This window comes from Gossypium hirsutum, chromosome A03 (assembly GCF_007990345.1).
Source record: "Gossypium hirsutum isolate 1008001.06 chromosome A03, Gossypium_hirsutum_v2.1, whole genome shotgun sequence".
NCBI lineage: Eukaryota > Viridiplantae > Streptophyta > Magnoliopsida > Malvales > Malvaceae > Gossypium > Gossypium hirsutum.
Window position 1 is genome coordinate 7,818,809 of NC_053426.1, and position 72,089 is coordinate 7,890,897.

At 33.4% G+C, this 72,089-nt stretch overlaps 4 protein-coding genes across 5 annotated transcripts; 1 reads left to right on the plus strand and 3 right to left on the minus strand.

The window, feature by feature from the left end:
- The first annotated feature begins 10,263 nt into the window (after nt 1-10,263).
- Nucleotides 10,264-11,005, plus strand: LOC107963943 (histone H2B-like). The gene has a single exon (NM_001426026.1). It carries the CDS (start codon nt 10,346-10,348, stop codon nt 10,787-10,789), a length of 444 nt encoding a protein of 147 aa, NP_001412955.1. The 5' UTR covers nt 10,264-10,345; the 3' UTR covers nt 10,790-11,005.
- LOC121217780 (pectinesterase inhibitor 10) lies at nt 10,859-14,351 on the minus strand. Its single transcript, XM_041094050.1, has 5 exons — nt 13,635-14,351; nt 13,305-13,363; nt 13,114-13,216; nt 12,959-13,014; nt 10,859-12,856 (listed from the first exon to the last, which is right to left on the minus strand). The coding sequence occupies exons 1-5, from the start codon at nt 14,349-14,351 to the stop codon at nt 12,742-12,744; spliced, it is 1,050 nt and encodes a 349-aa protein (XP_040949984.1). The 3' UTR covers nt 10,859-12,741.
- Nucleotides 14,352-42,180: 27,829 nt separating this feature from the next.
- On the minus strand, nt 42,181-43,424 carry LOC107963945 (uncharacterized). The gene is made up of 5 exons (XM_016900501.2): nt 43,139-43,424; nt 42,921-42,961; nt 42,719-42,824; nt 42,539-42,594; nt 42,181-42,455 (listed from the first exon to the last, which is right to left on the minus strand). The coding sequence occupies exons 1-5, from the start codon at nt 43,304-43,306 to the stop codon at nt 42,383-42,385; spliced, it is 444 nt and encodes a 147-aa protein (XP_016755990.1). The 5' UTR covers nt 43,307-43,424; the 3' UTR covers nt 42,181-42,382.
- Nucleotides 43,425-46,655: 3,231 nt separating this feature from the next.
- On the minus strand, nt 46,656-49,486 carry LOC107963942 (protein TsetseEP). 2 transcript variants are annotated; one of them, XM_041107395.1, is made up of 7 exons: nt 48,818-49,486; nt 48,312-48,704; nt 48,185-48,230; nt 47,389-47,429; nt 47,186-47,291; nt 47,034-47,089; nt 46,656-46,970 (listed from the first exon to the last, which is right to left on the minus strand). In XM_041107395.1, exons 2-7 carry the CDS (start codon nt 48,653-48,655, stop codon nt 46,898-46,900), a joined length of 666 nt encoding a protein of 221 aa, XP_040963329.1. In that variant the 5' UTR covers nt 48,656-48,704; nt 48,818-49,486; the 3' UTR covers nt 46,656-46,897. The 2 variants fall into 2 exon arrangements, with proteins under 2 accessions (XP_040963329.1, XP_040963327.1); XM_041107393.1 differs by having other exon boundaries at nt 48,185-48,704; nt 48,818-49,476.
- Nucleotides 49,487-72,089: the final 22,603 nt, after the last annotated feature.

Genomic DNA, 72,089 nt, shown 5'->3' on the forward strand with positions numbered 1-72,089 from the left:
TTCTAAATAAAGTTTTCTAAATGAGATTGAATCGAAATCGATACCTTTTTGCATTCATGCATTTGCATTACATTACATCAAAGAAAAGAAGATGTTGATTCGAAATTCGATTCCTAAATAGAATAGATTGTCATAAGGAAATGAATTTCTTGATAAAGTGGATTCTAGTGCCGTCGTCTGAATATAGTTCAAGTAAACACGACGAGAGAAAGTTGATAATCCACGGAGGAATACATGATGTAATTGCTAGAGATTCAAGCCAACAAAGGTTATCTAAGAGCATGACGAGAGAAAGCCGGAAGTCCACGAAGGAATACATGACTTGATTTAATTGCCAACGAAGATTATCCAAGAGCCGACACTTTTTGATGAGTATCATGAAGATAAGCGAGCAAGAGATCGAGGCTCAGATTAAGCAGCAAGGAGCTAGCAAAGGCATTTTTTAGAGAATTTACAGGATTCGACCATGAAGAAAATATCAGTGTTTACTTGGACTATGAAGGGCAAGACCGCATATGTAATCTATTTTTATGTAAAGAAATCTATTTTCTAGAAAAGTTATTCTAATGGAATTGCATTCAAGATCAATATCTCCTTTTCTTTTACATTCATGCATTTGCATTGCATCACATCAGATGCATTTAAATCCATAAAAAGACCCTAATTAAGGTTAAAAAGAGAAAGAAAGAGAGAAAGAGAGAAGAGGGTCATGGCTGAGCGAAAAGAAGATGCTCCCTTACATATCCTAGACTTTTGTATCAGGAGGGATAGCTTACCTGGAGATGGGGGTGCTTGGAAATGAAAATCATTCCATCAATGCCATACATGAGGAAGGGACGGAGCAAGGAAGTTTCGAGGACATTCGCCCTTACGAGCCAATGAGCTCTCTGAATAATTGGACTGCTGAAGACCTTCCTGTAGTCTTTAGGAATTTTTCAGAGTAATTCCCGAAACATGTGTATTACTCTAGGGCCTAGGAGTGGTAAGATTACATTTGTGAAAATAGGCCTATGTTCATCTATTATTATTTAAATAAAACATAACTTCTATCAATTTTAAACAAGCATTGTTTCATTTTTCTCAACCAATATTCATTTAAATTTTGACAATTCTTATTCTTTTATTCATAGCACATAAGCAATCATTCTTAGATTCATTCATTCTTTGTATATTCTTTCATACCCCCACAGGTCTCTAGATATCAATGATATGAGCACTGATACTGCCACTCCTGATTTCTCTTACGAGCAAGACATTTGTTTAGAGGAATCTTAAGATTTTGAAAATGTCCAAGATTGTGATGTATCCCTCGATCTGTTAAGAATGGTAAAGCAGGAGGAGAAACAAATCACACCACATGAGAAAGAGACAATAGAGAATATAGCCCTAGAGGAAGGGAAGGAGTTGAAAATTGGAACATTGATTACCGAGGACACAAGGCATAGTCTGGTTGAGTTGCTTCGAGAGTTCAAGGATATCTTCGCTTGGTCATATCAGGACATGCCCGTATTGAGTACTGACATTGTAATACATCGTCTTCCGATAAGGCATGATTGTAAGCCAGTCTAATAGAAGTTACAGAAATTGTGGCCAGATATTATTCTAAAAATAAAAGATGAGGTTAAGAAGCAGTTTGATGCAGGATTCTTACAAGAAGTGAAATACTCCGAATGGGTAGCTAACATTGTACCAGTTCCTAAGAAAGACAGGAAGGTACGAATGTGTGTTGATTACAGAGATTTAAATAAAACTAGCCCCAAAGATAATTTCCCTCTGCCACACATAGACACTTTGGTAGATAACACAGTAGGATATTCATTGTTTTCCTTCATGGATGGTTTCTCAGGATACAATCAAATAAAGATCCATAAAACCACCTTCATAACCTTATGGGGCACCTTTTGCTACAAAGTAATGCCGTTTGGACTGAAGAACGTAGGGGCAACATACCAACGGGCCATGGTAAACTTATTCCACGACATGATGCATAAGGATATTGAGGTATACGTTGATGATATGGTTGCCAAGTCGCATATAGAAAAAGAGCACATTGAGGTCTTGAGAAGATTGTTCTTGAGGTTGAGAAAATTTCAGTTGAAGCTCAATCCAGCAAAGTGTACCTTTGGAGCCAGATCGGGAAAGTTATTAGGCTTCGTAGTCAGTGAAAAGGGAATTGAGGTTGACTCAGACAAGGTCAGAGCCATACAAGAGTTACCTCCACCACGTACTCAGAAGGAAGTTCGAGGATTCCTAGGAAGGTTGAATTACATCGCTCGGTTCATTTCACAACTAACCGAAAAATGTGACCCTATCTTTCGCCTCCTCAGAAAGCACAATTAAGGTACTTGGGATGAAGAATGCCAGAATGCTTTTGAAAAGGTCAAACAATATTTGTTGAATGCTCCGATATTATCTCCACCTAGCCTAGATAAGCCGTTAATACTGTACTTGTCAGTGTTCAGTAATTCTATTTGATGTGTACTTGGCCAGCATGACGAGTCAGGGAAAAAGGAGAATGCAATCTATTATCTCAGTAAGAAGTTCACTGACTGTGAGATGAGATATCCACCAATTGAAAAGTTGTGTTGTGCTTTGATTTGGACAACTCGGAGATTAAGACAGTACATGTTATACCATACTACTTGGCTTATCTCAAAGCTTGATCCATTGAAATACATGATGGAGTCAACGGCTCTGAATGGAAGAATGGCGAGATGGCAAATTTTGCTTTCAGAATTTGATATAATTTACATAAGTCAGAAGGCTATCAAAGGAAGTGCGGTAGTAGATTTCTTGGCCAGTAAGGCTCTAGAGGATTATTAGCCATTGAACTTTGATTTTCCAAATGAGGAGCTAATGTGTATAGCAACGGCCGAAGATTCTTCTTGGAAGCTCAATTTTGATGGGGCTTCTAATGCAGTCGGAAATGGAATTGGGTAGTCTTGGTATCCCCAAATGGCAATCACTACCCTTTCACGTACAAGTTGGACTTTGATTGCATGAACAATATGGCTGAGTATGAAGCATGCATCATGGGACTACAAGCAGCTATAGAGCAAGGTATAAAACCCCTAAAAGTATATGGAGATTCTACGTTGGTAATTTATCAACTCAGAGGTGAATGGGAAATAAGGGACCCTAAATTGATCAATTATCGAAAGATAGTTTTGGGGTTACTTGAGGAGTTTGATGACATCACCTTCAATTATCTCCCACGAGACGAAAATCAGATGGCAGATGCTTTAGCAATCTTGGCCTCAATGATTAAGGCGAATAAAGAAGAAGATATAAGACCAATTCAAATGAGTGTCTACGAGGCTCCAACACATTGTTGCAACATTGAGAAGGAAGAAAATGATGATAACCCTTGGTATCAGGATATATTACGATATGTGAGGGATCGTAAATACCCTGAACAGATCGATGAAAATGACAAACGAACGTTGAGAAGGCTAGCTTGCGACTATGTCTTGGACGGGGATATCCTGTACAAGAGAAGGAAAGACCAAGTATTTTTGAGATGTGTTGATACCGTGGAAGCTAAGCTAATTTTAGAAGAAGTTCATAATAGCGTATGCGGGACACATGCAAATGGGTTCACGATGGCTAGACAAATCATGAGATTTGGATATTATTGGTCTACCATGGAAGGGGATTGTATCAACTACAGCAAGAAATGTCATAAATGTCAGATTTATGGAGACAAGATACATATACCACCTTCACCTCTACATGTTATGTCTTCTCCATGGCCCTTTTCCATGTGGGGCATGGATGTCATTGAACCAATATCACCGAAGGCTTCAAATGGACATCGGTCTATCTTCGTGGTCATTAACTACTTCATAAAATGGGTAGATGCCACTTCTTACACAAATGTTACTAAGACAATTGTGAGTCGATTTTTGAAGAAAGAGATCATTTGTCGGTATGGGATGCCTGAAAGGATCATATCAGACAATGCATTGAACTTGAACAACAAAATGATAGCAGAAGTTTGCGACCAGTTCAAGATTAAGCATTACAATTCTTCCCCCTATCGTCCAAAAATGAATGGGGCATGAGAAGCTGCCAACAAGAACATTAAGAAAATAGTGGGGAAGATGACTGAGACCTATAGAGATTGGCATTAGAAGTTACCATTTGCACTTCTAGCCTATCGAACATCTGTCAAAACCTCTACTGGGGCAACCCCATTCTCGTTAGTTTATGGGATGGAAGCAGTGTTACCTATTGAAGTAGAAATACCTTCTCTTTGAATTTTGACAGAAATAAAGTTAGATGAAGCTGAATGGGTTCAATCCCGATATGACCAGTTGAACTTGATTGAGGAAAAGAGGTTAAGAGTCATTTGACATGGTCAGATGTATCAGAAGCGAATGATGCAAGCTATGACAAGAAAGTTCGACCCAGAGAGTTCCACGAGGGAGACCTTGTACTGAAAAGGATTCTTCCCATTCAAAAGGACTTTAGGGGGAAATGGATGCCGAATTGGGAGGGGCCGTATGTCGTGAAGAAAGCCTTCTCTGGTGGTGCATTGATCTTAATGGAAATGGATGGGAAAAGTTTACCCAACCCAGTGAACTCAGACTCAGTTAAAAAATACTTTGTCCAAAGGAGAAAAGAATCCAAGGTGAAAACCCACCAAGGGCACCTTGAGATAAAAAAAACGGAGAGGCCAAGGTGAAAACTCGCAAAGGGCACCTTATGACCAAATGGGTTTTGAGTTGAAAACTCGAAAGGGCAGCTCAAATTTTGAAGAGTACACAGTGATCTTGCTATATTCGAAGAGCGAAGCACGTTACATATTGGGGCATTAACAAAGTACTTTGGATCTTTTAAACACATGTTGAACTCAAGGAAGACTTCATGGAGCTGGTGTGTAGACACTCAAGCAGCAATATCTTGAGCATCTAACTTTTATCCTGTTTTCTATCTTTAGATTCCATTCCTTCCTAAAGATAGGCTTTCGTTTCCTTTGTATCCTTTCCTTTTAAGTCATTCAAATCCAATTATTCTTAAAGATTTATTCATCTTCCATGTTGCATTGAAATAATGATAGATGAACTAAATATATTTACAAATGAAGTTTTGCGCATTACTCTGGAATTTCTAGATAATACAAGAAACTAAAACAGGACAATTGTTCGAGAAATTCACACATTCTCGGTGGGCCGTAGCATTGGAGGAAGGGTACAGGCCTACAGGTTGAGCAAGAATAATGCTTTGAAAAGACAAATGAAGGAATGAGTGGTGACGTTTAGGATAGGGGTCATATTCACAAAATTCTGCATCATGACATGTTTAATTAGGAACATCCGACTCATTTCGATCATGACATCCTAATTATCAAGCATAATTATTCTACAGGTTATCAAAGATGACGCACCTTAACCCCTAATGTAACAGCCAAATTTTTTAGTGGTGTCGGAAACAGTGATTCGAGATCACTAAATCCGACGAGTATGTTTAGAAATTTTAACAAATAATAATTATAGGCCAAGTGCGAACTTAAAAGAATTGTTTTTAATTAGTGAATTTTGCGATTTTAAAAGAATTAATCAGGTAAATTTGGTTGAAAACGAGGTATCGAGACCTCAGATTTATAAACTGAGCCATAAATATTTTTATAAATATTTATGGAGTGTTATTAAGTTAGTATTAAAGTTTCATTAGAAAATTTTAACGTTTGGTTAGTCAATTAATTAAAAAGGACTAAATTGAAAATAGTGTAAAATTTATTAAATTGTGATAAATAGTTTAAGTGATTAAAAAGGAGGGATTTAAAAGGCAATTGGACCCAAATTGTATGGGCTGGGCGGTTGGGCAAGAAAATCAGCAAAAAAGACAAGGAGAAACAAGGGCAAAATGGGAAATTTTGCAAATTAAACATATAAAACAAGACAAATTTGAAAAATCTGGAGATATCATCATTTTTCTTCAGCAAAAACGTCATGGGAGGTCTGAAAGCTGCTAGTTTTTCATACTTTGACATATGTGAGTTCATTTCTTACCCTTTTCTTTGAGATTTTTATGTTTTTGTGACTTTTACAATTAGGTCCAAGTGTTTAATTCATTAGTTTTTGATTTTATGAACAAAATTAAAAGCTATCATTGATAAGTGTTAGCTGTTTATGATGAAATAAAATGAATTTGAATCTTTGATTTTGTTAAAAAAATTAAAAAAATATATGAATATTCAGTTAGCATGGCTAATTTGCATGTTTTAAGCTCATGGACTAAATTGAATAAAAGTAAAACTTTAGGGGGTAATTTTGTAAAAATGTCAAAAATGACTAAATTGAAGGGAATAAATTGTTTTATTATCTAAATTAATAAATTAAATGAAATTATCAATTTAAGATTGGGTGAAATTTGAGAAAATGGTAAATTACCAATATGCCCCTAAATCTTGGTATTTCTGCAATTTAGTCAGGTAGGTTCGGATACCCTGAATGAGCAAGTAAATATGACAATTTAAGTATTGTATCGTATTTTATATGATATTTTGAATTGAATATATGAAAAGGATGTTCCATGAAACATGAAAATGAATACTAAATAATATAAATTAATTGAAATTATTCAGAAAATTTCGGTAATGCCTCGTATCCTATCCCGGTCTCAGGTACGAGTATGGGGTATTACACCTAAGCAGTAGGGTAATAGGCCGCAGCATAGCAGATCTGACTAAAGCAGATCCAAGATGGTTTGGCATCCTTGTGCTTACAAGGAGCAAATCGAAGACATAGTTGATTTGGCTTTCGCGTGCTTACGCTAAAGCAAGTCTAAGATGATTTGGCATCTTTGTATTGTCAGAGAACAAGTCGAAGTCTGGCATCTCCATTTCGACGGAGAGCAGATACATAGCAGATCTGGCCTTCAGATGTTTATACTGAAGCAAGATCCAAGATGATTTGGCATCCTTGTGCTTACAAAGAGCAAATCGAAGACATAGATGATTTGGCTTTTGCGTGCTTACGGTAAAGCAAGTCTAAGATGATTTGGCATCTCTGTATTGTCAGAGAACAAGTCGAAGTCTGGCATCTCTATTTCGACGGAGAGCAGATACATAGCAGATCTGCCCTTCAGATGTTTATACTGAAGCAAGATCCAAGATGATTTGGCATCCTTGTGCTTACGAGGAGCAAATCGAAGACATAGCTGATTTGGCTTTCGCGTGCTTACGCTAAAGTAAGTTTAAGATGATTTGGCATCTCTGTATTATCAGAGAACAAGTCGAAGTTTGGCATCTCCATTTTGACCGAGAGCAGATACATAACAGATCTGGCCTTCAGATGTTTATACTGAAGAAGATCCAAGATGATTTGGCATCCTTGTGCTTACAAGGAGCAAATCGAATACATAGCTGATTTGGCTTTCGCGTGCTTACGCTAAAGCAAGTCTAAGATGATTTGGCATCTCTGTATTGTCAGAGAACAAGTCAAAGTCTGGCATCTCTATTTCGACGGAAAGCAGATACATAGCAGATCTGGCCTTCAGATGTTTATACTAAAGTAAGATCCAAGATGATTTGGCATCCTCCTGCTTACAAGGAGCAAATCGAAGATATAGCTGATTTGGCTTTCGCGTGCTTACGCTAAAGCAAGTCTAAGATGATTTGGCATCTCTGTATTGTCAGAGAACAAGTCGAAGTCTGGCATCTCCATTTCGACGGAGAACATATACATAGCAGATCTGGCCTTCAGATGTTTATACCGAAGCAAGATTTTCGACGGAGAGCAGATACATAGCAGATCTGGCCTTCAGATGTTTATACCGAAGCAAGATCCAAGATGATTTGGCATCCTTGTGCTTACAAAGAACAAATCGAAGAAGCAAATTTGGCGTCACTGTGTTCGATGGGGAGCAGATTGAAGATATCAACATGAGAGTCATGAGTTTGCAAGGAGTAGATTGACGAAGCAAATTTGGCGTCTCTGTATTAGACGGGGAGCAGATCGAAGATGACAGATTTGGCGTTTTTGTATTAGACGGGGAGCAGATCAAAGATAACAGATATCGCTTTCCTGAGTTGCAGTGAAACAGATTGAAGCCGTCAAGAGGCCATTTAAAGAAGATCAAGGATCAAGAACTCAAGACTCGGCGAGCCCGGGCAAAATTGGTCTTTTTATAGTCTTTGCTCTGTTCACATTACACGACAACAAGTAAAGAGGGGCACCTGTACAGCCCAAATTTTGCCCGGGCTAAAAAGCCCAACATCTAAAAACCCAACAGCCCAAAACTCAACAACCTCCAAAGCCCAATCACCTAAACCCTAATGGCCCATTTATGAAACAAAAAAAATCCAAATATCTTCACTCCAACCACTCCACTAAACCACCCCACTAAACCACCCCAACCACTCCACTTGCCTACAAAAAAATCAGTTGTAAAATTTGGCTATAAAAGCCATTCAAGACTATGTCAGAAGGGGATTTTTGTTTTTTTGAAAAGGCTAGTTTTTGGAGATTAATCAAAGATCAAAGCAAAAGAAGTTTCTTTGTCTATTCTCATTTTAAGTTCTTTGTTTGTTTATTGTTTTCTTTTCAATTTTATTTTGTTTTTTTATACGAAAGTAAAAATAAAAGTAAGAAGCTTACCCATATTTTCATTACCGAAAAAGTTTTTTTTGAGGTCCGACCACCGTGTACGGTGGCGCCGACGGCGGCCCGTAGAGATCTGGTGACCGGAGCAAAGCCGGACCGATGGCCGGATTTAGAAGGGAGGGGGAGAGTGTTATTTTTAATATTGTTATTATTTTCTATTATTATTATTACTAATACCACTATTATCATCATTATTACTATTATATTATAATACCTTTTCATTATTATAACTATTGTGTTTTTACTATTATTATTATTATATTTTCCTTTTTTTGTATTTACTTATACGTTATTATTTTTTATATTAACTAATTTAATGAATATATATTTTTAGCATATTTATTTTATTTACATATCATTACTTTTATTATTATTATTTCATCATCTATTCTATTTATAGTTTTTTAAAATAATTTCAAACATTTAGTTTATTCATTATTTCCCTTTCTTATTATTTGTTCGACTCATTTATCTTATCTTCGTATTTATCGTTACTATTTATATTTGTGTTTATGTTTATCTTGTTATAGTTATTGATTTTGATTTGTTATGCATTCTTTATTATCTCGTTCCATCACGAATTTAGGTTTTATCTAACCCAATAATAATTCTTTCATAAAAGTAAATACTCCGTATTTGGTAATTTGAGACAATCGTGCCCTAACTTACTGGGTTTCGACTTTTCTCATTTAATTTAAATACGGAATACTCTTTTAAACCGCTATACGAGTTTTTTTAAAAAAAATACTTATTTTTGGAAGTACGAGGTGTTGTGTCCTAACTTACTAGGTATGACACATTGTCACCTCAAAGTAAGAATTTGTTTTAAAATAAAGGCAATATTCGATATTAGGAAATTCGAGAAAACGTGCCCTAACTTACTGGGTTTCGACTTTTATTGTTTATCCTAAATAACTGAACAACCCTTAAAAAATTTAGAATATATGAATTATAAATAAAGGCAAGCTCATTCTCAAAGTTTGAGATGTTGTGTCCTAACTTACTGGGCGTGACATTTTATTACTTCGAGATGAGAGAGTCTTTAACATTTGTTTTAATTTATTCGGTCATTTTCAAATTAGCATTTTTACGAAGAGGGATCGTATTTCAATGTCTTTCAAGCTTTCAATTTTCGACACTAAGATATTAATTAATCAACTATGTATCAATTTTTGGGCGTTATGAGGGTGCTAATCCTTCCTTGTGCGTAACCGACTCCCGAACCTGTTTTCTTGATTTACGTGGACCAAAATTGTTGTTTAAATAAATCAAATCATTTATTAAAAACAACCACTTTTACAAGGTGATCCAATCACACCTAAAAAGACTGGTGGCGACTCCCGTTTTCGTTTTTCTCTAAGTCAATATCTGTTTTTTTCAAAAAAATAGTTACGACAACATGAATTATTGAGGGTGCTTTTGTAATAGCATTAACTGAAATTTTGGAGGCAATGTAACACCAACTCAGCAATCCGAGTCGAAAAACAATGGGTCACAAGTATTCAAGCCATGTCCACCGTCATTTCAGTCCCCCGTATCAACTTTATCGAACGGTCTAGATATACCACGTCAGTGATCCTCGTGAAACGTACACACACCAATAACCGCTCCACTTCTCTTTCTATAAAAACAACCGAACACATCACAAATATCTCATCTCATATTTTCCATCAAGTTCAATTCTCTCATCCCTTGTTTTCCTTCTAAGCCAAACGAAATCTAATCATTTTTGAAAAATGGCACCAAAAGCTGAAAAAAAGCCAGCCGAGAAGAAGCCTGCGGAGGAGAAGAAAGCCGTAGCTGAGAAAGCCCCGGCAGAGAAGAAGCCTAAGGCTGGGAAAAAGCTTCCCAAGGAAGGCGGAGCGGCTGCCGGAGACAAGAAGAAGAAGAGAGTTAAGAAGAGCGTCGAGACCTACAAGATCTACATCTTCAAGGTCCTGAAGCAAGTTCACCCTGACATCGGGATCTCTAGCAAAGCTATGGGGATCATGAACAGTTTCATCAATGATATCTTCGAGAAGCTTGCTCAAGAAGCCTCTAGGCTCGCGAGGTACAACAAGAAACCCACCATCACTTCCAGGGAAATTCAGACCGCTGTTAGGCTTGTACTTCCTGGTGAGCTTGCCAAGCACGCCGTTTCTGAAGGTACCAAGGCCGTGACCAAGTTTACTTCATCTTGAAAAGGCTATTTGTTGATCTGTAGTTGGGGTTAGGGTTAGGAGGCTGCTTTTTAAATTAGATCGGTGTGGTTTTTATGTTTATTTTTCTGAAATTTCCGCATATTTATTTTGATATATGGTTTGTATTAGCGAGATGGATCTACTCGATCCTGATATGGCTATTGTAGAAATTAATGCTATTAACGACAACTTAATTTCTTGGAGCTTGTTTTTGGCTAGTTTTTAAATTTATTTTTTTCTTAGATAATTTCGATTAAAATTAAAAATTTTAGTTTCATCAAATTCTTTACTAAATCTAATGTTAATTTTTAATTCATTAAATTTATCACTGTACTCTCTTGAGAACACAACAATTACCAGATGTTATAACTCTCTTAAACCAAATGTGATTATTAAATATAAAAGAAAAAAGAGCACGAAATAGTGGTAGGTTAAGTGAGCGGTTATGTACTAAACGGAATTGCATTCTTAATGAGGTATATCGTAAAGAAATGGGAGCTGAGTTTTAGAGCACATTAAAGATGCTCTGCTCTCACTTGAATTTTAGTTTCACTGCAGAAAATTGTTGGGTTTGGCTGTAAAAACATTGTTTTCAACTGCACGTTCTCATGCAAACTGCCAAGGCCATAAAGATCTGACTTAAAGACAAGCAACGACAGGTTTCTTGATTGGGACTTAGTAGCGGTTTGATTTTTCTGGAATTGGGAAGCACAGGTTAAGCTCTCTATTAGAAGAGATGAATATTTTAGACAAGCTTATGTCTATTTTTTAATCCAAATTGTGATTAAAACTTAGTACAATTTACAATCTCTCAAACATCAAATCAACTTTGGATAACCCAACCCGTAAACTGGTTGAGGGTGGTTAGTGAGGGTTACTGAATTTTTTTAGCACTTCAATATTTCCCTTGGCTGTTTGGAGTTATTGGCAGTTTCGGAACCTCAGTAAAAAGCATTATTCCTAATAAGTTACCTGTTGATTTGTTAGCAGCCATGTTCTCACTCTTTAGCCTACTGCAGGCAGTAAAGAATTTGTTTTCCGGTGTCAAGCCACCGCTCCCGTCGCTTATAAAGCTGGCGAAAACCTAACCACCATTATAGTTAGAGCTTTGGCTGTTGTTGCAGGGGTATGCTAGCAAATTGACTTGCCAGACAAGGCATGTGAGAGGAATCTGTGCTAGTTTTCACCTTTGAATATATGTTGTGGATATAATTGGTTCGCTTTTTTTGTGTTTTTATCCTATGCAGGGTCAAAATATCATGCAATGGATCTATTAAAGATGGATTATCATGGTAACTTTTTGATTCTCCACCTTCTTACCATATTCTTAGAAAGATATAACAGCTTTGTTACAAATTTGATATAATTTTATGCCAAAAAAGGAAAATAAAATATAATAGCTAATTATATTTTGTAAATAAATAACATTAATTCATTGCTACAATCTTCTCCATAGTGTAGCACAAACTATTTAGGCTAAAAACATTGCTCTCTTTCCAAAACTCTTCTATAGCCTTTATTTTAGAAAGATTTTTCATCTCCATCCTATATTTACTATCGAATGACTGACCATCATATGCATAAAATACCTTAGTCTTCTTGAGGTTCTTCATAAGCAACCCAATAGCTTAGTCTTCTTGAGGTTCTTCATAAGCAACCCAATAGTCTCTTCATTTGAATGCTTAGAATAGATGGAAGAAACATTAGATTGGTGGAATCCCAAACACAAAATGGGCACATAGCATTATAATACATGGCAAAATGAGCAATCATATACTAAACTTTTATTAGAAAGAAAGCCTTCTATATACCAAAGAAATATCAACATGTTTTAGAGCTCATCAAAGTTGGTTTTGCTTATAAAATCCTTGTTTTAACTGCACAATATTTTGATGTCTATTCAGAGAACTCTAAAAAGTAGTAAACTAAAAAAAATGAAAAACAGAACAGCATCATTCGTTTTTTCCTTGTAGAAATTGCATTCTAAATGAAGTTTGAGTTTCTTGGACTGGCTCATGCGTGTGAGCATGGCACAACTGGCTTCCATTCCATTCCAGTATCCGGTCCCTGTCACCACCACCATTTTCATTCAAAAACTAGATTCGGATTTTAATTGTATTAGCTTCATTTCAGAATATGATTCTGTATTTGAAGGGAAAAATAACTTACGCATGAAGTAAATAATTTCCTTCGAATATAGAATGGTCAAGCCGATCGCACACGAGCTGAAAACGGTAATCGCAATACAAAGGTATGCATTTCTTAATCTCACTAAACGTATAATAAAGGGACATTCAAAATTTCAGATACAGAGTCACACTTACAAATTTCTCGCCTAGGGTTGTGTTGCATCCTCTGCAATGGAAACATACCACTGGCAGATTATTAATATACCAACCACGCGATTTATCGATCTTCACATTGACACTATATATCAATCAAGAAGAAAGATTAAATTGTAATTATTGTTGTTTATTACAGAATGAAATGTAGTTTGGGTGATTGTGTATCTTACGCATCGCGGCAGAGAATTGCATCTCCACTTACCCCAGGTATCTGAAGACTCCCTGGTACCTGAAAAGTTGATTTAAAAGTTAAAAAACTATTCTTGGAACACCGCATAATGTTACATTGAAATAATAATCTTAGACCAAATAATTGCTTTTCTGCTAAATATATCCCCGCAAACCTTCAACAAGAATTGAAGTGCCACTACCAGTAGTAAAACAAGAATCTTGATATACATATGTATATATACAGAGAGGGAGAGGGAGAGGGAGAGGGAGAGGGAGAGGGAGAGGGAGAGAGAGAGAGAGAGAGAGAGAGAGAGAGAGAGATTTGATACGCGTTGGATAACGTTGGTCCAGCAGCTGATGTGGTTTCTGCAATTTCGGCATAAGTAGAAACCACTTAGACTAGTTATTGGATATCTAACGGCGTTTGGAGGCGTCGGAAACACACAAGGAAATGGAAATTGAGGAGATGATGATGATGATCCGCTAATATTTTGACTGTTCATTGGATGTCTAACGATGTTTGGACGCGGCTGCGAAAAAGGAACTTGAGGAGATGATGATGATGATGATGATGAGCCGACGTTTGGAGGTGGAGGCGTTCGTAACCAAGAAGGAACTTGAGATGATGATGATGATCCGACGTTTGGAGGTGGAGGCGTCTGTAACCAAGTAGGAACTTGAGATGATGATGATGATGATCCGACGTTTGGAGGTGGACGCGTCTGTAACCAAGAAGGAACTTTAGATGATGATGATGATGATCCGACGTTTGGAGGTGGAGGCATTTGTAACGAAGAAGAAACTTGAGATGACGACGACGATGATGATGACGACGAAGATGACGATGACGCGATGTTTCGAGGTGGCGACATTCGAAACCAAGAAGGAACTTGAGATGATGGTTTTGGAGGCGTCGGCATTGTATTCAAACAAGGAACTTGAGAAGATGATGATGATCCATATCTAACGACATTTGGAGGTGGTGGCATTAAATTCAAAGAAGGAACTTGAGGAGGTGATGATCCACTATCATTTTGATTGTCCATTGTCCAAGCTGAGCCCAAGAAACAAACACCCAAAGCGTATGCTACAAAGAAGATGAGAGTTGAGAAGGAAACGTAGAAAAGACCGAGCGAGAGTGGTTTCTTGATATACTTCCCAAATGGATATATTAAGGTTCTTCTTGGGATGGAAGGAGAACTGGGAATGAATGCTTCCACTACTTTTATATAAACAGAATCAAAGCAGATACATACATAGCTTCTTGTTCTGTTATAACTGTCAACACCGAAAGGGATCACGCGGGAAAACACCAACTAAAACTATAAATTACAGAATTTTTATTTAAAACTAAAAATAAGTGTTATATTAATGTAGTTATTCCGGATTGATGTGGGACCTAATATTGTAGGTGTTATTTACATGCTTTCCAACCTATTTATATCAATTATATTAATGATTCAACTGTTATATTTTATGGTTTATTAATGTATATTATGTTAAATTTAATATATATTTAAAATTTTTAATTATTTATTTTATATAAAAAGAATTTAACAGTTAAATATATATATTATATAGAGTATTTTAGATCAATATGATAGAAATATCAGACTGGTTCAAAAATTTACATGTATGACAAGTATAATTATATTGATAAATTCAATAATTGAATCATTAAAATAGTAATAATATAAATAGTTACGGGAGTGTATGTGAAACTAGTTTAATTTTTAAGCTTTGTAATTAAATCACTCTCTTTAGCCACAAAAATTCTACTTTAGTTTTCATACTATTTTTATAATAAATAGTTATCTAACTCATTTTGTAATTTTGTAACAAATTGTTTTAGTATGAAAATAGATTAATATGCTTTTAATATATTGTGAACAGATAATTATTTTTTTAATTTAACAATATAAGTGTGTTAGATATTTATTATAAAAATTAAATTAATAGACACTAAAAAATAATTCACTTTTTTTTGCACATATAAAGGTTGGTAAAAGACAAAAAAAAGTTGTCGGCATTGCTTTGTTGGTAGTTTCTTGACTTCCGACTAGTGTCACAGGACTAGAACTTTAGTCCCGTGTGCCATGCGGCCTTAGGCGATTCTTTCAATTCACTCACACCTAAGTCAGCCTAACCACCACAAAGTGAGGATTTACAAAAGAAAACACTGCATGAGAGGTGTTTGAGTAAACGCTCTTAAAGAATTCTATTACTCTTAAGAATTTAAGATACAATGAATGATTTACAAGTGAGGGGAGGCTCTCTATTTATAATTGAGCTCCCTCAAAACTGATGGGCTAGATCAAGTTACATCGACGGATGAGACTAGTCTCTCCCTTAAATTTAGGGATTTACAAGATTATATAATCAATTTACATAATCAAATCTAATCAAATCTTATAAGATATGATTCCCCTCAGTCTTCTAAGATTAGTTCTCATATTTACCAAGGTAGCCTCTCTTTCCAAATCTGCATCATTGGGTTACCTAGGCTTCTCCAATAGCTTTTTGAATCGGGCCAATTCTTGTGGGCTAAATGATCCTTATCTAATCGATAGACCTCAATGGGATGTATCTTGTGCGATGGTCATAGGTTTTGCATTTTGGCCCGCGACACTATGTGGTTGTCGATAAAAAAAATTCCTACGAGCTGACCATTATAAAGTGTTCTTGACACTTTTAACTCCTGTTATAATAAAGATACTTTTAAGACATTATAAAGTGTTGACAAAAGTCATGTTTTCTTTTAAATTTACACACATTCACATTAACTTTTTGAGTGCAAGCAAAAGTCATATTCATATTGAAACACCCTATACCTGGTCCGGTTGTCGGCCCGAGCTATAGGATGCTACAACAATAAACTAAAACATTCACAAGTAATTTATTGATTATTATTATATAATCAATAAATACAAGTTAATTTCATGTTAAACATGCATTAAAATCAAAATCGAGTCTCAGTCGGGCTTACGAAAACCTTTGAACAAGTTCAGAACTAAATCGGAACCAATTTGAAACATTTACAAAATAACAGAAAGAATGCAAAATAGTGGTTGCCAACCACTCAAACATAACCAAAAAGATCAATTCATAATAAATTACATTAATTTCCATGTTATTCAATCATATCAAGACATAAATCGAACTTACGGAACATTTAAAACAAACTGGGAATGATTTTGGATTAAAACTAAACTTTTTCAAAATATAGAAAAATAATGAAAAAAGAGGTCACACGACCATGTGGCAAGGTAGGGACCGTGTGATGTAGGGACATGGTTGTAATACCCTAAAATTTTTTTACAGTAAGATATTATCCTTGATATAGTAAAATAAGGAAATAAAGTGAAAAAAAGGAAAATTTTGAGTTATGTCAATATTGGGAAGTATATTATGATATATTAATTCAAGAAAGGACTAAATTGTAAAAGTGAGAAAAGTTTTGTTGCACAAGAGTAAATACTCAAAATTTAAGGGGTTAAAGTATAAATATGAAAAAGTTAAAGGATTAATAGTGTAAATATTTTAAGGGTGGAGTGATCTAGAAACCAAGGAAAATGGATGAATTAGGACCTAATTGATTAGGTAAGAAATTATGAGGGACTAAATTACAATTTTACTAAATTTAAAAGATGACTCAAGTATGGAATTTTAAAAGATCATAAAGGGAAAAATGATCAATTGGAAAGAGAGATAATTCTAGAAGTCAATAATGATATTAGAGATATTTTGATATTTTATAATTATTTAATTAGATAAATATTATTTTATTAATATTTTAATAAGATATTTTATTATTATTTTATTAGTATATAAAAAAAGAAAGATGAGGAATTCTCATCCATCTTTTCCATGCAACTAAAGTTAGAAGAGAAGAAAAGAAAGAAAATTTTCTTTTCTTTACAATTTGGTCCTTTCACCAAAAATTCACCATTTTCACTTTGAAATCAAAAGAATTTCTATAGCCATCAAGAGAGAAAGATGACAAGGAGACTATGAGGAGTTAGAATATCAAGTTAGATTCAAGAAATAGAAGCTAGAGGAGAGAGAAAAATCAAGTTAAAGATTGAAATCAATAGGATAACATAAGAACATGAGGATTTCAATATATTTTTAAGTTTGTTATTATTGAAAAAGCATGGAAATGATGTTATAGTAGAGTTTTCTTATATAAGGTTTTATGATCTTGATATGTTAGTGAAGGGAAGTAAGAGAAAATGATGAGAAATATTATAGAGAAAGGGAATAAGGGTGTTATAAACTTAGTAATCAACATTTTGCACTAAAACAGTTTTGGACAGCAGCAATAGTCTAATTTTGAAAATTCACCAAAAATTGTAGAGTTCGAAGAGGTTAAATAATATAATAAATTAAATATTATTGAGTCTAGTTTCACCTAGAAGAAATGTATAAGTAACAAAATTGTAGATTGTGAGATATAACAATTTATGTGAGACAATGTTAGAATGATTTCGGGTTCCCCAGTTTTGAATTTGGAAAATCATCAAAAAATTATTGAAAAATAATTATGGGATTAAATTTATATGCTTAAATCCTTAATGAGTATATTTTCAAGACAAAAAAAACATGAACATCAGCTGAATCCTGTACTAAGAGATAATTAATTTTTAGTAAAGAAAAGTTGAAGCTGTCAAACAACAGAATAGAGATAAATTTGAAGATTTTACTGTACTTATTGGCTAAAGTATAAATTTTTGAAATTTTATGGTAGAAATATATTTGAGTCTAGTTTCAAGAACTTCAAGCGGATCTTAATTTGGAATTCTGTAGCTCAAGATATAAAAATTTAGTGACTATGATTCAAGTGGACAACTTTGAATGAACATATAAGTAAATAGTGAAATTATAAATAATGTTATATATAAGCATGTTATATATATTAAGGATGTGGAATGGAGAGGAGGAGGAGGAAAATTAATATATGAATATTCAGCTAGTAAGGGCTTACATTTAAAATGGATAATCTGCATGCTTTAGATTCAGGGACTAAATTGAATAAAAGTAAAAGTTTAAAGGGTAATTTTGTAAAAATGTCAAAAATGATCAAATTGCATGAAATGAATTGTTTTATTGTCTAAGTTAATAAATTGAATGAAATTATTAATTTAGATGAAGATCGGATGGAAAATCGATGAAAATGAAAAATTACCAAAAGGCCCCTGAATCTTGGTATTTCTGCAATTTAGGAAGTTCATATGGTTGAACTTTCATGATTATTTGTTAAATTAGGAATGATATAATGTATTATTTCATATGTTTGCAATTGAATTATGAATATTGTTAAATTCTGGAAATCGAATCAAAAGTTCAAATTGAGTAGAACGCTGAATTGAATATGATTGTTTAGTGATCAGTGATGAATTGGCGGATAAGACTATGGCTGGGCCATGGAAATATATGTGTAAGACCATAGCTAGGCTATGACATCCTGATGATAAGACCATATTTGGGATATGACACTACGAGTGTAAGACCATGGCTGGGCCATGGCAATACATGTGTAAGACCATATTTGGACTATGGCATCATCCCAGAAACGAGTAAGACCATATCTAAAAGATGCTATGGCATCGAAATTCAGATGAGTAAGGCCATAGCTGAAAGACGATATGGCATCACGATTTAGATATGTAAGACCATAGTTGAAAGATACTATGGCAATATGACGAGAAATGAATAAAACCATGGTTGAAAGATACCATGGCAACATGACAAAAAATGAATAAGACCATGGTATAAAGATACCATGGCAACATGACAGGAAATAAATAAGACCATGGTTGAAAGATAGAAATGAATAAGACCATAGTTGGAAGACACTATGGCATCATGTCAAAGATAAATAAGATTGCGGATGGGAGACGTTATGACATCTATTGAACAATTGATATTCAGGTAATATGTATCAGATGACGAATGGTTATATGAATTGGTTGTATGAAATGTTTACAAGAATTGGTCATATGGAAATATATGTACAAAATAGTTGTATGAAATAATTATGAAGTTAGATAAATGAAATAAGTATAGGTACATGAAATTTAATTTATGCTAAGTTTGATATGAAGTATTACCGGAATAAATATACCTAAAATAATGGAAATGATAGTGCACGAAATATTGATATAATGAAAAGAATTATATATGCTTATGAAGAAATGGTAAGAGTATGATATGTTTCATGACATGTACATTTATGATTATCTTTGATATGTTGATACAAGGAAATTATGTACGTTGAGACAATTATTAAACTCAATTGTCACATGTCGAGAAAATAATTATATCAATGTTGAATTTATATGAAATATGTGCAAGTATACTAACAATGTTGTTGTTTGATGCTTAGACAAGTGCCAAGCTATTGATTGAATGATAATATGTTTATTTATATGATGCATTGAATCGGTAAGTATTTAATTGAAAGTTTTTGTTAAATAATATGTAAATCCTAGTAATGCCTCGGAACCCTATTCTGGTGACGGATACGGGTTAGGGGTGTTACAATGGCTCAACCATGTGACAAAGCTCAGACCATGTGAAGACACACAGTCGTGTCTGTAGACCGTGTAACTAACTAATGCCATGTGGACCTAAAGTTACATTGAACGTGTAGCGTATACGGCAGTGTCAACCACCCGTGTGTGACACACGGCCGCGTGGTAAATCGTGTGCAACATAAATAATCTATTTTAAGCAATTTGCATACCAGTCATACCAAATGAACTATGGTTCCATGTAACACCATTCAAACCTACTCAAAATATCTACATTACAAGACCAAAACATCAATTTACTAATCATACAAACAAGCAACCAATATGCCGTCATTAACACTAACAATTCAACTATTAAATAACAAGGAGCTTTATCATTCTTGACAAGTTAATAATACATAAATATTCATAAGCAAGCATTATTTCTTTAACTAGAATATCAATAGGCAAAGTTCAAAATATAACCTAAAGTTTTATACCAATTTCATTAAGCAAAACATATCGTAACTAACAATGTAACCCCTCAAACCGAGCCTAAACGTTACAACCCAATCTAAGCGATTACATAAACAAAGAAAAGGCAAAAACTTGAGTTAAAATAAACTGATTTAATTTTTTTTAAAAAATAAGTGTTAGTAGTTTCTCTTTAATACAATGTTATAAATATTACTTTGAAAGAATCTTATTTATTTATTTATATAACACTTTGATGATCTTTAAAATTCAATTTTGTTCAATTGAGTTTGCAAAAAATGAATTTTATTAAGAAAATACTAAATTATTTAATCCATATTAAAAACCCATGCAAAATATCCAATATCCAAAGTTTTCAAAACAAAATACCCCATGTCACAGTTCAATAGTTCACCACAAAATAAAATCCCAAATAAAAAATAATAAAGTCCATAAAAGTGCCAAATTAAAATACAAGTTCAAAACCATGAAAACCATTTCTCTGAGAGTCTCTCTAATGACCAAATCCGAGTCTTAACCATGAGGATTATCTAAAACACACAAGTAATGTGGGTGAGCTTTGAAAGGCTTAGAGTGAGATCAATACAAAACATATATTCATACATATTATGGTATATCAGTCAATCATCATAATATTAAAAGATTATAACATTGATAATTATGCATGGACATATCGATGCATATTTAAAAACGGTGCACATTTTATAAAAATTCCTACCCATCTTCGCTACACACCACATACCAAGTTCCCCAGAACTCGTCTGTCGAAAACACCATTTGTGGACAAGCCACCACCGATTTGCAGATAAACTGCCACTGATAACACTTTTGTGGAAAGCCACCACTGAATTATATATATACTGCCACCACTGATGTGGAAAGCCACCACTGAATTATATATATACTGCCACCACTGATTTGCAGATATACTGCCACTGCTTCCACCTTTCACAAGATCCCACCCCATGCATGTAATATGGAAAATTCACTTTTTAACACATATAGATCACTTTTTATCACTTGTGCACGTAAGCATGCTCTCGTAATCAGATATCACATAATAATAATCACTTTTACCATGTAAAACATGTTTTTCACATTAGATCATAGATCACCATTTTTATCATACACATATATAAGTCTCACATGTTTAAATCATCACATATATCATTTAAGGCATACATCACATATTATGAGAATGAGATCTACGCATACATCATAATCACATCAATTATCATACGTTTCATAGAATCACTCGGTAGAATCACTTTCTTAGTGTTCATCTTGATACGTTTTTCAATTTCCTTCATGAATATTTAGTGTAGTCATGATTTATTATAATTAATTTATTGATGTAGTAAAATAACTATATCACACAAAATCAATAGTAATAATTCTGCACCTTATATTGTAGATCCGATTTGCCTTCAATCTTTATTAGCGATTTCACTTGATTTAACTTGCAAGACAATCTAACACATAAGTAATGTTTATTAGTTATGGTCCTTTGATAATATTTTATCACTTAAAAGATTGATTATTAATAGTTTCATCAACACTTATTTCATGATCTAAGACTCTCGAAAGGAGGGTTTCCAATACGAAGTTAGGGGTTTCCCCTATGAATATCGTTTGGCCCTTCAAAGTCAATGTGAAATTGTATTAGTATGATAATAAATAAATATTAATGAAAAACATAATTTTCCCCAATGTCCACTATACCATTCGGCCATGTGGTAAAATTTGCCAAGAAGAGGAGTTAACAATCAAAATAACCCATACTTACACTAAATTAAATCAAATTTGGGTGATGAGTTGAAAAAGGAATTAGATCAGAAAATTGAGCGATCTAAAAGAATCGTTAGAATAAAGTGAGTGCAAGTTAATTAATATAAGAAAAAACAAATAGAGGAGGAGGAAGAGAAAAGAAAAAATTTGGTCACCAACAATGGTGGCGACAATGGTTTGACAGCGACGACGATGATAATTCGACGACGGTTCGGCTATGAGGGGGTGGTCTAGTGATGAGTGAAGATCAATACTAAAGGGGGTTTCGACGCGAGAGGAATGAGTAAGAAAAATAAATAAGAATGAATGAGAAGAAATGGAGGAGGAGAGGAATCCGTGGTGGCTCACCGTTGTAGTCATAGAGGTGATCAATGGTAGTTGAAAAAGAAAGATGAGGGAGATGGCGGGGCTATGATGGCTAAAAGTGTGACGATGGTGGTGTTATGGTCGATTGTGGTGGAGAAAAAACAAAAGCCAAAAGAAAAGAGTGGTGGTTATTTTGCAAAATGAGAGAAAATGGATGAGAAAAGAAATGAAAAAGTGAAAGAATGAGAGTAATAAGGAGATAGGGACGAAAAAGGGTGGTGAGAAATTGGTCAATTGTGACTAAGTTCAATGAATCACAAAAAAAGGCAAGATAAGAGGTTTTGGCAAGAAGAGAGACATGGAGTGAAAAGGGGAATCATGCTCCCTGAACTTAAGGTAAGATTGACTCTAATGAAGGAAAAGAATCCTTCTAATTATGGTGACTATAGGGGTGGATGGCAAGCACTAAAATATATGGCAAAAAATTGTTTAAAAATTAAATAAAAAGAGTGTGAACATTAGGACCACTAGGATAGCTAAGTAGTAATTTAACCACTAGACTACACATTCCCTTGTTCTCATTCTTGTGCACATATTAACTAACATACCAAACCCATTGCCATTTCATGTTATCATTTAAACAAATACTTATTACTATCCATGTCTTTGCCATAATAATCTATATACTAAATTACCATATGCATACATTTAAATATTTAAATTTTTTCAAGCTTAACTGTGCCAAACCACAAACACAAGCTTTACATTTCAATATTTAATCCTCCTAAGTACATGCTTTGTAATACCCCATACCCGTAACCCACGCCAGAACGGAATACGAGGCATTACCTAACTCGATTTCATGCACACAAACGTTCCCCAAGTCACCGAGACTTGATCCAAATTAGAATTTTTTTCAATTTCTACTTTAAACTACTTATTATGGGCTTACGAGCCCCAAATCTACCATTGAAAACTATTCCCAGATCAACCCGGGTCCTCAAACCATCTATAGAAAATTTGACTTCGAAACAGGGTACACGCCCATGTAGCCATTTCAACATGGTCGTGTTGATGGCCCGTGTAGCTCACACGGCCTAGGTATTATAGGGATAAGCCCATGTCCTTCACCTGTGTGGAATTAATTCTAAATGCACAACTACAGGGGTTTTCACACGGCCTGGCACATGCCCGTGTGCCTGGCCGTATGCTTCACACGACCATGACACGCCCATGTCCTAGCCCGTGTGTAAAAATATGGACATTCTGTTTCTAACGTCAGCATCCCCAAAATGTCACACAGCCAAGGAACACGCCTGTGTGCTAGGCCGTGTCCCTCACACGGCTGAGACACATGACCGTGTCTCTTCCCATGTGTTTACTATCATGCATACTGACTTGAAATTTTTACGTGTAGGGGATACACGGCTGGACCACACGCCCATGAGGCAGACTGTGTGTCACATACGACCTAGACACACGCCTTTGTGTCTACCCGTGTGGACGATATAAGGCTATTTACTAAGCCTCTTTACCACCCTTACTTACACAGCCTACACAAAAGCAACCAAACCAATACAAGAATAACTTATTTAAACCAATCACCCACAATAGACTACATATCAATTAAGCAATTATTCATTCATGAGAGTAACTAAATTTGCATATATCAAAATGAATATTTGCGATCATTCAAGGCTTAGTACAAAATGAAGGGTTTCCAACCCAAGCCAACACATTTGGCCAGTTCTGAATGACTCCAAAAAATGTAAAGTCTAAGCTTATACATGTCGTACTAAAAAATAATCAAACTATACCGAATGCTTTGATTGATAGTGTGATCGATATCTCTGACTTTCTTAGGTCATTGAGTTAGATAGGCGGCACTATAAGAAAATGAAAAAGGAGAGGAAATAAGCATAAAGCTTAGTAAGTTGCACATAAATAAATATACAACATAACTTACCATTTATCCACAAGTATCATAATACACAAGTGGCATAAGCAAAACTTGCTTATCAATATTCAATACACCTCATATAACATATATTGAACTCACATTTCATATATACCATATAGGTACCTGTGCTACTCACAACACGATTATATTTTCCTTGTTAACTTGAAATCATACTTTCACCGTTGAACCATTTCGAACATTATCGGATACTCATTTAGCCTCAAACATGGGATCAGGTGTCGATGCCATGTCCCAGACATGGTCTTACACTGACACATCTCGTAGCCGATGCACGTCCCAGACATGTCTTACACTGGCTTAGGTCTCGAGGCCGATGTATATCCCAGACATGTCTTACACTAACACTCGTCTCAATGCCGATGCCATGTCCCAAACATGGTATTACACTAGCTCTCATAATGTGGCCGATGCATGTCCCAAACATGTCTTACACTAGTTCACACAAGTGGCCCAAACGTCATGACATGAATATCCGATTTATTTCCAAAGGTTAAATCGGGAATTCTACTATCTCTATTCTCATCACGTTTTCTTATTTCCACAATCAAGCAATTTATGCTATTATAATTTCAATACAATTCAAATACGTATATTATTAATGTAGTTGTACTACTTACATACAACTTACCTCGGATTACAAAATGTGGCGACTAGTCGATTTAGTCGCTTTGCTTGGCTTTCCCCCGGTCTATGTTCAGATTCGGTTTTTCATGATCTATAATAACAAAATGAACTTATTTAGTCACTTTATCAATCTAGGCACTCTACAATTCCTAATTGAGTAAAATGACCAATTCGCCCCTTGACTTTTACAAAATGACCATTTTACCGCTAAGCTCGAAAATCAATTTTTATCGAATTTCTTCGCATCTTAAGCCTAGACGATCCTTTTTTAATCCTATAGCAACTCCAAATTTCCACTATTTCACACACTTAACATCTATTTTACAACTTATGCAATATAGTCCTTTTAGGTGTTTTCATGTTAACACCTTTCACAAAAATTGTTTATAATACACCCAAGACTTATTTTCTTCCATAAAAACTCAGCAAACATTACGAACCCTTTCATAGAGAAACCCTACACTCTTATTCATTTTGCAAAATAGTACCCTCATTTGAAAGCTCATGCTTTAAGGGTCTCAAAAGTAAAAAGAATTTAACAAAGGGTTGGAAAATCACTTACTTTTGAAGGCTTAAATTTTGTTGAAAATTTTAAGCTTTCAAACCCTTAAAAATGGCTGAAAAATTGGTAGAAATGAAGAGAGAATGAAAGAAAAAGATGGTAGCTAGGCTTAGGTATTATTTTATCACATAATATGACATCACTTACCTAACATTTTGACCATTCACTCTTCCTTGTCTCATGGCCGTCCAAGCTTTTTTAAAAGGGTCTAATTGCCCTTCAAAGACCCCCAAAATTTATCATCTAGCTATTTGACACCTTTAGCTATCAAATTCAGACTTTTGTACTTTATGCGATTTAGTCCTTTTACGCAATTGGACTCACAAAAGTTAAAATTACTTCACCAAATTTTTCATGCACTATTAAAAACATGCTAAAATAACAAAATAATTAGAAAATAATTTATTCAACTCCGGATTTGTGATCCCGAGACCACTATTCTAACTAGGCCCTAAATTGGGATGTTACATGCTTCTCACTGATCTGATCGACAAACACAGCTGTGCCAGGCTCGAAACATTAAAAGTATACCGAATTGCGAGACAAAATGTGTATGATTCTCGTTGATCCGATCGAAACATTTCGAACATTTCAAAATCTACAGAAAAGTAGTAACCAGAGTAAGTATATAAAATACTTAGTAAGCTTATGCAATATAAACAAATATCTTACCTTAGCCATTCAATATTTGCATGAATTAATATGAAACAAATTCACCTATCACAATATTCAAAACATCAACCATATGAGATTTAGTCCAAACCACATATATAATTTCAAATGGTCAAATATCAAATTTAACTCAAAATTCAACATGAATCCATTTTCCAATTTATCACTTTGCATCACTTTCATCCTTAAAAAAATTGCATCATATATCTTTGTCATACTTATTCATATCATGACATGGTTCAATAATTTTGACTTAATAAATAACGAACATACGAATATTCAGAATTTGTAGCATCCCAGTTTCAGTGAAGTTAGAGCAGTGGTTTCGTAACCATAAATTCGACCCGAAAATAAAAATTATTTTAATATTATTATATGATTATTAATATTTTAAAAAGGTCACATGAAAATTTTGACTGAAATATTTTACCGATTAAGTGTCTAATTACGAAAAGGACCAAATAGGCAGTTGTGCCAATTTGTCAAATTTGAGGCGGTATAAGCATAAAAATATAAGATCTCTTTGTGTTAAAATATATTACTAGATTATTATTATTATTATTATTATTAAATAAAATAAATAGAGACAACTGTATGGTAATGAAACCATACATGTGTTATAGTAATAATAAATATATGTGCACTTGTAATATAATTATATATTTACTTATTATATAAGTAAAAGATATTTATATTATTATAATATATTATTATTAAATGAATAAAAAAAGAAATTAAAGTAAATAAATAAAACAAAATAAAGAAACAAAGATACAAAGAAGAACAGAAAGTTGAAATGAAAAAATAGAGGAGAAAGGGAGAAAAAGAAAAGAGAAAAGAAAAAGGAAGAATTAGAGTTTTAAGTTTCAAGAAGAGAAAAGAAAAAGGAAGAATTAGAGTTTTAAGGTTCAAGCTTAATTTGACTCGAAAAGATCGAAAAAGGAAAGTGATCGTCGAAAAGAAAAGATATTGGATTAGAAGAATTTCGATTACAAGTTGCTATCGAGGTAAGTTTGTATAACTTGAATGAGTATGTAAATATGTTAATTAAAATGTTGTATTGTATTGTATATAATATATGAAATTGAATATATGAAATAACTTGAATGAGTATGTAAATATGTTAATTTAAATGTTGTATTGTATTGTATATAATATATGAAATTGAATATATGAATTATATAGATGTGAAATGAAAGAAACGATACATGTTCGGAAATTAATAAATGGGTGAAATTCCATTTGAATATTGGTGATCGACGGATAAATGGAAATTTCCCGAAATAAATGAGGTTTTTCATGTGTTGCAGAAATGGATTGAGCTTGGATGGAAATCTGACAAAAGCCTTCTCGAGAATTAAAGTGAATAGGATTTATTCCTGATTCACTATAAATATATAAACTGGATAGGATATGTTCTTGATTCACTATGGTAACTTAAGGTGGATAGGATTTTCCTTAAAATGGTAATCCTGATTCGCTACAGTTACTTGATATGTAACTTGAGAGAGTGCTTGATGATTTAACATCCTAAGGACTAAATCCTGGATATGAATTGATGAATTATGGAAATGTACACTTTGTGTGTGCTACTAGAAAATCCATCGATAATTCCAATGATTTAACGGATGAGATAGTAAAACAAGACATAAGAAATATGAGATGGAATGAGAAAATAGCATGATAAGCTCATTTATGCCTATTGGTACGTTTGTTACTAACATGTTTGATTGAAGTGTTTAAATAGGCAAATAGCCTGTAACACCCCCTACCCGTATCCATTGCCGGAATAGGTACGAGGCATTACCGGAGTGTAACAGCCTAATTTTCAGTGGTGTCGGAACAGTGATTCGAGATCACTAAATCCGACAAATGAGTAGGAAATATTATTAATTTAGTGAGTATAAGTTAAATGTGAAGTTAGGAAAAATTTTGAAATAGTGAAATGTACTAAAAATATATATATTAAAATAATTAAAATTGAAAACGAGGTATCGAGACCTCGGGAATTTTAAATCGAGCCATAAATATTTTTATAAATATTTATGGAGTGTTAATAAGTTAGTATTAAAGTTTCGTCAAGAAATTTTAAAGTACTGATAGCTAATTGAACAAAAAGGACTAAATTGTATCAAATGCAAAATTGTGGGAAATGATTAAATAGCTTAAATGATAAAAGAAAGAGGGTTTAAAAGGCAAATAGACCCAAGGTCTATTTGGGCTGGACGGAAAGAGCATGAAATCACCAAGAAAATAAGGGGAATTAAGGGCAAAATTAGAAAATTGCAAAATTTACTTAATAAAGCTAGGACTAAAGTGGAATTATCTAGATTTCTCTTTATTTTTCTGCATTCTCATCAGAAAAAAGACCATGGAAGAGTTCCCTTAAGCTGGTTTTTCATATTTTTACTGTAAGTAAGTTCAATTCTTGATTATTTCTTGAAATTTTTGTGTTTTTGTGACTTTTACAACTAGGTCCATTTGTTGAATTCATTAGTTCTTGATTCTATGAAAGAAATTGAAAGTTTCTATGAATATATGCTGGAAGTGTATGATGATTTTACATAGAATTAGAGCTTTAAACTGTTTATATGCTGATTTTATTGAAAGAATTGAATAGAAAGTGAATGTTTGAGACCTAAATTGTAAAAGAGTTTGAAGTTAGAGTTTTATGTGGAAATTCTGAATTTCAATAGTTATGAAATAACTTATAATGTCTAGGAAAAGTATTAATTGAGAAAATTAGTTTAATTGAGGGGTTAATTAAGTAAGGATTGAATTGTATGAACTGTGAAATTTGGGGTAAAATGAAAATCAACATTTTGCACTAAAACAGTTTTGGACAGCAGCAATAGTCTAACTTTGAAAAATATCCAAAAATTTTATAAACCTAATTAGAGAATGAATAAAATATGAAATTAAATCTTATTGAGTCTAGTTTCTTATAGAAGAAACGGTGTAAGCAATGGAATTGTAAATAATGAGATATAATAAGTTTTGTGAGACAATATCAGAATGATTTTAGGTTCCCCTGTTCTGACTTTGGAAAATCATAAAAAATTGGAGAAAAATAATTAAGGATTAAATTTATATGTTTAAAATCCTTAAAGAGTCTATTTTCAATAGAAATAAGCGGGAACATCATCCGAATCTCGTGCAATGAGATAATTAATTCTTAGTGAAGAAGGGTCGGAACTGTCAGACAGCAGAACATGGGCAACTTTAAAGAATAAACTGTACTTATTGGCTAAACAAAAAATTCTGAAAATTTTATGGTAATAAGATAAGTAAGTCTAGTTTCAGGGAAAATTAGTGGATCTTAATTTTGAGTTCCATAGCTCCAGATATAAATAATTTAGTGACTATGACGCAAATTGACAGTTTTGAATATACATAAGTAAATAGTGAAATTATTGATAATGTTACTTGTTGCATGTTATATAAATTAAGGATGTGGAATGGAGAGGAGGAGGAGGAAAATATGTATGAGTATTCAGCTAGCATGGCTAATTTGTATGTTTTAGGCTCATGGATTAAATTGAATAAAAGTAAAATTTTATGGGCAATTTTGTAAAAAAATGTTAGAAATGACCAATTTGCATGAAATGTATTATTTTATTATTTAAATTACAAAATTGAATGAAATTAGTAATTTAGCTCAAGATCAGGGAAAAACATATTTTAAGAATTAAATTGAAAAATGTTGAAATTATGGAAAATTTTGACATTTTATAGAATTCATAGGTTGTTATCAATTTGTGTGAGAATAACGGCTGGAAATAAGGATTAAATTGCAATAATTTTATTTTATTTTAACCTAAGGATGAAATCGTCATTAATTAAAAGTTTACGGGCAAAATGATAATTTTGTTTAGAGCATTAGTTGAATGTATTATAACATGAAATAAATGAAAACGACGATCAAATTTCTTTATAAAGATCCGGATGACTTGAATACAAGACTTAAATGTGAAAAAGAAAAGATATAGGATTAATGAAATATCTGATAAATGAATCGGTAACTCCGGTAATGCTCCGTAACTCTATTCCGGTGACGGATTCGGGTTAGGGGCATTATAAGGAGTTTACTGAATATTTTCAGATAATTCTGAGTCATTTATTATTCATATTTTGAAAATAATTATAACATCTCTCTATTGGGCCCTCGAAGCCCCAAACATACATTAAAAATCAACCAGAATTAAATCGGGATCATAAAAATTTTTTTGCAAAATCTTAAATTTTATTTTCATCTAGGTACTTACCATTTCAATACTTCTTATAATTAAACATGTTACCATTCAATCAATATCTTGACACTTGTCTAAGCGTCAAACAACATCATTATTAGTATACTTGCATATATTTCATATAAATTCAACATTTATATACTTATTTTCTCGACATGTTACACTTGAGTTTAATAATTGTCTTTACTTACATAATTTCCTTGTATTAACATATCAAAGATAATCATATATGTACATGTCATGAAACATATCATTCTCTTACCGTTTCTTCATAAGTATATATCAATCATTTCATTATATCAATATTTCATGCACCATCATTTCCATATATTTTATGTATATTTATTCCGGTAAAGTTTATATCAAACTTAACATAAATTATATTCCATGTACTTATTCTTATTTTGTTTATCTATCTTCATAATTATTTCATACAACTATTTTGTACATATATTTCCATATGACCAGTTCTTGTAAACATTTCACACAACTATTTCATATAACCATTCGACATCTGATACATATTACCTGAATATCAATTGTTCAACACATGTCATCGCGTCTCCCATCCACGGTCTTATTTATCTTTGACATGATGCCATAGTGTCTTTCAACTATGTCTTACTCATTTTCTGTCATGTTGCCATGGTATCTTTCAACCATGGTATTATTCATTTCATGTCACGCTGCCATGGTATCTTTCAACCATGGTCTTATTCATTTCCCGTCATGTTGCCATGGTATCTTTCAATCATGGTCTTATTCATTTCATATCAGTGGTCTTACACATTTCATATTAGGTTGCCATGGTATCTTTCAACCATGGTCTTACACATTTTATATCTGGTTGCCATGGTATCTTTCAACCATGGTCTTACACATTTCATATCAGAGAGCACACTCCCGCGAACCTCATCCTTACAGTGGGATTACCAGTCCAGGTTAAATCCCCTGTAATATAAACTCATAGAGTATTGTCGGGATTACCAGTCCAGGCAAATCCTCTGCAACGACAATTACTCTAATGAGCTTGGATCTGAATTACCAGTCCAGGCTAAATTCAGACCCTAATTTAGATTACCCGTCCGGGCTAGATCCTTTTTACCGTCAATTCTTTTTCAGAGATCCATCGAAATTTCCTTTTATTCAACAGGGATTTCGTCCCCTTTTTATTCAAATTATTTTCATACAATGAACATTCAAATTATTTTCACATCAATAACATACATTTCAAGCATTTAAGAATATAATTCAAGTTACACGAACTTACCTCATTGCTTGTTTGTGTTTATAATTTCATTAATCCGATATCTTTTCTTTTCTACGATCAAGTCTCATATTTGAGTCATCCGGATCTTTATAAATAAATTTGATCATCATTTTCATTCATTTCATATTCTAATGCATTTAATTAATGCACTAGGCAAAATTACCATTTTGCCCCTAAACTTTTAATTAATGACGATTTCATCCTTAGGGTCAGTGAAAATAAAATTCTTGCAATTTAATCCTTATTTCCAGATATTATTCTCATATGTATTGATAACAGTTCATGACTTCTATAAAATATCAGAATTTTTCATAATTTCAACACTTTTCAATTTAATACCTAAAACATGTTTTCCCCCGATCTTGAACTAAATTAATAATTTCATTCAATTTTGTAATTTAAATAATAAAATAATCAATTTCATGCAATTTGGTCATTTCTGACATTTTTACAAAATTGCCCATAAAGTTTTACTTTTATTCAATTTAGTCATTGAGCCTAAAATATACAAATTAGCCATGCTAGATGAATATTCATACATATTTTTCCTCCTCCTCCTCTCCATTCCACATCCTTAATGTAGATAACACACTTGTAAGTAACATTATCCATAATTTTTATTATTTACTTTTATGAATATTCAAGCTGTCTATCTGCGTCATAGTCACTAAATTATTTATATCTGGAGCTATAGAACTCCAAATTAAGATATGATAATTTTCCCTGAAACTAGACTCATATATATTCTTTAAAGTTTATTCTTTAAACTAGAATTTTTGGTTTAGCCAATAAGTACAGTTTATTCTTTAAAGTTACCCCTGTTCTGCTGTCTGACAGTCCTTGCCTTTCTTCAATAAAAATTAATTATCTCCTCATACAGAATTCGAATGATGTTCCCGTTTGTTTCTATTGAAAATAGACTCATTCAGGATTCTAAAAATATAAATTTAATCCCATAATTATTTCTATCCAATTTTTATGATTTTATAAAGTTAGAACAGGGGAACCCGAAATCATTCTGACCTTGTCTCACAAAATTCATCATATCTCATGATTTAAAATTCCATTTCTTACATAATTTCTTCTATAAGAAACTAGACTTAATAAGATTTAATTTCATAATTTATTCATCCTATAATTAGATTTATAAAATTCTTTATGATTTTTCAAATTTAGACTACTACTGCTGTCCAAAACAGTTTTAGTACAAGATATTAATTACCATGTTATAACACCCTTATTTTCTTTTTCTACACCATTTCTCATCACTTTCTCTTATTTTCTCTTCACTAACATATCAAGAACATAGGACCTTATGTAAGAAAACTCTACTATAACATTATTTCCATGTTTTGTTAATAATAAAAAACTTAAAAACATATTGAAATCTTGATATACTTACCTTGTTCTATTGATACTAATCTTTAACTTTATTTTTTCTCTCCTCCAGCTTCTATTTCTTGAATCCAACTTGATATTCTAACTCCCCATGGTCTCCTTAACATTTTTCTCTCCTAGTAGCTATGGAAATTCTTTTGATTTATAGGTGAAAATGGTGAATTTTTGGTGGAAGGACCAAATTGTAAAGAAAACAAAATTTCTTTCTTTTCCTTCTCTTCTAACGTTGGTTGCATGGGAAAGGAAATGTGATGTTAGTTCTTCATCTTTCCTTCCTTTTATACTAAATAAATAATAATATAATAATAAACATCTCATAAAAAATATTAATAAAATAATATTTATCTAATTAATTAATTTAAAATATCATCAACATAATCATTACATTCTAGAATTGTCTCTCTTACTAATTGACCATTTTGCCCTTCATGATCTTTTAGAATTCCATTCTTGAGTCATCACTTAATTTGGTAAAATTGTGAATTAGTCCCTCATAATTTTTCACCTATTCAATTTGGTCCTAATTCATCAATTTTTCTTGGTTTCTAGATCATTCCACCCTTAAAATATTTGCACCATTAGTCCTTCAAATTTTTTATATTTACACTTCAACCCCTTAAATTTTGAGTATTTGCTCTTGTGCAACAAGACTTTTCTCATCTTTGCAATTTAGTCCTTTCTTGATTTAATATGTCATAATATACTTCCCAATATTGACATAACTCAAAAATTCCCTTTTTGTCACTTTATTTCCTTATTTTACTATATCACGGATAATATTTTTCTGTAAAAATTTTCGGGATATTACATTTCTGTCCCCCTTAAAATAAATTTCATCCTCGAAATTTACTTGTTTTCTTTTGATCATGAATTTCATTATTTCTATAATTTTATAGTTTTTTTGTACATATTTACCTAGTTTATCATTTATATCCATTCTCTATCGTTTCATTTTACATTTTATTTTCAATTCAATATTTCACATTTGCCTCTCAGAGCTTTTACCAACAGAAATAGAAGATAATATCATATGAATCTTATTATCAAGTGTTTTATCACATATATTGGCTTGGAAAACCAAAGAAAGATAGAGTAGTACCACTTGTGAATCAATCAGATTTGTGATAATTTCTGTCATTAGCATATTTATCTAACCTTTCCATAAATTGATTATAGCATCCAAACATGAACAGTTGTATATACCTTTGAAAATATCAGTACATATAAAATACCCGTATAAAAATCCCCAAAATTTTTTTTATTGTAATATACCTATTTATAACAGCTATATTCGAATATATTTTTTAATTTATTTACCAATCCATTGACTAGTATAGTCATCAATAATTTCACATCATTTAGTTCACTCAAGAAACTAATTTGGAAGGAATTTTCAGGTAACCATTCTATAAATACCATATTTGAACAAATCGATTTTCCTATAAATAATTTCTTTATTTAACAGTGGTACTGTATATCCCAGCTAGTTTTCAGAAAAATTTTGATGTCTCTATTCAGAACCCATCTTTACCTATTAACTCATTCTCAATTCCGACTGTATTATCAATTGTTCAACCATTAAACTTTTCACTTTCCACTTCTGAACTTACTCAATATAAATCTCATGAATTTCATTGCATATAACTGTACTAGTAAAGGGGTATAGATCGTAAAGTCTCATAATTTAATTGTCATATATTTACTCATATAACATTTATCATTCTCAAGTACTATAAAACATTTATTCGTACTTTTACGAGTTCTGCTTCATCATAACTAATATTTTTACTCAGAGATAATCTTTTACCTCGTAACGAAAATTGTTTACTTTTTTACTTAGCAGAGGCCCAGTAGACTAGATAGAACACTTCGGATATACGGGACTTATACAGAGGTGCATTATTATGCACTATTAAACAAAGAACACTGAAGTGCTATACAGAAAGTACGAATGTGCTGAATGTGCTAATAATCAGAGAGAATGCTGAGGTCCCTTAATATCCTAGTAGTTCTAATCTTGTCTACTTGGGCAAATTATTTCATGCACGCATATCACTTTTACACCTTTCGCATAATACTTTTACATGCTTTATAATTTAATCCATGTACCAATAATTCATATACTTATATCTTCTATATCTTCAATACATGTAATATATTTCAAAATTCACTATTCATTCATAATTCTCTAATAATCCTTATCATGTACTTCATATATTACTTTTATATATTTTGTAATTTAGTCATCAACACAATATTTCATGTAGTAATATAATTTGCTTTTAATAATACATATAACATAATATTCATCATCGACATGTATTATAAAACATTTATACATACCATTTTTTTATACCGATTCATCATAATCAACTTTCTACTCATATACTTGAGTATCGCTTTTAATATTATCGAAATTAGCTTGGTTGAAAAAACATCTCTTTCTATAAATAAAACAAGTCTCATCAGAGTCGAGAGATATCACACTATCACATATTATAATGACATGTGTTTTTAGACTTCACAAATACTACGTTTGGTCTGAGAACCGACTAAACTGTAGCTCTGATACCACTAAATGTAACACCCCCTACCCGTATCCATTGTCGGAATAGGTACGAGGCATTACTGGAGTTCACTGAATATTTTCAGATAATTCTGAGTCATTTATTATTCATATTTTGAAAATAATCATAACATCTCTCTATTGGACCCTCGAAGCCCCAAACATACATTAAAAATCAACCAGAATTAAATCGGGATCAAAAAAAATTTCGCAAAATCTTAAATTTTATTTTCATCTAGGTACTTACCATTTCAATACTTCTTATAATTAAACATGTTACCATTCAATCAATAGCTTGACACTTGTCTAAGCGTCAAACAACATCATTATTAGTATACTTGCATATATTTCATATAAATTCAACATTTATATACTTATTTTCTCGACATGTTACACTTGAGTTTAATAATTGTCTTTACTTACATAATTTCCTTATATTAACATATCAAAGATAATCATAGATGTACATGTCATGAAACATATCATTCTCTTACCGTTTCTTCATAAGTATATATCAATCATTTCATTATATCAATATTTCATGCACCATCATTTCCATATATTTTATGTATATTTATTCCGGTAAAGTTTATATCAAACTTAACATAATTATATTCCATGTACTTATTCTTATTTTGTTTATCTATCTTCATAATTATTTCATACAACTATTTTGTACATATATTTCCATATGACCAGTTCTTGTAAACATTTCACACAACTATTTCATATAACCATTCGTCATCTGATACATATTACTTGAATATCAATTGTTCAATAGATGTCATCGGGTCTCCCATCCACGGTCTTATTTATCTTTGACATGATGCCATAGTGTCTTTCAACTATGTCTTACTCATTTTCTGTCATGTTGCCATGGTATCTTTCAACCATGGTCTTATTCATTTCATGTCACGCTGCCATGGTATCTTTCAACCATGGTCTTATTCATTTCATATTAGTGGTCTTACACATTTCATATTAGGTTGCCATGGTATCTTTCAACCATGGTCTTACACATTTCATATCAGGTTGCCATGGTATCTTTCAACCATGGTCTTACACATTTCATATCAGAGAGCACACTCCCGCGAACCTCATCCTTACAGTGGGATTACCAGTCCAGGTTAAATCCCCTGTAATATAAACTCATAGAGTATTGTCAGGATTACTAGTCCAGGCTAAATCCTCTGCAACGACAATTACTCTAATGAGCTTGGATCTGAATTACCAGTCCAGGCTAAATTCAGACCCTAATTTGGATTACCCGTCTGGGCTAAATCCATTTACAGGTATTCTTCAAGAGGGCTATATCAGGATAGGATCACCCGTCCGGGCTAGATCCTTTTTACCGTCAATTCCTTTTCAGAGATCCATCGAAATTTCCTTTTATTCAACCGGGATTTCGTCCCTTTTTTATTCAAATTATTTTCATACAATGAACATTCAAATTATTTTCACATCAATAACATACATTTCAAGCATTTAAGAATATAATTCAAGTTACACGAACTTACCTCATTGCTTGTTTGTGTTTATAATTTCATTAATCCGATATCTTTTCTTTTCTACAATCAAGTCTCATATTTGAGTCATCCGGATCTTTATAAATAAATTTGATCATCATTTTCATTCATTTCATATTCTAATGCATTTAATTAATGCACTAGGCAAAATTACCATTTTGCCCCTAAACTTTTAATTAATGACAATTTCATCCTTAGGGTCAGGGAAAATAAAATTCTTGCAATTTAATCCTTATTTCCAGCTATTATTCTCATATGTATTGATAACAGTTTATGAATTCTATAAAATATCAGAATTTTTCATAATTTCAACACTTTTCAATTTAATCCCTAAAACATGTTTTCCCCCGATCTTGAACTAAATTAATAATTTCATTCAATTTTATAATTTAAATAATAAAATAATCCATTTCATGCAATTTGGTCATTTCTGAAATATTTACAAAATTGCCCATAAAGTTTTACTTTTATTCAATTTAGTCCCTGAGCCTAAAATATACAAATTAGCCATGCTAGATGAATATTCATACATATTTTTCCTCCTCCTCCTCTCCATTCCACATCCTTAATGTAGATAACACACTTGTAAGTAACATTATCCATAATTTTTATTATTTACTTTTATGAATATTCAAGCTGTCTATTTGCATTATAGTCACTAAATTATTTATATCTGGAGCTATAGAACTCAAAATTAAGATCTGATAATTTTCCCTGAAACTAGACTCATATATATTCTTACCATAAAATTTTAAAAATTTTTGGTTTAGCCAATAAGTACAGTTTATTCTTTAAAGTTACCCTTGTTCTGCTGTCTGACAGTTCTGGCCCTTCTTCAATAAAAATGAATTATCTCCTCGTACAGAATTCGAATGATGTTCCCGTTTGTTTCTATTGAAAATAGACTCATTCAGGATTCTAAAAATATAAATTTAATCCCATAATTATTTCTATCCAATTTATGATTTTATAAAGAATAGGGGAACCCGAAATCATTCTGACCTTGTCTCACAAAATTCATCATATCTCATGATTTAAAATTCCATTTCTTACATAATTTCTTCTATAAGAAACTAGACTTAATAAGATTTAATTTCATATTTTATTCATCCTATAATTAGATTTCTACAATTTTTTAGATTTTTCAAAGTTAGACTACTGCTGCTGTCCTAAACAGTTTTAGTACAAGATATTAATTATCATGTTATAACACCCTTATTTTCTTTTTCTACACCATTTCTCATCACTTTCTCGTATTTTCTCTTCACTAACATATCAAGAACATAGGACCTTATGTAAGAAAACTCTACTATAACATTATTTCCATGCTTTGTCAATAATAAAAAACTTAAAAACATATTGAAATCTTGATATACTTACCTTGTTCTATTGATACTAATCTTTAACTTTATTTTTTCTCTCCTCCAGCTTCTATTTCTTGAATCCAACTTGATATTCTAACTCCCCATGGTCTCCTTAACATTTTTCTCTCTTAGTAGCTATGGAAATTCTTTTGATTTCTAGGTGAAAATGGTGAATTTTTTGTGGATAGACCAAATTGTAAAGAAAACAAAATTTCTTTCTTTTCCTTCTCTTCTAACGTTGGTTGCATGGGAAAGGAAATGTGATGTTAATTCTTCATCTTTCCTTCCTTTTATACTAAATAAATAATAATATAATAATAAACATATCATAAAAATATTAATAAAATAATATTTATCTAATTAATTAATTTAAAATATCATCAACATAATCATTACATTCTAGAATTCTCTCTCTTACTAATTGATCATTTTGCCCTTCATGATCTTTTAGAATTCCATCCTTGAGTCATCACTTAATTTGGTAAAATTATGATTTAGTCCCTCATAATTTTTCACCTATTCAATTTGGTCCTAATTCATCAATTTTTCTTGGTTTCTAGATCATTCCACCCTTAAAATATTTGCACCAATAGTCCTTCAACTTTTTTATATTTACACTTCAACCCCTTAAATTTTGAGTATTTGCTCTTGTGCAACATGACTTTTCTCATCTTTGCAATTTAGTCCTTTCTTGAATTAATATATCATAATATACTTCCCAATATTGACATAACTCAAAAATTCCCTTTTTGTCACTTTATTTCCTTATTTTACTATACCACGGATAATATTTTACTGTAAAATTTTTCGGGTATTACATAGCCAAAATGACTAGAAATTTATGCCTTTATATGGTTTAAATGTTAAATATGATTGGTAAGTTTAATTCATGTTATATGAACTTACTAAGTATAAATATGCTTATTAGGTTTTATTTTCCCTGTCTTATAATGCTTGAAAGCTCGAAAGAAGTGGGAGACAGGTCGGAGACTTCATCACACTGTCATGCTATCAATTTTGGTATAATGGTTTACTTATTTTGAAAATGACATGAATAAGCTAAATTAGTGAAATGATAAATGTTACACAATGTTTGGAAGTTAGCCATTGGTATGGCTAGTAATTATATAAATATATATATTATATATATATAAACATATGAGTTCATAAGGTTATAAATGGTTCTCATACACACATGGATGAAATAGTATAAGCATGATAAAGAAAATATGTATATTGAGGTACCATATGGTATATTAGTTATATGGATATATGATATTGTGAATGTGGTTACTTTGGTAAGTTTGGGTAATAGGTTTTTGTGATGTTAAAGTAGAGTTTTCTTACATGAGGTACTATGTTCTTAATATGTTAGTGAAAGAAAAATAAGAGGGAGTGATGGGAAATATTGTAGTGAAAGGAAATAAAGATGTTATAAACTTAGTCATTAATATTTTGCACTAAAACAGTTTTAGATAATAGCAGTAGTCTAATTTTGAAAAATCACCAAAAATTTTGAAAATTGAGTTAGAGGTTGAATAAAATATGAAATTAAAATTTATTGAGTCTAGTTTCTTATAAAGGAAACGGTGTAAGCATAAGAATTTCATATTATGAGATATTAGAATTTGCATGAGATAGAGTCAGAATGATTTCGAAATCCCCTATTCTGATTTGATAAAATCATTAAAAATTGTAAAAAAATAATTATAAGTTATAATTTATATGCTTAGAATCCTTAATAAGTCTATTTTCAAAATAAACAAATGGGAATATCATTCAGATCTCTTTCTAAGAGATAATTAATTTTTAGTGAAGAAGGGTTAGGACTGTTGGACAGAGAAACAGGGGTAACTTTAAAGAATAAACTGTACTTATTGGATAAACCAAAAATTCTAAAAAATTTATGGTTTGAATATATGTGAGTCTAGTTTCAGGGAAAATTAACGGTTCTCAATTTGGAGTTCTTTACGTCAAGATATAAATAATTTAATGACTATGACTCAGGTGGACAGCTTTGTTATGAACATAAGAAAATTGTGGAATTATGTGTAGTTATTCTGTAAACTTCGTTAACATCCTGTAACCCTGTTCCAGCTATGGATACGGGATTAGGGGTGTTACAAAGTTCATATTTCATCCACATTAACGATACAATTTCACACTGTATATCCTTTAATTTTCCAATGGAACTTTGTAAAAGAAATCAATACATGAGTGCAGGAAACATGTAATGCTCATTCAAGCTAGTCGGGTACAGAAATATATGTGTCAGCGTTACCCGTTCGGGCTAAACCATTGATAACATAGAAAAATAGCCTGGCCAGGGCTATATATACATGTAAGGAGCTTTAATATCATTAAGAGTATTACCAGATCGTAAGGTGATAACATTTACATGCTCCTTTCCATCCTTTCGAGGATTGTTGTCCATATTTCTTGGGATTCTAGTACCAATTTGCCTTTGCATGTTGCTCATCATCTCCATCATTTGGTTTATTTGGTTTTTGATACTTTCTTTGAAATATGTCAATGTGTTTCTGGTTAAAGTACACTAGGTTGTACCTGTCAGATGTTCGTCTTCACTGATTGGATCTCTCATTCTATTCGATCGAGTCGTTGGCCACATACAGTATAGTCATTCCCCATAGATTTGTCTTGAGATCTTTGCATATGTGGAGGTTAGTAAGGAGGGTTTACTCGGTTTTACAATTGATTTCCGCATCCTTGAAGATAATTACAACATTTGACCCTTCACGTTTTTTAAGATAATTTTCTAGGGTTTTTGTTTGTAAATTTATAAGTTTATTCAATTAATTGATTAATCAACGTATAGGACTTAATTGATTAATAATTAGTTCATGGTACATTCACGATTTTTGTGAATAACAATAAATGAGACTTCAATTTAATGGTAAAGTACAATTGTGTTAAGTTGAAAAGGCATGGGTTGAAATTTTTTGTATGTGTATATATTTTTTATATGACATTTATAAAATGACAAAAAATATGAAGGTATTTTCGTCTTTTTTCAAATGAGTTGGTATTCGATTAATCCATGATACTAATTTAATTAGAGAGGCTTTATAATAAGCATAGGTAAAAGTTTAAAATGTAATTTAATAGGTTTAATCATGACTTCAACTTCTATGTTTTTTAGATTTTTTTAACAAAATTGAATCACCTAACTTTTAATTCAAGAATTTAATCGCCCTCCATTTTGATTTAACCGTTCAATAGTTAAATGTCTAATTTAAACATTAATTTACAATTGATAATGCATATTTAAATTTAATATAACTCAATTAATTTTATTTTCATTTGGGTTTTAATTTTTAAATAAAATAATTAAAGGATTAAAATTCTTGTAACTAAAAGAGAGGGACTAAATGTCAAAAGGCCAAAGAACACATGGATTGGAGGCAGAATTAGATCAATATAATAAAATTTTAAAAAGAATGTAACCTAAATGAACAATGTGCTAAATTCAGCTACTCAAAACGTTAATCCGTGTTAAAAGAAGTAAATACGAAAAATACCGGTAATCAATTGGAAGATGCATTGTTGAACATGAAAAATGAGCTATTATATACCACATAAATGTCTACTGGCTTTTTAACTGCAGAAAAACTACCAAAGCCAACAGCAATTATACTACCAGTCTCACATATACTGTATTTCGATGAGACAAAAAGAACCCTAATAATGAAAAAGAAAAACCAGCAGCAGTTGAATAATGAAGATTCTTAGTGAAACTTTTGAGTTAAGGGGTTCTGTCATCGTAGGCTCCTGGCGCGTAACGCAACTGGGTTCCATTCCAATACAGCATCCGGTCCCTGCAACAACACCACCCCCCATTATTGTGGCTTAATTTGTTTCCTAATATGATTCAGTATTTGAAGGAATAATAACAACTTACGTATGTAGTAAATAACTTCCTTCCATTACTCGAGGGCAAGGCGGAGTAAGCCCTACCTGAAACACAGTAAACGCAAATAATAGTATAGGGAATAATGCAAAAAGGACTAAATCTACAAAAATCGCATGGTCTAGAGACCTTTTTATAGAATTTAACCCCCCAAAAATGTAAAGAACTTACAAATTTCTCGCCGATGTACTTGTTGCATGCATTGCAACGGACATTAACCGCCGGCAGACGATTCAAAAAACTGCGAGACATTGTATCATCATGTTCCACATTGACACTACAATATGTCACAATCAAGCACAAAGATTAAATTATAATTAACAATGAAATGTAGTTTGGGCGATTGTATTTTTGAATGCGAAGTATATCTTACGGATTGCGGCAGATAATTCCATTCACATCCGTACCTTCTACCTAAAAATTTGATGTAAAGTAAGCAAATTTGTGAATAAGTAGGAATCTATATCTACACTTCACCAGAAATCAACTAGTCTATATCCATTTATTTTCTGTTTTCTGTTAAATCCCACAAAGAACAGAAGCAAGAAATGAAGTTATATACATAGAGAGAGAGAAAGAGATGATGCATACACCGACAATGCAGTTGTCCATGGTGACCACGTGGTTTCCGCAAAAACGGCATAAGAAGAAACGACTTTGAGCATTCATTTCATATCTAACGCTGATTGGGTCAGGTTCAAGTTCAGGCTGAGGTTGAGGCTCTGCCTCTACCTCTGGCTTCGGCTCCGGCTCCGCCATTGGGATCGAAGAAAGAAGTGGTACGTTTGATTGTTTTGTGCCTGAGAGACTTGAGAGGGATAAGGAAATAGAGAAAAAACAGCAAGGTCTAAGGTTTCTGAGATGGATTTAATGTTCTTCGAAAGAGATATGGGAATGATTCATATAAACAATCAGATATGTGACTTTCAGTTATGAATCCCGCGGGAAAACACAACTAAAATTATCGTATATGATATCTTAGAATCAAGGTTGAATATTTTCTTTTGACTTAATATTTTCAACCACTTTTTTCGAAGTTCAAGTGAAATTTTAAATTATAACTCTAACCCCTATTTTGTTGCGGTTGATTAGTGAGAGATATCGGTTTCTTCTTATAATATTAGCGGTTCATCAGTGAGAGATACTGGTTTTACTTATCATATTAACATATCTTATTTCTATTCGAATCTAATCCAACTCAAACTATGAGTTTTAAATTTTACTCAAACTCATTTATATTTGTCAATGATTAATCTAAACTCATTTTAAAATTTTAAAAATATATATTTATATTATTTGTAATAATTATATATATTATTTATTAAATTTTTTTATATATAATCATCTTAATATTTTTTAATGGTTGAATTATAACAATATTATATATTACTATCTATTTAATTTTTATGTATAATATACATAACATAATATAAAACATTATAAACTAAAAATAAAATAAGTTGAGTCGGGCTTGGACATTGACTGTTCAAGTTTGAACCTAAGTTATATTTTAAATAAACCTAATATTTTCACCTAAGCCCATTATCGTAATATTTTTACTCATATTCTCTTAAAAATTTATGGATCTTCGAACATAAAACAAATAATTTAACTCATGATTTATTACTTCATCATAACCAGATTAGTTTTTGTTATGTGATTCTGGATCCCTTTCCCTCATTAGAACTGTTCATACTTTTGCCAAAGTCCATTTTCACAACCTTGTCCAATCATAAATGTTAAAATTTACGTAAACTATTAATAAGCTTTTAAATGTAATCATTCTTATAACATTAATTTAGGATTATTTAATTATTCAACTATTAATTATTAATTATTTAATGACATAATAATGTGCATCTATAATATGTTAAATAGCATTGTCATAATGTTCAACATGCCACATGATAATTCCCCTATAATATTATGATTTTTTAAAAATGTCTTTTTAAAATTTAAATTACACTTTTGATTTTTTTTAAAATTTCTATCTAAGTTATCTACCTTTGAGAAGTTTACAATTTGGTCATTATGATTTATATTTTGTTTTGGCTTTCAGATTTCAGTTAGAATATCTTAGTTGGTTGATGTATTTTATAATAAACAGTTAAATATTTGATATTTTATCCAAATATTTTAAGTAATTAATTTTAACAGTTTTGATAATTAAATTTACTCAAATAAAAAACTGAAGGCTTAGTCTTACTTCTTAATTTTTTAAATTTGAATGATTATTTTATTTGATCTTAATATATTTTAATATAAAAATAATAAAACAATTTATTATATTTAGAAAGCATTAGTAATGAAATGTAAATAGTAATAAAATAAGATTTTCAAACATAAAAATTAATTATCAAAATACAAATTCGCATACGGTGGTCCGCACATCTTTTAGAGAGTGTTTAGTAAGATTAAAAATTATTACTTTTTGTTAGAATGTAAGATTTCATGGGAGTTACTTTCTCACGAGCAATGAAAAGTGATATCCTTAATAATTGGTGAGAAAATTACTTTTCATGTAGATGGTAAGTAGAAAGACAAAATTAAACATTCTTTTTTTGCATTTTGGTTTTTAAGACTTCAATTCATTATTCCAAAGTAAGGTTTTTTTTTTAGATTACTAGATAGATATCTATATTTTATTTTTTATAAATAAATTATGTTTTCTAGGAAAAAATTAAAAAAAAACTTATAGAAGTTAGTAATTGACTGAAATACAAGTCTATTCACAAATGATATTATATTATTCCAGCAATAACATTGGCATCACCTACTCTAAAACACAAATTTTAAATTAGTTTATTGCCTAATTTTCTTATCAAGAAAGATATATGACATGCCACCTTAGCAAAGCTTACATGAAAATTCTTATGCGTTAAAAAATGAAAAATCTAATGACTATTAAAAAAAATACCATACATATGAATCAAACTAATAATTAAAAATTAGTATTAAGAGAATTTCAAACCATATAAGTAATATATGAATATACTTTTTATACCTACAATGTAATGAGGAAAAAATTACAAATTGTACATATTCACAATCTTTAATTAATATGCAAGTTGTATTTTTTTTATGTATTCATATAATAGATTAGGTCAAAACCGAGAAAATCATAGTGGATTAATTCAAATGTTTTTTAATAATAAAAATGATTAAAAATTAGTATAAAAGTTAAATTAATTAATTTATTAATAATAAAAATTATTTAAAAATATTAAAATACATTAATATTATTTTTAATAAGATTAATTTTGTAAAGCAAATTTACCATATCAAAAAAGTGTTGAGTGTACTCCACATATTAATTTAATTTTTTCAAAATTTTAATAAGTACTTTCTAGTACATATCAAATGTTGTAAAATGATTTTTTCAAAAATAATATTTTCATCAATCACAATAGAAAACATAAAAAAGCACCAAACATCCTGTAAGAATAAAAGCGAGTTCTTTTAGTTGTGCACACTTAAATACCCAATATTAATATTTATAAGTGCATGACGACTTTTATTCTCTTTTAATGAATTTATTTATTATCAATTAGTTAATTTAATCGATTTTTTCAATTTATCCCAAGTGAATTTAAAGTTAAACTCCTATCTAATTGCAACGAATATGTGCCAGCAGCTTTATGGGAGTAGGGTTTTTTTTTTAATTTTTAAAAATAAAATTAAAGTTTGAAGGATTCTAATAATATAAAAAAAATTAAATTAGAAAATTTAAAAGGATATATATAAATTAAATAAATATATTTTATAATTATTAAACCTGTAGAAAACATAACAATAGAATGATGCACGATTTCAGACAAATTACGCCAATATGCTACATTTAAACATTAAATTTCGATTATTTTGCTAATAATTGGAAAAAAATTTATTTGGACTTTAATTTTTAAATCAGACAATCCAAGAATAAAATTTTTGGAATTAAAAACAAATGAAGAATTCAAAAATCCAAAGAGTACAAGGACTGGGGTTGAAATTAGACCGGAAGCTTTTCGCTAAATTGAGCAACCCCAGTGATATTTTCGAACTGTCGTAAGAAGCAAATATATACCAAACAAATTGCATTCTTAACCACGAAAAATGAGCTTCTATATACCAAAGAAATGTCTAGTACTGTGTGTTTATAGCATATCAAAGAAATTAGTTTCCCTGCACAAAAATGGTTAGCTTTGGCTATAAAACCCTTGTTTTTTAACTGCACAATCACATGCAAACCACCAAAGCTAACAGTCATTATACTACCAATCTCACATTTACACTGTATTTTGATGACACTATTCAGAGAACCCTTAAAAATGAAAAAAGAAAACCAGCAGCGACAGTTGTTTTTTTCCTTTAAGGGGGTCTGTCATCGACGGCTCCTATCGCCTGACGCAACTGGGTTCCATTCCAATACAGCATCCAGTTCCTGCAACCATCTTCATTTCGTAATATGATTCAATATTTGAAGGGGAAAAAAAAGAGAACTTACCGACGAAGTAAATAACTTCCTTCCATTATACGAGGGTAAGGTGGAGTAAGCTCAGTCTGAAAACAGTAAACCCAAGACCAACATATAGTCACTCAGATAGTGTTGGTAAATGATCATAGGAAAATATTCATGGTTGGGAAAAACCAACTTACAAATCTCTCCCCAACGGCTCCGTTGCATGCAATACAATAGACATTCACCGCTCGCTGATATAAAACTATCTTACTACGAGATATATCATCGCTTTCCACATTGATACTATAAATTAATATCAAACAAATTATAAATATTTTACCTTGATAGAAAAAAGAGAGCTAAACAATGAAATGTAGTTTCCAATGAGAAAGTATCTTACGGGTTGTGGCAGATAATTCCATTCACACCCGGGCCTTCTACCTGAAAATTTGATTCAATGTAAGCAAGCTTGTCAATAAGTGGGCAAGTTTCCAACAACAACAACAATAATATTTTTATCGATTAAATTCAATTTAATATTATTTGATATTTTTTTTAATCTAATAGAGTTATATGAAATTTAAATCGAATAATAAATAAAAAAACACAATCAAAATTAAATTAAATTAAATATTTAGAAGTGCATAGTCGAATGTGATATTTTTGGCCATCAAACAGATAATCATTCCGTTGATTAAAAAAATTGACATGTAGAAATAACCCATCACAATTAGCAGACTCATGGAAACTTGGCAATAAGATAATTTATTAACGAAAATGGAACTCAAAAGAAAAAAAAAAACATATCAAGGAGGAATGAAGCAAAAAGAAGATGGGGTTTCTCAACCCAATCTGCTGGGTTCCTTCCCATCTCTGTACTGGGAGAAAAGGTTCAGGGTTTCTAATTTTGAGGAGAATTTGGTTTCTTTAGACGAGGAAGGAAAATGAGAAGAATGAAAAGACAGGGTAAAATGACGTCGAAAGGTGTAGCTGAGCTTAAAGTTTTGAAATTATACCTTTATTTTATAACTATGTTATTTTACTTAATTGATTTTTCGAATATTTGAGATGTAAATATTTAATTTAATTTAAACTCAAAAAAGTTATTTATTTATTTTAATTGACTAAAAAAATCAAACAACTCAGATAATTTAATTCAAATAATTGAACCATATAGAGAGAGAGAGAGATGATACACCAACGACACAGTTGTCCATGCTGACGACGTGGTTTCCACAATGACTGCATAAAAAGAAACGAGATTCAGTATTCATTTCATATCTAATGGTGATCGGAATTGGAAGCTCCAGCTCTGTCTCTGACTCTGATTGCGTGTATGACTCCAGGTCCGAGTCCCACCCTGAGTCCCACTCTGACGCTGGTTCTGTCTCTGGCTGCGACTCTGACTCTGACTCTAACTGCGGTTCTGGCTTCGATTCTGGTTCTGGCTCTGGTTTTGGTTCTGACTCTGGCTCTAACTCTGGATCCGACTTCGGTTCTGTCCGTAACTCTGGCTCTGTCTCCGGTTTTGGTTCCGGTTCTGGATCTGGCTTCGGTTTTCCCTCTAACTTTGGCTCTGCCTCCGGTTCTGGATCCGGCTCCGGTTTTGCCTCTAACTCTTGCTTTGGTTCTTGCTCTGGCTCTGACTCTGGCAGCGGGTCCGCCATTGGAATAGAAGAAAGAAGTAGAGGAACTGATATACCCTGATTGTTTGAGCTGAGTCCAAGAAATAGGCTAAGTTACAGTTATAAAGTTGAAGGTGGGAGAGAGGGGTAAAGAAATGGAGAAAAAAACCAAGAGCACTGAGGTTCTTGATTGTGAGTTGTTACCTGTTTTTAACTTCCCAAATGGATATCAGCTTCTTTGCAGCAAAAATGGGAATGGTACCACGTGATTTATATAAAGAAAATGGAAGCAGCAGAATGATAGCTTCTTTTTCGGTTATAACTGTCAACAGTGAGAGGGATTTATATACAGCCCAAGATGAACATTGGAGGGTCCTTATGTAGATGAAGTGGGTGGCTTTCAGCTCCAAGAAAGCTGGTGTCCTGCATTACTATCTCCCACTCAAATGTTGAAAGGAACCGCCACTACCTTTGTTCCATTGCGTACCCTTGTATTGTGTAATTAAAGGGATTTATTGGACTGCTAGGAAAATGAGCTTGGAGCACTGCTGTAGTTGGCATTGCAAATCATAAGTTATTGACTGGTTCCATTAGGACCTTGACATGTTAGGTTCTTCCGGCATGGGTTGGTTCCAGTACCTACTGTGAATAGCAAGTGTTTATTGAGCTTCCAGGCTACAGAGTTTACTCCAGAAATTTGTTGCGGAAGTAGTGTCATTTAAAGCTGATAGACTTGGTTTAATCAAGGGAAGTTTTACTGATGCTAGAATGAAGTCTATTGGCTGATGACTCGTATTCTAAAATACCAGCAACAGTTACTCAAGAGTATGGCACTTGGATAGAACATTTGTGTTATATACTTCGGTTGATTAGGTGATAGAGATTACATCCTTTTTAATATATTTGGAGGCCTATACTTCCGTATGCATGTTTGAATATGTTTGAGACATATATGTTGGATAGAAATACTTTTGCGAAAATGAAGAATCCGAGTAGCGTAATCGATAAAAGGCTCTAATCAAAGCAAAGCTTTTCCGAATGCTAAAAAGTTTGAACAATTTCTTAACTCTGATATACCACAAACAGCTAAATCAAACTGGATTATAATACAAATGAGAGAGACTATATACAAGCCTAATGTGTGGATTGACATTATCCACAAGTAGCATTCTCAAGTCTCAATGCTTTCTGGAAAACCAAATTTCAGGGTTTAATTAATACCTACAAAACTAAGCTTCTATATAAAGGGACATGTATATATACATATGAATATAAGTAGCTTGATTCAAATATAGGGAATGTGATGTTGAATTGTACATTGTATCGGTTACTGGTAAAATGAGCAAATTATATACAAAACAAATTGCATTCTTAATAAGCTTTTGACTCCAATGCCCTGCACAAATTTATAAGAAAGGACGACAAAATCATTGTTTTTAAATGCAGAATCTCATGCCAACAGCAGTTATACTGCCCATCTCACGTTTACAGTATTTTGATGAGTGTTCATCGGACCCTAAAAATGAAAAATAAAACCAGCAGCGGTTGTTTTCCTAGTAGCAATTGCGTTAAACTTGGTGAACTTTCATTCAAGCACTGCCATTCTCGTAGGGCGCACGATGCAACCGAGTTCCATCCCAATACAGCAACTCGTCCCTGCAACCACAGCCATTTGCATTCAAAACCCAACTTTCTAATTTGATTGTCGTAGCTTTAGGATTCAGAATTTGAAGGGGAGAAAAAAGAAGCTTACGGATGAAAGTAAATAATCTTCATACGTCGCAAACTCAAAACAGTAAACGGAAGATGAATATATTCGTTAATTTTATTAAAGGTGTAAAGCCATAGAAATAGAAAAATGTAAACAACTTACAAATTGCTCCCCAATGTGTCTGTTGCAATCATTGCAACGGACATTCAATACTGGTCGATCATAGAGATACCAATAAGACAGTAAAGGATCGGTCCTCACATTGACACTATGGAATTAATATCAATCATCCAAAAAGATTAAATTGTTTTCTATTCTTCTTTATTACACAATGGAATTAATATAGTTTGTGTTCTTGAATGACAAAGTATCTTACGCATTGTAGCAGATATATCTAGACATCGGCCCACCTATCTGAAAATTTGATCCAAAGTAAGAAAGTTTCAAGTTAAAAGGGAATATATTCATACAAGAAATCAAGAAGGTAGTATCCATAGTTCCATACATAATACCCGCAGTTGTACATGGTGACGATATGGCTTCTGCAATGGCGGCATAAGAGTAAACGAGTTTGATTATTCATTTCATATCGAATGTTATCTGGAGCACCTGCAAACGACATAATGGGAATGGGTTGTTTCTGCTGAGTCCACGAAAGAAACACCCAAAGTGTATGTTATAAAGAAGATGAGAGTTGAGAGAGTGTGATAAAAAGGAAATGGAGAAAATTAAAAGCTACAAGACTGAGGTTCTTACCTGCTATTATCAAGTTGTGAAATGGAAGGGAATGCAATTGCAAGAGGCAGGAGATAAAGGAATGAATGGTTCCACCACTTTTATATAAACAAAATGAAAGCAAATAGATTACTTCTTTTTCAGTTTTAACTGTCAAGACTGAAAGAGATCTCGCGGTGTTGGGATTTTTGACAGCAAAAAAAAAGAAAACAGAGCAGAGGAAGAAATACAGAACATTGAATAAGGAAGCAAGAAAATTTTACTTGCTCACAAACGTGTTGCAAGGAAGCAATAACAGATATGCTTGTTCAGTGTCCTGTTTTTCTTTTTTTGCTCCGTTTTCTTTTTTGTTGCTGTCAAAAATCCCTACATGGTATTAGAGCTGCAATGAACTAGATTTACTTCCCCTAATTGTTTAGCCTTTCGAACAAAATGAAATTCAATCTTAAAATGTTTAGTTTTGCCATGAAAAACTGGATTCTTAGCTATGGCAACTGTTGACTGATTATCAACCCTGATCTCAGTTGCTTGAATCTGCTCTTCATTCAAATCACACAGCAACTTTCTAAGCCAAATGGCTTGATTAACAGCTGCAGCAGCTGCAATGTGCTCTGCTTCAACTGTAGATTGAGTAACAGTTTGTTGCTTCTTTGAGCTCCAACAGAAAACCCCTGAGCTAAGAGTAAAAAAGTATCTAGATGTGCTTTTCATGTCATCAATGGACCCTGCCCAATCACTATCTGAATACCCTATCAATTTGAGCTCTTCTGCCTTCTCAAAATTCCCTCCATAATTCAAAGTTCCCTTTACATATCTGAGAACACTTTGTTGCTTTAAAATGCACAACATCACAGCAATGCATAGATCTGGACAACAAACTAACAACATACATAATATTAGGCCTAGTAGCTGTTAAGTAAAGCAAACAACCTACCAAGCTTCGATATTCCTTCTCATTAACCCTTTCTTGATTCCTATTACTGGTCAGCTTCTCCCCTTAAGCCACTGGTGTGTTGACTTTTTGCAATTTTCCATGCAAAATCTGTTGAGAATCTTTAAAGCAAAGACATGTTGGCTAATAAAGATGCCTTGATCAGATTGGTTCACTTCCATTCTAAGAAAGTATGTCATAACTCCCAAATCTGTCATTTCAAAAACTTCTTGCGTTTGCACTTTGAACTCATCGTTCAGCTCTCCTTTGCTTCCAGTTACAAGTAAGTCATCTACATAAAGTGAGACAATCAGAAGAGTTTCATTTTCTAACTTCTTCACATAAAGTGTAGGTTCACTAACACTTTTCTCAAACCTGAGCTTAGACAGGTATGCATCAACCCTGTCATACCAAGCCCTTGGTGCTTGCTTCAGACCATACAGGGCCTTTTTTAGCTTGTAGACTTTGTCCTCTTCACAATGAACCTTAAACCCTTCTGGTTGTTCAATAAAAATTTCTTCCTTGAGGAAGCCATTTAAGAATGCTGACTTGACATCGAGCTGGTGAATTCTCCATTGCTTCTGTACAGCCAAGGCAAACAGTAGCTTGATTGTGTCTAGCCTCGCTACTGGAGAAAATGTCTCCATGAAATTAATGCCATATTGCTTACTATAGCCTTTCACCACAAGCCTTGCCTTGTGTTTGTTTAATGAGCCATCAGCATTGTACTTGGCTCTAAACACCCACTTGACACCTATGACTTTCTTCTGATCTGGTCTGTCAACCAATTCCCAAGTGTCATTCTTGTAGATCATATCTAATTCAGCTTTCATGGCTTCCAACTCTTATTCTTGACATCTTCCTCAAAGTTTGAAAGCTCAACTATTGCAACATCACATCTTTAGTATGTAACACCCCTCACCCGTATCCCTCACCAGAACAGGGTTCGAGGTGTTACCTGACTTAAACTCAGTCAATCACACAAAAACCGTGTTGAAAAATTTCAATCAATTTAAAACTTTTCTTTTCACATGCAATTTATCCCATATATGAGCTTACGAGGTCCAAAACATTAAAACCCTATACATGCCATAGACTCGAAATACTAGGATTTACTTACATCGATAATGTGAGCTCGACAGTGTGATAATATCTCCGGCGAACTCCAACCCGAGCAGGTAACTGAAGTCAACAATCTATAAAACAGAGAAATGTAACAACAGAGTAAGCTTTCATAAGCTTAGTAAGTCTTAAGCAATGCAAACAAATAAACGCAATTATACTTCGATTATTTAATTTCTTAAGAGGCCAAATTCTAGGGATATTGCCATCTGGCCGAATATACACAAGCACATAATGCACGTTCAGCATTCTTATCACATTTAATCTGAATTCATATAACATATTTTTATCAAATACCCTTACATACTTTCACAACCTGACCAGGTGTATCATGATCATAGGTATAGTTTTAACATTTATTCACGTACGTATCACATTACTCCCTTATGATTCACTTCAAATCAAACTCACATATGAGTACATATTGCGTACCTGGCCCACTTTACGTATTAAATGTATTCATTTGACAATCTGGCACGAGGTACCTTAGTCATAGGCTTTTCTCAAATCACCGGCATTTCGCCTGCTAGGCTCGAGGCCCGATATCATTTCACCGGCTTTATAGCCTGCTAGGCTCGAAAGCCCGAATAGTATCTTACCAACATTATAGTCTGCTAAGCTCAAAGGCCCGAATAATCAAATCAACAAGTTCCATATAACATATTCATATCAATTGAGTACTAACATCATTCGAACGTATATATAATTATACATCTCAAACACTTTTCTTTCATCTCATTTTCACACTTAATATTTGATAGCTTATGCATAACATTTCACTCACATTCATTTCAAACTTATCATTCGATTATAAAAGCACATTGCATATTTACCAACATGTTATACTTGCCATTAGGCCATATAAGCATGATACAATACACTATCATTTCATCTTTAACATTCGGCTAAACCCTTATCTTACAAGGAACACCGAATTCACATAACATATCATTTCACCGGCATTACGTCTGCTAGGCACGAAGGCCCAAATACACATCACCGGCACGAAGCCTGCTAGGCACGAAGGCCCGAATACACATCACCGGCACGAAGCCTACTAGGCACGAAGGCTCGAATACACATCACCGGCACGAAGCCTGCTAGGCACGAAGGCCCGAATATAATACCAGCACTAGGCCTGCGGGATTTATCCCGGATATAATACCAGCACGAAGCCTGCGGGATTTAACCCGGATATTTTACCAGCACGAAGCCTGCGGGTCTTTAAGCCCGGATACACATCAAATATCATGCATATTTAATTACATATTAACACAACTCATTCAACATATCACATTTCCATTTCACCATTCAAACTTAACCCATAGTGACCATTCGACTATAAGTCATATGCATAAATTATTTATCGCGCAACTTAGTTCAAGTAGAACCAAAAGGTCACGATTCATCTAATATATACATATTGCTCATTGATTCGCACACAACCTTTCAAATTAGCAATTATAAGATGGTTCCGCACATAGCCCATCCTTATCGATAAGTTACGATGGTTTTACCCTTACTCACATATATGTCATAGGCATTTTTACCTATGCTTCTCAATTCACATTCATGATTCAATTCCAATCGATTTAACATGCCTAAGTACATATCGCATACCTGAATAATTTACTTTACGGAACGAATCCACATATCGTATTAGCCCATAGTCTTATAGCACCACACTTTTAATGGTTTACCTCATCGAAGTTCACATTTAATCACTTTAGTGCCAAGCCATATTCGGCTATCACAAAGGACTAATAATAATTTTATAAACATCATTGTTTCCTTTAGGTATTTAATAATCACAAATCGTGATATCTCCACCAGCACATATACGGCATAGTTTATTCATTGTAACACTCATTTAGTGCATCAAATTTCCAAATCCAATTCAACTTAAGCATAATAGCCATAATCGGCTTATAGCCTTAAATCATTACATATTCGGCACATTAACTAAATAAAATTTACATTCCCTTTACCATATTAATTTAACTCTTGGGCATATAAAAAGGAATCAAGCTTAAACACTTAAGAACTTACCTCGAATGTTGCCGAATGATTACAACGGCTATTCGATTACTTTCTCTTTTCTCTTATCCGAATTTGCCCCTCTATGCTCTTGAGCTTAAAATTTAAAGATTTTAAACTAGTCATTATTCGACTATTCAAGCATCACTTTCAAAATATAATATATATATATATATATTCAACTTTCACACCTACTGATCATAGTAAGCTTATAAGAAATCAATAAGCAACTCATTAACAAATTTTTGTCAATGTTTACCACATAATCATAATTTCACTGCAAGCTGTCTTCCTGAGCAACAGTCACTAAATCATTTATAACTGGAGCTACGAAACTCCAAATCAAGTTCCATTAATTTTCTCTGAAAATAGACCCATATATCTTTTATCCATAAAATTTTTAGGATTTTTGGTTTGGCCAATCAATACCAGATTTTTCTTAAAGTTTCCCTCATTTCACTGTTTGACTAATCTGACCACTCTTCACTATGAATCAAATTTCTCATTGTACAAAATTAAAAATATGTTCTTGTTTATTTAATTTGAAACTAGACTCATTAAGGAGTCTAAGAATATAAACTTAATCTTATAACCATTTTTTTACAATTTATAATGATTTTATAAAAACAGAACAGAGGATCTAGAAGTCATTCTGACCCTGTCCCACATCACTTAAAATATCTCATCATCAGCAATTATTTTTCTTACACGGTTTCCTTTATAAGAAACTAGACTCATTAAGCTTTAATTACATAATTTATTCAGCTTCAACTCATCTCCCACAATTTATGGTGATTTTCCAAAATCACGTTACTGCTGCTGTCCCAAGCAGATTTATTACCAATTCACTCTTTCACACATACCTTGCATGCATGTTATTTAAACATGCATATCACAAATCAATCATCACATACCTATAACTTCACTTAAGGATAATCTTCCTTTCATCATTTTAAAGCACAACATTACTCAATATTATCCAAGTTCACATGCGGCCATAATACACACAATATGTTAGTCGATTTTTCCCCTTAGCATCTAAGGCACATGCATGCTCATTTGCTTGGCTCAACTTCATCTATTCTCCATTTTTCATCAAAAGAACATGAAACAACAACCATTTCTCTCATTTCCATTCATGACCGAATGCTCACAACACAACCAAATATCAAAAATATGCTTCATGGGTTAAGGTAGAAACAAGAAAAACCCATGAACATCAAAATCGAAGCAAAGCACCATGAACTTACCTTGGATTTTCTTCCCCAAGTGACTGAACATTCAAGAGCTCTTTTCCTCTCCTTTCTCTTCTATTTTCGGCTACCATGAACAAGGATGGAGTTGATGAGGATGTTTATGAGGTATGTCAGCTAGGAAAGCAGGCCAGACTGCCATTTCCTTCAAACAAGGCCTGGAGAACCTTAGAAAGGCTGCAGCTTGTGCACACTGATGTGTGTGGTCCTATGAAGACTCAGTCATTGAATGGCAGTAGGTATTTCATTCTGTTCATTGATGATCACTTGAGATTTTGTTGGATTTACTTCTTGAAGCACAAATTAGAGGTGGCCTCAATGTTTTGGAAGTTCAAAAATAGCTGCAGAACCTGAAATAAGCTGCAAGCTCAAGACCCTAAGGTCTGATAATGGAACTGAGTACACCTCAGCTCAGTTTCAAGTCTTTTGTGAAGAAGCAGGCATTAAACACCAGCTCACCAACATCTATACACCTTAACAGAATGGTGTAAGTGGAAGAAAAAATAGAACCTTGATGGATATGGCCAGGTGTCTCATGTTCGAGAAGAATTTGCCCAAAACACTGCTGTTAACATTCAAAACAGGCTCCCCACCAAGGCATTGAGTCAGAAAACGCCATTTGAGGCCTGGTTTGGGTTCAAGCCATTATTGGCTTACATGAGGGTCTTTGGTTGCATTTGCTATGCACATGTCCCAGGTGTGAAGAGGGAGAAGTTGGCCAAGAAAGTACAACCTGGTATTCTAGTAAGCTACAGCACAGTCAAGAAGGGCTATAGGATCTTGGGACCTTCAACATACAAAGTGCTTGTGAGAAGAGATATGGTGTTTGATGAGAAGCCATGTTGGAATTGGGAGAAGAATGAGCCAGAAGCAATTTCTGAAGACCTTATGGCTGATCAAACTGAGGCTGATCAAAATGGTCTTGAAATGGACATTGATAATGAACCAGTCAAGGGTACAAGGACTTTGCCTGAGATTTATGAGAGGGCTCAAGTAGCTCAGGAAGAACCAAGCTATTTTGAAGATGCTGAAGCTCATGAAGGCTGGAAACAGGCAATGGCTGATGAAATTGCCATGATTGAGAAGAACCAGTCATGGGAATTAGTTGCAAGACCAGAGGAAAGTCATTGGAGTGAAATGGGTCTATCGAGCCAAGCACAATACTGATGGAAGTTTGAACAAACTAAAAGCTAGGCTAGTGATGAAGGGTTTTAGCCAAAAGTATGGCTTAGACTATCTGGAAACCTTTACACCAGTGGCCAGGCTAGACACCATCAGGCTGCTAGTTGCCTTAGCAGCATAGGTGCAATGGAAAATTCACGAGCTAGATCTGAAGTCAGCATTTCTAAATGGATTTCTCGAAGAGGAAATTTATATTGACCAGCCTCAGGGTTTTGAAGTGGCAGGTAAGGAGCACATGGTGTATAGGCTAAAGAAAGCCTTATATAGCTTGAAGCAAGCACCTAGAGCCTGGTATAGTAAGATCGATAGCTACTTGATCAGTTTAGGGTTTGAAAGAAGCTTTAGTGAGCCAATATTTTATGTTAAGAATGAAGGAGCTAAAACTCAGCTTATTGTGTCTCTATATGTTGATGATCTGTTGGTGACAAGAGGAGACCAAGCAATATTGGCAGACTTCAAAGGCAAAATGGAGCAGAAGTTTGAGATGTCTGACTTAGGATAAATGTCCTACTTTTTAGGCATGGAAGTGTCACAATTTCATGAGGGAATTTTGTTAGATTTTATTAAAATAAATCTACAATATAACTTAATAAACCAGGATCTGTCATGTAAAATCATCAAGAATAAATTAAGAACAAAACTAGATGCGGAAGTGTACCTGAATCCATGGATTCCTTGAGACTTTCTGGAACTTTGGGGATTTGATCTTCCAAATTAGTACACAAGAAATTCAGAGAATATCTGCTCTCTCTTTCCTAATGATGGGATATTAGAAAAGATATCTTGTGTATAATTTGGGGACCATAACCCTAATATTTATAACCTTAGCATATTAGTTCTAATCAAATTCTAATTAGCCCATCATTAATTAAAATTTGATTAGAAGAGTATCTACACATGTTTGACCCATACTTTATTTAATAATTAAAAGCCAATAAAATTCTAACCAAATTAGATCACTTTTAATTTGGGCTAACCTATCATGATAGTAAATAATAACATGTAATTATCCTTATTATATATGTGATGTCCAAATTTTCCAACAAATTTTTCTAAGTCAGAAGGCCTTTGCTATGAATATTTTAAACAAATTTTCAATGCAAAATTGTAAAGCAACAAGCACACCAGTTGCTGTTGGAGAAAAGTTATCGAGCCAAGGTGGTTTTGAGAAGATATGTGAGTCAACCTATAGGAGCCTAGCTAGTTGTTTGCTATATTTGACTGCTACTAGACCAGACATTATGTTTGCAGTAAGTTTGCTCTCAAGATTCATGCATTGTTGCAATGAGAAGCACTTTCAAGCTGCAAAAAGGGTGCTCAAGAACATCAAAGGTACCCTGAGTTATGGAATGCTGTATAGCAAGGCTAAAAGCCTAAGATTTGTTGGCTATACTGACAGTGACTGGGCTAGTTCGATGAATGACATGAAGAGCACTTCAAGGTATGTTTTTACCCTTGGTTCAGCCATATTTTGTTGAAGCTCGAAGAAGAAAAATGTGGTTGCTCAGTCAACCGCTGAGGCAGAATATGTGGCAGCTGCAAAAGCTGTCAACCAAGCCATTTGGCTAAGAAAGATCTTGGCTAATCTAAATCTGCATCAAAGGGAAGCAACATAGATAATGTGTGACAATCAATCTGCTGTTGCAATTGCAAAGAATTCGATTTTCCATGGAGGACAAAGCACTTCAACATTAAGCTTCATGTTGTAAGAGAAATGGAGTAAGCACAGAAAGTCAAACTGGTTCATTGCAATTCTAAAGACCAAATTGTTGATATTTTGACAAAGGCCCTTAATGTGACACGATTCCTTCACTTGAGAGCTAAAATAGGAGGTCGCAACATGCTAACCAAGGAGGAGTGTTAAAGGTTGGTCAGCATGTAGCACCAGGAGCAGCCAAGAAGCAGGCCATGCAACCCGAACCATGCTGGAGCTGCTGAACTAAGTGCAACTGTAGACATTTAGTTCATTTTGTTCTTTTTGGTTGTTGTAATGTAATCTTGTTGATAAACATGTTAATTTGCATTTTTTTGTGTTTAATTTGGTTTATTTTTGAATTGAACCCTGCTAATTAAGTGTTTTTATGATCTAATATTGTCAATGATGCAATCGATCGAAAACAAGCTAAAAATGGCCAAATTAAAAGACAATCATTAAATTGGGGCCAAACCAAAAAAATAGAGAAAGCCAAGGAGTTATCAATTTTGTTGACTTTGTAAAAAGCCAAAAATAGGAAGATATTATTTTACTTTTATTTTTGTTTTTATTTATTTTTATTTTATTTTATTAAAATAGTTAGGTTATTTTTAGTAAACCCCATGTATATAAATAAGGGTATTTTGTTCTTTGAAAATCATACATTACTTTTGTAGTCCTACTTCAATTTGGAATTGGATTATTCTCTCTTTTCCTATTTCCATTTGAATTATTTTTTTTCTCTTTCAATTTGACGTGGGAATTTTGTCCATTTCATTTCAATTTCTTTGTTTTTTTCTAAATTCGTCCAATTGCTTTCCAAGCCCTTTTATCCTCCAATTTCTTCCATTATCATACAAATTCAATCACCTTCCATAGCTTACAAGCATGAATAATTTCATGCTTAACTAAATTCCATCTTAGATTTAGGCCAAAGTTCTTTCTGGTCAGGAATCGTGAGATATGAATTCGTGCTAAAATCCGTCCAATATGTATTCATTCTTTTACTAAGTATCGGGATTGACAACTCATCCCTTAAGGTTAACTCGATTACAAGTCAAAAAGTGCACATTGGGTTGGAGTCGTGTTAGCTAACAGTTGGAGAAACGAGTCGGCCTGTATTCGGATCTCCGAGAACAAACGAGGAAGAAGTGATCGGATTTAAACGACCCACGCAGTTGAGGCCGTTAATTCGAGTTGGGTTCTTCAGAACGCAAGGCTGTCGAAATCTTGAATCGGGAACGCGTGTATCTCGGTTAGATAATCGGTAAAAGTTGGTTTGCAGGTCGTATCGAAACCAGCTACTAGAGGAGAAATTGGTGGTTAGGACGTTCTTAACTACTATAACCAGCATATCGTTTGGAGGAGAAGACTAATTTTCGAGGATCGATTCTTGATACGAAATTTATCGAGTCTAAGGCTAAGGCTTATTTTATTTGTTGCAAAATTCTAAATTTATTTTCTAATTTATTTAATTAATTATTTATATTGTTTCAATTATCTAGTTTCTAAACATTTCAAAAACCCCTGATTTACTTTTATTTTTAATTTTTGCAGGCACGATTGGAGTTGTGGGCACGACTATTGTCACGACCTTCGACACGACAAACAATCTGATCATAAGTGATACACGGAAGTTGATTATAGCATCCAATCCTTGTGAACTCGACCCTACTACCACTCTTACTACTAATTAGAGTTATTTTATAGAAATTATATTTGGTGATTTCAACGCCCATCACTTGTTCATGTTGAACTATGTTAGGTAGATGTTTGATGTAATTTGATAGTGATTGAGCTGTTAACTAGCAAGCTTTGTTTATCGAATTTCAATCTATTAGTGGTAGTAGGTAGTGTTTAGGTGTTATACTGATTTTTGACAAGCTGAATGATTGGTTTTATGTATTGGCATTATTTCATTATTCTTTCTTAATGAAATTATCATTATTCTTATTCAAGTTACTCTCCATCTTTCTTTGCTTTTGTTTCATTTTCTGTTCTAGAGGTTTGTTTGTTTCTTCAGCAAGTCTCGAGTCTTGCTGCTCAAGCTTTAGCTGTAATTTGCTTGCTCTTTGTTCTTAACACCAACACCCCTCCTAAGTTCAAAGCTACTTTAACATTTGAATGGGTGCTCTTGATGGAAGAAACTTGGGAAGGACTGAGGTTATCAGAGTCCCAAAAGACATTGAACTTCCCATTTGTTGGAGAAGGAGAACCTGAGGTGCTGTCATAGTCTATGGAAAATGAAAGAATGAAGTGGAATTCAACGTTTGAATCAATGGGAACATCAGTGAATTTAACTTTGTTGATTTCAGCTCCTAGGTATTCTCGGAAAAGGTCCGAGTTCTCGGGAGCTGCTTGGATTGACATATGGCAAGGAAGAAAACTTGAACAACGAAAAGGGCAATGAGAAGCTTAGAAGACTCCATTGCTGCTGTGATGTAGGCTTGGAGTTGAAGAATTACTCTCGTTAATATATAGGCGTTAGAATGCAGAATACAAAGGTTTGAAGGCATATGGAGAATAAAAATAAAGCAATGCTTTGTTTGCCGTTGTCGTAATTATGAATCTGGGATATTTAAACACAACAAATACGCTGCTATTTTGGTCCTGGAGCTGTATCACAAAATACCAGTAATATAAATGAAGCTGGTATCTTCCTGCAGGGTATGATAATGATGTTATTTTGTCTTGCTGCAGGGGTATGATAGTTAATTGAGACAAGAACAGTGACTTGCCTTACCAGCCATGGGAGAGAAATCTGCAAATTTCGACCCTTGAATATATGTTTTATGGAATATTTCAACAGTTTGTTGCTCTTAGATACCATAAGAAAAGTTTTCTGTAGATAGTATAAGAAAATATTATTGTATTCAATTCATTGGTTGACTTTTTATTATTATTTTGGCCCAGGAGATCTCCCACAAAAGACCAGTAATATTAATGAGGCCGATATCTTCTTGAACCTAATTAGCAAGGCATCTGAATGTAAACAACAAATATTATTGTCACATACATATCAGTTAAACTGTCACTTTGTCTTGTAGTCGACAGTGGTTTGCCTGACAAGGCATGTAAGAGGAACCTGCAACAATTGACCTTTGAATAATATGTTTTTTTAACCCAAATTCTTGGTTTCTAAAAAATATGTTGAACTTTCCATTTGTAGGTGATGGATGATTGTCATAAGCATGGTCAATTGCAAAAGCTAGAGTGAAGTGAAATTCGACCTTGACCCAACATAAAATGCAGGCTTTTTACGGTAGCATTACTCAGCTTAGTCCTTGATCAAGCATATTACTAACACCAAATGCTACAAACAAACTACATACATAAATATTAAATTTTATGAGAAATAAAATAAATGAACAATTTATATACTAAGAAAATGTAAAATAATGTTCTATAGCACATCAAAGTTGCTCACCTGATTAGTTTCCATGCATAAAAAAGTTGGCTTTGGCCTTAAAATCCTTGTTTTTAACTGCCAAAGCCAACAGCAGGTATGCTACTAATCCTGCAAGCTGCCATTTTTACTCAAAAACCAACTTTTTCAACCCAAAAAAAGTAATAAAATGAAGGAGCTTATATATGCAATATAACCCTTCTTCTCCTTCTCGACATCATAGGGACACCGGGCTGTCCAGCAGCTCCAGCTATAACCATAGGCTGAAAATATTAAACAAGAGACAAAAATATGTTCATCTTATTCAAAGGTATGAGTACATTACAAGCTGGTCGGATTAATTTGGATTAAAAATGTATGGCTTTGCAAATTCATTTTCTCTGAACTCTTTGACATATCTGATTCATCACTCTTTTGCTGCGAGCTACATTAGCTTTCATAGGAAGATTATTAACAAATTCATTTTGTCTGGACTCACAACCACTCGACATCTCAGTAACTCAAGAGAGACATCAGTTGCAGAGGCTGCAACTCGAACAAATTCATATTCAATTAGAAGTCCAACAAGGATAATACCTTTTCTTGGTCAGAAATGCCAGTTCCAGCTGCAGCCAGAACCTCACACATGTGTTTGGTCTTGAATAAATATTCTTTGATAGACAGCTGCCCCTTCTTTTGAAAATACAGCAGGTGTCTCAGACTTGAAAGTTTAATACTGGAATGAGTTGTAACTGTAAACTTTCTTTCGGTGGTCATAAATACATCATAACTAGTTTTGGCATTTATCAAGTACAGTAGACTCTCATCACATACAGTAGAAAGTAACCAGGAGGACAGAAGCTTATCTTGCTGTTTATATAGCAAAAAATATGTATTGTCAACCAGATTCCCATCTGCATCAGTCACAAATTGAGAAATATGACCAGAGGATTCTACACAGATATTAAATTTTATGAGAAAGGAAAAAAATGAACAATTTATATACTAAACAAATGTAAAATACTGTTTTATAGCACATCAAAGATGCTCACCTGATTAGTTTCCATGCATAAAAAAGTTGGCTTTGGCCTTAAAATCCTTGTTTTTAACTGCCAAAGCCAACAGCAGGTATGCTACTAATCCTGCTAGCTGCCATTTTTATTCAAAAACCAACTTTTTCAACCCAAAAAAGAGGTAATAAAATGAAGGAACTTATATATGCAATATAAATCTTCTTCTACTTCTCGACATCATAGGGACATCGGGCTGTCCAGCTCTAACCATAGGTTGAAAACACTAAACGAGAGACAAAAATATGTTAAATCTTATTCAAAGGTATATAAGTACATTACAAGCTGATTGGATTAATTTGGATTAAAAACTTATGACTTTGCAGCTTTATGGTTTTAAAACGTAGTTGATAGTCATTTTCTCCACCATTGTTTATATCATATATAGAGCTTCATTAGTATACGTTAAACTTTCTTTTATAGTACAAAGAAGGGTGCACTGGTGCAGCTCCAGTATGGGAAGAGTTTAAAAATACCAGAATTCGAACTCCACACAGCTGGAATCAAGTGCAATTCGACGGTACTTGAGTTTATAGGCATATATATCAAAGACCATGACCAATGTTAACTACATCAAATGCATGCAGGATTTTTTTCATAGTGGCATTTAATCAGTCTAGGTACATATTTCTCACACCAAAAGTCACAATAAAATTCCTACATAGATATTAAGTTTTATATATTAAACAAATGTAAAACTATATATGTTTTAAAGCGCATCAAAGATACTTGAACAGTTTCTGTTGCGCGGAAGCGTGTGAAAGAGTAAAATTATTGTACTAAAAAATCACACTAAGTTCAATTCCCAGGAAAGAGAGGTGAAGCACGAGGATCACTTAAGTACCAAGTCTTTCCTAGCCAGAATATCCCTCTATCGTAATTTAATAGCACAATAAATCACTACAATCACACTCACAAAATATGAACATTAAATAGTAAAGAACACCAAAATTTTAACGAGGTTCGGCAAATCTTGCCTACGTCCTCGGGCACTACCAAATATATTTCACTCCAAAATACAAGTGAAACTTTACAAATAGGGAGAGAGAACAATGCCTTAAGTAGAGAATGGCAAATGTGGGATGATGAGAATGAGCAATGGTTGGCCTATTTATAGTTGAGATTCAAGGGCCACCTTGCAAAGTCCCTATTCACTTAGGGACCAAAAATTGCTATTATCCCATGCCCAACACTAAATAAATATTTGGTGCCCATAACTTTGACCTTTTCAAGGTATGGGTAGATATGGGAAAGGTATGGGCAAGGTATGGGATATATTCTAATAATCTCCACCTTGAAGATTTGATTAGGATAATCTTATCTTCACACAGTTCTTTTTGCCTTTGACAACAATACTTGATAGTGCCTTCTTCGACTGTTAAACTTGCAGGATATTGATCAAGTTCAAACAATGTTCGAACTTGGTTGCTGTTACCACCTTGGTCATCATATCTGCGGGATTATCTGCAGTCTTGATCTTCTGAAGACAAATTTTCCCCTCTTCAATAATTTCCCGCACAAAATGGAATCGTACGTCGATATGTTTTGTACGTGCATGATAGACTTGATTCTTTGCTAAATGAATAGCACTTTGACTATCACAATACACGTTAATATGCTCCTGAACCAACCCCAAGGTTTTAGCCATACCTTGTAACCAAATAGCCTCCTTTACAGCCTCTGTTACAGCCATGTACTCGGCTTCTGTGGTTGACAACGCAACTGTAGACTGTAGTGTAGACTTCCAACTTATTGGTCCTCCAGCAAGTGTAAACACATAACCGGTGGTTGATCTTCGCTTGTCCAAATCACCGGCATAGTCAGAATCAACGTACCCAATAACACCTTTACCAAGTGTATTATCCTGCTTGAACAGTAATCCAACATCTACGGTCTTCTGAATATACCGTAGAATCCATTTCACAGCTTGCCAATGTCCTTTTCCAGGATTATGCATATACCTGCTCACTATACTAACTGCCTGTGAAATGTCGGGTCTTGTACACACCATTGCATACATCAAGCTACCCACTGCATTAGAATACGGAACTTGCAACATGTATTCTCTTTCCGTATTCGTCGAAGGAGATAGTTGTGCAGAAAGCTTGAAATGAGAAGCCAACGGGGTACTTACAGGTTTTATCTGCTCGTTCATGCCAAACTGCTGTAGTACCTTTTTCAAATACTGCTTCTGAGACAAGCTAACTCTATCATGAGCTCTATCTCTCCATATTTCTATGCCGAGAATCTTTTTAGCTTCTCCTAGATCTTTCATCTCAAACTCGAGATTGAGTTGAGTCTTCAATCTTTCAATCTCAACTTTGCTCTTAGATGCTATTAGCATATCATCAACATATAAGAGCAAGTATATGAAAGTTCCTTCTTGTAGCTTCTAAAAATACACGCAATGATCAAATTTACTTCTTGTGTACCTTTGCCCTTTCATGAACTGATCAAATCGCTTGTACCACTGCCTCGGAGATTGCTTCAATCCATAAAGCGACTTTGTCAGTTTGCAAACCCAATTTTCTTTTCCAGCAACCTTGAATCCATCTGGCTGAGTCATATAGATTTCCTCTTCCAAATCACCGTGTAAAAACGCGGTCTTCACATCAAGCTGAACTAGTTCAAGATCATATTGCGCAACCAAGGCTAGCAAAATCCGAATAGACGAATGCTTCACAACTGGAGAAAACACTTCATTGTAGTCTATTCCTTCTTTCTGAGCGTAACCCTTTGCTACTAATCTAGCCTTGTATCGAATTTCATTTTTATCAGGAAATCCTTCCTTCTTTGCATATACCCATTTGCATCCAATTGCCTTCTTTCCCTTGGGTAGTGTCACCAACTCCCAGGTCTTATTTTTATGAAGAGACTGCATTTCTTCATTCATTGATTGCTTCCACTTTACACCATCAGGGTTACTTATTGCTTCTGTGTAAGTAGAAGGAACATCATCATCTGCAATTGGAAGTGCATAGGCCACTATATCATCAAAGCGAGCAGGCTTACGAATCTCTCTTCTTGGCCTCCTATATGCAATTGAATCTTGTTGCTGTAGAGGTTCTTGGGTAGGAACTTCTTCATCATTTGTCCCTTCAATATTAGCTGGATCATCGTTAACCTTTTCAAGCTCCACCTGCTACAAAGTACCACTGGTTTTGCCATCCTTTTGTGAATCCTTGTACTTTAACATGGTTGATTCATCAAAAGTCACATCTCTACTGAAAACAATCTTCCTTGTATCAGGACACCAGAGACGATATCCTTTTACTCCATCAGTTATACCCAAGAATAATGCTTTCTTTGCTCTTGGGTCTAACTTAGATTCTTTTACATGATAATATGCAGTAGAACCAAATACATGCAAAGAATCATAATCAGTAGCAGATTTACCAGTCCACATCTCCATAGGAGTTTTTCCATTTATTGCAGCTGATGGCAAACGGTTAATTAGATGGCACGCATATGTAACTGCCTCAGCCCAAAATTCTTTGCCCAATCCAGCATTGGACAACATACATCGAACTTTCTCCAGTATAGTTCGATTCATTCGTTCTGCCACCCCATTTTGCTGTGGTGTATCCCGAACAGTGAAATGTCGCACAATGCCCTCATCTTGGCATACTTGTAGAAATGGATCGTTTTTGTACTCAGTACCATTATCTGATCGAAGTCGTTTGACCTTTCGATCAGTCTGAGTCTCCACCATCTTCTTCCATTTCAGAAATGCATCCAAAACTTCACTTTTTCTTTTCATTAGATACACCCATACTTTTCTTGAATAATCATCAACAAAAGTAACAAAATAGTGCATACCTCCCAAAGAAACTACTTTGGTAGGTCCCCACACATCACTGTGAACGTAGTCCAGAATTCCTTTCGTATTGTGAATTGCTGGACCAAATTTTACCCTCTTCTGCTTGCCCAGAACACAATGTTCACAGAATTCCATTTTGCAAGAATTTGCACCTTTCAATAAGCCTTGCTTCACCAATGTCTGCAAAGCTTTTTCACCAGCATGTCCCAATCGCATATGCCATAATCTGGTAGCCTCTGAATCTACATCTTTTGTAGAAACTGTTGATGTTGATCCAATAACTGTACTTCCATTTAAAAAATACAAGTTATTTCTTCTTGTGCCTTTCATCACCGTCAGTTGCCCAGCTACTACTTTTAGTAATCCATCTCTCAAAGTGATTGTGAGCCCTTTAGATTCTAGGGCACCTAATGAGATAAGATTTTTCTTCAGGCTAGGTACGTAGCGAACATCTGTCAAGACTTGGATTGAGCCGTCGTGATTCTTCAATTGGACTGTACCCACTCCCATTGTCTTACAAGCACTATCATTGCCCATAAGAACAATTCCACCTTCTAGCTCTTTAAGACTAGAAAACCAGTCCTTATTAAGACACATATGGTAAGTACATCCTGAATCCAAAATCCACTCATCCGTTTGACATGCCATTGCCATGCCAACCAAGCTAAAGTCTGACTCCTCAGCATGCTCCGCTACACATGCATTAGAAATAGCCTTGCCCTTTTGTAGCTTAGGACAATTCTTTTTCCAATGCCCTTTTTCACGGCAAAAGGCACATTCATCTTTGGCGGGTCTCCCTTTGGACTTTCCCCTTCTACCAGATTTGCTGCTATGTGAACGACCTCTTACTGTTAAGACTTCTGCGGTTGTATCTCTGTGATCTCTTTTATCTTTCTTTCGAGTATCAGATCTATACAACGCACTACAGACTGCATCAAATGTGACCGTGTCCTTCCCATGAAGCAATGTGGTGGTAAGATGATCATATTCATCAGGAAGGGAATTCAACAACAATAATGCCTTGTCTTCATCTTCAAATTTCTCATCCAAATTTAGCAAGTCTGCTAAAATTTTATTGAATGAGTTCACATGGTCATTCATCGACATACCGGGTGCATACGTGAATCGATAAAGTTTCTTTTTCATATAAAGCCTATTTTCAAGACTTTTCGTTAGAAACTTTTCTTCCAGTGTATCCCATAACTTCTTCGCTGATGTCTCCCTCATGACAGAGTACTTCTGCTCTTTGGCCAAACATAGGCGGATTGTACCACACGCCTGTCTATTGATCTTGGCCCACTCCTTGTCATCCATCTTGTTAGGTTTTTCTTCAAGGGCTATATCTAGCTCTTGCTGACATAAGACATCCAGGATCTCACATTGCCACATACCAAAATTATTGGTACCGTCAAATTTCTCTACTTCAAATTTTGCATTTGTCACAGTAGTCCTTGCTGATGACGATGCTGCTGCCATTTTTCTCCTCAATCCCAACTACTGTATACGTGAACAGTACCGTATACGTGAATAGTGTCGTATACGTGAATAGTACCATATACGTGAATAGTGCCTTATACGTGAATAGTACCGTAAACGGTCGTATTCCCCAAGTACGAACCTGGCTCTGATACCAATTATTGCGCGGAAGCGTGTGAAAGAGTAAAATTATTGTACTAAAAAATCACACTAAGTTCAATTCCCAGGAAAGAGAGGTGAATCACGAGGATCACTTAAGTACCAAGTCTTTCCTAGCCAGAATATCCCTCTATCGTAATTTAATAGCACAATAAATCACTACAATCACACTCACAAAATATGAACATTAAATAGTAAAGAACACCAAAATTTTAACGAGGTTCGGCAAATCTTGCCTACGTCCTCGGGCACTACCAAATATATTTCACTCCAAAATACAAGTGAAACTTTACAAATAGGGAGAGAGAACAATGCCTTAAGTAGAGAATGGCAAATGTGGGATGATGAGAATGAGCAATGGTTGGCCTATTTATAGTTGAGATTCAAGGGCCACCTTGCAAAGTCCCTATTCACTTAGGGACCAAAAATTGCTATTATCCCATGCCCAACACTAAATAAATATTTGGTGCCCATAACTTTGACCTTTCCAAGGTATGGGTAGATATGGGAAAGGTATGGGCAAGGTATGGGATATATTCTAATAGTTTCCCTGCACAAAATGTTGCCTGGCTGTAAAATCCTTATTTTAACTGCACAATCTCATTCAAAAACTAGCCAACCTCACATTTACAGTATGTTGATGACCATTCGGCCCTTAAACCAAAAACAGAAGCTAAAATGAAAAGAAAAAAAAAACCATCAACACTTGCTTTTCCTTGTAGAAATTGCATTCCTACTTTGCTTAGAATTCACTATTCGTTGTTACAGACTGGCTTGAGTGTGTCAGCATAAGTCAACCGGCTTCCGTCCCAATACAGCAACTCCCCTCTGCAAAGCCACCATTTTCATATTCAACTTATATAATAATTTTTTTGTCAAATGAATACTTAAAATTATTTCAAGAAAAATCAATTTTACGTAAAGTGACTAAATTATATAAAATAAATGTAAAAAGATTAAATCGATAGAGAGATTAAAATAAGAATTAAACAAGAAAAAACTTACGGATTCAACAAAAACTTTTGTTCTGTGCGAGACCCTATAGGCAGCCGGGGCAATCCAACTCCAGCCGTAAGGCCCATAACCTGAAAATAGTATATGAAAGACAATTTTATGTTAAATATATATGCAACCACAAATAATATATAAACAACATCAATAATTATAAAATATCATTGATTTACATAGGACGGGAACCAAATGTCTTAATAGAAAAAGTTAAAAAGGATTAATTTTTGTCGTTAATCTTTGTATTTTGTTGATTTTATCTTTATATTTTAACTTGGTTGATATTAATCCATATACTTTTTGAATTGGTCAATTTTAGTATATGTATATACACATTTTATTTTTAAAATTTTAGTTTTAACCCAAATAGGTAGTACTTAAATTTGTTATTAGTGTTGTAATATCCATAAAGTTATAGATTTAATCTATGTTTTTCAATTTGATCATTTTTAGTCTTTATACTTTTCAAATTTTGAAATTTTAGTCTTGATATAAACGCAATAGTTAAATCCATTTGATCAAACTATAATGACATTACACGTATGATAATATATTTTTAGTATTTTTCTTTTAAAAAATAACAAAATTTAATGATTTCAATAACTACAATTTGATCAATATTTAAATTTTAAATTTAAAAAAGAATAGGAATTAAAAATTACCAAATTAAATTACAAGGATTAAATTTACAACTCATATAATGTAGGGAGTCCAAATGAAAGGTATACTTAGTGCAAAAAACTTACTAATCTCTCGCTATACCTTGTCACATTGCTTGCAAAGCACATTCATCGTAGCGGAAGGATAGGAGACAGATGCTGGTCGGGTTGGAGGTTGTCGAATTGATAGCTTACAATGAGACCAAGGCCATGTTGCAAGTTTAACACGCACATTCACTATTTTATATCAATCAATACACAGGTTTTAATTATGATAATTGCACTATTTGAATATTACACAAATGAAATGTATGTATTTTTGAATAATTATATTAATTAAATTGAGAGATATATCTTGTAGTTTATGATAAAAGATTCGCCTCATTCCTGGTGCTGAAATTATTTTTATTAAAAGTAAAATAATGAACAAATTTATCAAAACAATATTTAAATGCTGAGGGAATATATATATAAATTTAAATTTATTATTTTAAATTAATTAGTTGTAATTAAAATAATTAAAATTTATAATAATTTAAATTTATAATAATTTAATTTATTTAAATTATTCTATTCATAATAATTTAAACTCTGAAATAATTTAAATCTCAAAATATTATTCGCATGATAACTTTTTAAAACTCTTTAATTAACCCAAATCAAACCTTATAAGCAAAAAGAAAAGATGCAAATATTATATTGTATATGCTTCTTTAAAGAAGCCATGGAACCTAAGCATATATTTCCTGGTAAACTAAAGAACAAGGAATCCTATAAAGAACACAACCAAGAACTGAAACCTGGGCAGACAAGAAACTTGATACATAAAACACTTGAGAAACTTGCAAACAAAATGACGATAAAGAAACAGAGAGAGGGTTATTACTTATTACAACAATGGCTGCAAGGAAGTTGTCGGACGACAGGACGTGGTTTGGCAATGACGGCACAAGAAGACACGGGAGTCAGAGTTGAAATCGTATCTAATGGCGTCTGAACCACTGGTCTCAGTCTTGGGGCCGATTGGATCAAAGATTGCAGCTGACTCCAACAAAACGCTCACCCGAAGTTAGTTAGATTATGAACTTCAGAGGGATATGGAAATGTATAAGGAAAAAAAAAGGGAAAATGGGGTTCTTGATCGTAAGTTGTTTACCAGTAAAAAATGGGTTTAACGGAGGGATGTTGTTGAGGGAAATAAATTGAAAACGGTTTAACGGGGGTTTATATAAACA

Coding starts and splice junctions, on each gene's coding strand:
- LOC107963943 (NM_001426026.1), top strand. CDS start 10,346: ATGGCACCAAAAGCTGAAAAAAAGCCAGCCGAGAAGAAGCCTGCGGAG.
- LOC121217780 (XM_041094050.1), bottom strand. CDS start 14,351: ATGGACAATCAAAATGATAGTGGATCATCACCTCCTCAAGTTCCTTCT. Junction 13,015..13,113: donor CAACCCTAGGCGAGAAATTT/GTAAGTGTGACT, acceptor TACCGTTTTCAG/CTCGTGTGCGATCGGCTTGA. Junction 12,857..12,958: donor GGAAATTATTTACTTCATGC/GTAAGTTATTTT, acceptor TGGTGGTGACAG/GGACCGGATACTGGAATGGA.
- LOC107963945 (XM_016900501.2), bottom strand. CDS start 43,306: ATGGCGGAGCCGGAGCCGAAGCCAGAGGTAGAGGCAGAGCCTCAACCT. Junction 42,962..43,138: donor TGGACAACTGCATTGTCGGT/GTATGCATCATC, acceptor TCAAATTTTTAG/GTAGAAGGTACGGATGTGAA. Junction 42,456..42,538: donor GGAAGTTATTTACTACATAC/GTAAGTTGTTAT, acceptor GTGTTGTTGCAG/GGACCGGATGCTGTATTGGA.
- LOC107963942 (XM_041107393.1), bottom strand. CDS start 48,655: ATGGCGGACCCGCTGCCAGAGTCAGAGCCAGAGCAAGAACCAAAGCAA. Junction 47,430..48,184: donor TGGACAACTGTGTCGTTGGT/GTATCATCTCTC, acceptor TCAAATTTTCAG/GTAGAAGGCCCGGGTGTGAA. Junction 47,090..47,185: donor GAGCCGTTGGGGAGAGATTT/GTAAGTTGGTTT, acceptor TACTGTTTTCAG/ACTGAGCTTACTCCACCTTA.